The following is a 72,089-nucleotide window of genomic DNA, read 5'->3' as shown; positions in this document are numbered from 1 at the left end:
AGCAGTAAGCTCATCACTTCAAGGCTCAAATAAGACAGAATGGATTACAGGGCAAAGACAGCCCCTTTCACTTTCACAGCGTTCAGGAGCTTCAGCTTGCACTCCGCATTTTTTATTTTAACGTACAAATAGCAACGATGTGACTTAGAGGTCATAATCAGACTCTAATCACAATATTGAACACAATATATGGTTTTCTTCTTGTATGGCTAGCAATCATCGTGCCGAAATACATGCACACATCCAACCTACAGCAAATTCGACCGCGCTATCTAATCAAGTGAAATGGTAAAATCAAGAGCTCTGCATACCAAGCATATATACATGATTTTATATTTTCTCTGCCTTAAAACATGTCCTTAGCTTGTATGCAAGCTAGTGCTTACACCCTCACAGACAAGCTATCATCAAGAGAGCAGCCAGTATGTTAGTGAACACTGACAGGTTTTCAGAATCAGTGCCTACGAGGCAGAGCACATAAAGATACCGCCTTCTGAAGGTGCCACAAAAATAACAAATAAAAATTCAAAAGCTATACACAACTGAACAGTAAAAGACAGTTCAGCTCAATAAGGCCTCCTTAAAACAGCACGGGTCTCTGAAGATAAATAACATCGAAGTACATTCTTCTTGAGGACCTGTAAACATTTGAGAGCTATTTACATCTTAAAATTAAAAGCAAAAGAAGGCAATGAAACAGAAGGCAGACAGCCAATCTGGCATTAAACTCCTATTTTAAAAAACAACAACAACAAAAAAAACCACATAACTATTTGGATTTTCAGCTACAACATATTCAAAGTTCAAAAAGTTCCAAAAATCAACCTAACACATCATTTTTCTTCAGGCAACTTAAGCACAAAAGCAACTTGACATTCCTTTGTACTTAATGATTTAGCAATATTAAACCCACCAGAGTATCGTTAGCAAACATTTTGCTGACAGGAAGCACCTCAGGTCAAACTGAGTCATTTGGGATCCGTCCCTTCGTCGTATTTGCTTTCTGGCCAAGCCAGTAGATCCTTGCAGATCTACTTGCTCACTCACAAAGTGCTTTAACTCACCTCAGACAAACTCTACATGAATTCAGAAACTGCTCAATTCAAGGGTTCTCTTTTCTAGAACATGCCATTAACTATACAGGAAATGTTTTAACTTTTTTTTTTTTTTAATGTTTATTTTTCTAAGACAGCTGGGAGATACAAAATGTACATTCATGTATTCCCAAAGTTTACGAGTTTGTGAGTCAAGAACCTTGATTCAATTTCACCTTCGAATTGATGCTGGCTTTTTTTTGTTTTTTTTTTTTTTTAAAGTTTCTTATTCCAATATTTTGGTGTTGTTAATGACCAAGTAATATGCCAAAGTACAAATTTAATATAGCCCTTCTTACATATGATAAAGACTGTGGAACTGACAAGGTGTATACCATATAATTAGCAAGCTGTACCTTCATGTACCTGTTGCCTGAACAATAAACTAAAAATCTGAGGTATCTCTTCACATATCAGGAATCCTTTCACCAGTGCAAGTCAGGCCCCAACTTGCATACTCACGAATATTATGTAAATGAATTTACAGATAAAAAGGAAAAATACCTATTCTGATGCAAATCACACTCAGCACATAAGCAGTGGGAGTGACTGAAGCCGAAATGCCTCTTCTGTTTTTTCACAGCACAAAAAAAAAAAAAAAAAAATTTAGGAAAAAGCTGTTTGGGTGTCCTTGCTGATGCTGACATGGAACCATGAGAAATTTAAAATTAAAAACTCAACCCAAACAAACAATTTAGTATTTGCTTTAGTTCCTGCTTGTTTAATATCAGTATGACACTGAGCAGCTGCCCTCACGATGATCACTGAGGTTTGGTGCATATCACCTGCTGTAAGGATAAGACAATAACAGCTCCTGCGGTCGTCTTCATTACCACTTTGAAGAGGACAGTGCTCCAGTGATGCCAGCTCAGGATAGGAACAGTTCCCTTCCCTATCCCCCCTCAAAATCTGCAGTGAAGGGAATGAAGTTAAAATGGGAGGGCAGTCCTGCTGCCACAGTGCTCCCAGAGCAATTCTCTACTGGTGGGCACTGTGTAGAGCTCCTTAAGTATTGAATCAGCTACTGGAACCTCAATTATAAGCTAAAGATGCTGCTTGTTCCTCTGCCCTTCCTTCTTAGTCTTTACAGAAGTTCAGCTGAAGCAAAACAATCTGAATCCAAATTAGATAGAAGAAAAATGCAGGCCCCAAAAAGGCATCTTTCATAAATACGTTTCAACTAATAAAAGAAAATTTTAGCAAATAATTCAGTAAATATTACTGAATACACAATTATTTTTTTTAAAGTGGCAACTCGGTATAAGAAATCACTAGTGGCGGGGAAGCAGCTCAGTATTTCTCTGCTGATGAGAGCTGTGCCAAAGCACAGATGGTGTTATAAATTTTCCAGATATAGAGCATAGGTTATTTTTACCATTTTGCACCTGCATATTCCCCTCCTAAAAATCCTGCAGAAGAGCACCAAAACACAGCTCGCTCATCATGCAAAAGCACCACTCCTAGTATTACTCTCCCTCTCCATCCACTCTCCCCACTGTATTTGCAAATAGAGAGAAATTAATTGAGCTATGAAAAAATCAAGCACACAACATTTACTAGCTGAACCACAAAAGCAAATTATCTTTTCTTCCTGGCTCAAGGTCTCAAGCTAAGGGCACGGGAAGCCAGCAGACACACCATTGCCCTTGCCTGGCAGACAGCTCAGGATGGGCTAGGCGGGACAGCAGCCTGGTTAAGTGTCAGCAGCAAAAATCCAGAGGAAACTTCTAGGAAGCTGAGACCTGGAAACTTCTAGAGCATCTCTGGATACGTTGACATCACTCAATGCGACGCCATGCAATGGTAACACCAGTTAGAGTTGAAAGAACAAATCCAGGTGCAGGAGGCAGTTTACCCAGAGAGGTGCTCTGCTACAAATAACACACTGCTCTTCGCAGGACTTGTGCCATCCTAACCAGCGTCACAAGTCGTTGCTGTGAAACCTACCCGGGCACATTCACTGACTACACCCAGCCTGAAGCAGCGAGGAGAAAAACAGCTACAAAGATTGAGCTCTCCCATACACCATGACCACTTGCAGTGGTCGGGCCGAGCTGAAAGGCTCTGTTTTCCTCACTCTCCTTTCCCTGCACGTTGATTCCTCCGAGATATTGACTGGTCTCAGGTGATGGAATTTATGATAGTAGGTGCTTGATTTCATCTCTAATTCCTTGTGTACACATAAACTTGCTCTAACTAATTTAAGTAAGCATATAACAGCACAAAATCCTGTGAGGACATCTTCAATTTTAGTCTAATTGAATGGATTATTACATTTTAAGCTAACAATGTTCCTAGCTGATTTACACTAACCTGAAATAAACTTAGTTTATGCTGAAATAAGAGTGGCCTGCGCAGTCTATTGGACTAGTTTAATGAAACTGATTTTGAATTACACTTTAATTTAAAGAGGTACAGCAATGCATATAAACAAGCCCTAAGTGATGCTTTGAATACAAAGAGAAAATGAATGAATATGAAAAGCTCTGTAGCTTTCCTAGATAACATTAGAACATAGATAATATTAACATTTACATTAATATTTACTGAAGTAGTTACTAAATAATTATTTACTACATCTAGACAACATTAACATTTATATTGCTAGATTGTACATCTCAGCTTCTCAAAGACCAGCTCTGAAGAGCTCAACATCAAATCTGGCCCAATAGTCAAGAAGAATAAATGCAGCATAACAAACAAAGTAATTAATCTTAATTTCTATGTGGATTGTCTTTAAATTATGAAAATTCAAAGACTCAGTATTTCTCCAAAACTCCATAAAAAAGGGGAAGGGCACATCCATGAGACTACACATATTTGTTCCACTGTGATATGGAGGAAGTTGTCAAATTCATCACTGTGAGCTTGATCCTAATGCTCAAGCAGTTTAATCCGAGATGCCATCAATTTTGTACTGAAATGCAATCAAAGAATAAAAGCATGACAAAGTCGTGCGTTTACTCTGTAGTTAAAGTTATGAAACTCTGTCTTCTATTATTTGTTTGTTCTTTGGACCCAAAAAAAAAGTGCCAAACTGTAAAAGTAGGGTTGATAGTTACACATATAAAGAAAACTAAACATTAACTACTTTGGCTCAGTTTATTTAACTTATGCTGTGTTTCAAACAAGAGAAGTTGGTTATTAGCCATTTCTAGAATTTTTATGTCCCCCAAGATATAGTTTATTATGCTGAAACATAGTGCAAATAAAATATAATAAGGAGAAAATGATGGTATAAACCATTGTGTTGTACTGGGGAGAAGTAAGACTAGCCTTATCTTTCTTCCCCAATGCATGCTCCATTTTCTTCTTAGAATGGGTTCATATATAATTTTAAGAGTTTAGAAATAAAGCTTTCCATTTTACTATCTGTTTAATGCCACCTGCTCAGTATTTCATGGTAGGCATTGTGACAGTCTAATACTGCAAGACAAGATACTACTTCTACCTTCCCAGTTTAGCCAAGGGTGGTGGTCATGGACCTTATGGTTCTCCTCAAACTTTGAGAGCTCTTTCTTTCTTTATACACTTCGACTTTAAATGAATATAACTTTTTAAACAACAATCACAAAAACCCCTTACTCCTCCTTTCCATAGATACATAGCAAATGCTCATTCTTGTTCTCTTGTCTCCTCCCTGTTTGGGCAAAAGTATGCAGATACAGAGTATGACATTTTCATCTTTTACAGCTATGGGCAGGTCCTTTAAGACTATGAGCAATAACTAATTAAAACAGATGAAGACTTACCCCTAGATACAGTCCATGCCTCTTAAGAAAAAAAAAAAAGAATCATAATTTTACTATATTCATGACTCCTGGGAGAATTGAACTGCATTAAATGATAATTTTATTAAGCTGGTCAATTAATATATGTTAGATACGAGTCTCAGAGAAGAACAAATATCACAGCAAACTACAGTCATCCTGTTTCTTTACTGAAGTCTCCCACTGCTCCACTGCACTAATCCAGGTTTATGGCTGCTTTGCATCACTGGAGCAGCACAAAGTAGCCAGAGCATACCAATGAATATGGCCTAAAACATTTAGCAGAATGTTCTTGGGGTTTCTTAACCTGCTTTGGTGCCTGCAGAAGCGACTGTGAAACTCTGCGGTGTACTCACCGAACAAACAACAATTTGGATTAAAACTAGGTAGCACAGCAGGCAGAGCTTATTAACCTAAATTCTTCAGCAGTAGCAACCCAGGTATTATCACAGACAATTTTGTTGATTTTTATCAGATTTTTTTTCTAATTCTCTAGTTCTGGCTTGGCACATGATTACAAATGATCATTGCTGGCTTCTAGCATCGTAGGACAGACACACTGAAATCCAGACCAGCTGTATTCCACTTAATGTCCAACATCTTATACCTCAGATACCAAAATTAAATAGAATCATTTGTTCTCCAAAGCAAGGATGGCCTTCAAGCAATAAAAACCAACTGGTTCTTTCCCAATACTGTTCTCCCTTAGCACCCATGTATAGGTCCATCTACATGTTCAGAAGGCAAACACCTAAGCACCTAGTTCCCACACAAACTCTGTCGCAGTTCAGAGAGAAATGAAACTCTGATTCTCTTGGAGAAGTCCCTGGAGGGAGTTGAAAGGCCAAGTTCAAAGAACATTTAACACACAGGTGTGTGTTATGCCCACAGTCACACCCACACTTAACTCACACGAACAGCACTGAATCCCACACAGCATAAAGCAAAAAGAGCCACTTACCTTTAAAAGAAAATGTGAAAAACAGAACTCCAAAGGGCTCTGAGCGTCCCTTTCAGATGTCGACTTTTAAATCACTGCTTCGTCTACGCTGGGCCCTTAGAAGGTCTGACCTGCAAAACCCATAACAACTTGGAAACGTAGTTAGCAAGGTAAATCACTTTTGGAAAAGAAAAACATATTTTTACCCCACTCAAAACTTTTTATGCAATATAAAAGGACTGTTATTATACATATGTAGTCCAAGACTCTCTTTGATGAAGGAAAGAGGCACAAGACCTGCAGACAGGCTTCCAAAGAGCTTCTCACAAACCATAATTGAAGTAAAAAGTAGGAGACCTCTGTGTGTGGCCAATAAGGCAGCCACATTAACAAAGACACTCGTTAATGAAGGCAGGCCCTCAAGGCTGTCTGGGGAGCCTTTCCAGCCCTTACAAAAATCTGCGGCAGGAACCAGCAGCCAGTACCCTTGGGAGATGAGAGAAAGAGCACAGTGGTCCAAGGTTAGTCACAGGGCAGAGGAAAGGGAGTTCCCAGGCAGAGGACAAAAACTGTGTTAACCTCCTGTCTCAGCTTTACATTCTTTCACCAGCTGTCTCTCTAATGAGATAAAAGCATAGAATTTCACCCCGAAAATGCTGCCTGACAACAGAGCAGTGGATAGAAGCCTACCTTTGTGTTTGCAAACTGGGCACAGTTCCACATTTACTATCTTCACATTTAAACCATTATTTGTATTTGCTAAATTGTTGAGGCCAATAAAGTTCAGTCTGAGACTATTTGTTTTCACTGTTCAGCTTCAGCTATTTATATCTGGTGGCTGCCCATTTGTTATTTCTGCCATTGCTGAGATGACAAACATTTTGAGGAGGAAAATAATTAGGGCAGAAGGTAAATCATCTTCCTAGCATGTTCTCTGAGTAGAACTTAAAGCCTACTCCTGTTGAAAAGCTGACATACCCTGCAGTTTAATTTTGAAACAGATCCAGCAAGGTAAAACAGTGTCAGAAGTTCAAGGGCTTGAGCTGTAGCCAAGAAAAAGGAAAGTTAGCCAAGGTGCTACACGAGTACATACACAGCCTTTGAATAAAAGCAGTATCCCTCCTCTCATCTGAGAGGAGGTGAGGAGAAGTAGGCAAAAAATCTCACTACCTATGTGACTTAGTCTAGGCAGAACAGAGCTTAAAACACTGTGTGAAAGAAGTAATGTGTTTTTGTCTTCCTGAAGAGATATGATTTGAGACATTTGCATATTTTACATACATGCAACGCTATCCAAAGCTCAAGACATCAAAAACACAAAAAAAAACAGAGCAGAAGCTAAAATAGTCAAGCGGTAAAACCAGCAACAGCTTACAGAAATTGTTTACACTGGAGAATCAATGTAGGACCCCTAGGGAGGTCTGGGATATCTAGTTCTGAGACTTCCCAAAACTCCAGTGCCTGTCAAGATGTATCTATACGCAGTTCTCAACAGGATGATTTATGCCACTTTTATCAGAATATCATCAGGAATTGCAAAAGCTGAGTCAGTTTGCAGCTGCAGACAGTGAGATTAACCTCTCTTGTTGCTACTGCTAGCAACAGAAGAGGAAGGAAAGCCACGTAAAGCTGGACAGGACAAGTTTTGTTCTAGAGCTGTAAGGCCACATGCTCAATAAAGTAATGAGAAAGTTGCAAGTGGTATCATTTTGGAGCCAAAGCATGGTTTTAAGCCACAGACTGCAGCAGTATGAGACCACTCTACCAAATCACCCAAGTACATGGCCTCAGGAGATCCTTAGATGGACATGAATTACCACAACCAGTGCCTCTCTAAATTGGCTTCATTGCCTTCTTTGACAAACTGTTCCACTTCCGTCCATGGAACACAAAACCTCCAAAACGTTCAGTTCTGCACTATTTGCAACCCGGGATTTCTTTTGTGCCCTCCAGCAGTGAAATAGCAAACAACACTACCATCTTTCTTGAAAGAAATGAATGTTGTCCAAAGTCTCAATTTTCCTGACCAGGCGACTCCTATTTCCATGTTGTTCAAGAAAAGTTTTGCAGCATCACGGAGCCCTGCTGAAGCCAGTCAGGTTCTGAAGTAAGAACTCTGAATTTGAGAATTTACCTTGAACAGTGCTTTCTCTTGAACCTCTATCTCCTCAATAGCAATGACAGGTATTTCCTTTGATAGAAAAAAAAATAAAATGAGACCTGAAAAAAAAAAATCTAGCTGACTATTCTTATACAAAGTACCTATGAAAGTTTTAAAGAGCAGCACAGAAGACTTAAAACGTCTAGTTCAAAAATGTGTAAACGCATATAAAAACATCACACACTGATCAACCTGATGTCTAGGGCATTTCATTTATCACAGCGAGCTTGGAGTCAGCCTTAAAAATATTCTACAATTACGTATTTTGGAAATAAATTCCTCACACAACTACAAGAGATTATGGTGCGTGGCACATTTAAAAATATAGCGCACTGTCTTCATTAAAATAAAAAAACTCAGATGTTTGATTAGATGTAAGGCATTATCCAAAGGACTTTCAACCAGGAAAAGATGATGAGCATCATTGTTAAAGATAAAAATAGACTGCGTTAATGGATAAAGCAATAGAGTACCTTGGGGTTTTTTGTTGTTTCTTTGTTTTTAGCTTATTTGGAATAGCTGTGGAGTTGGATTTAGGTTTCAATTAATTATCATCTGCTCATAAAGAAGCTAAAGAAATCTTTGATCTTAAAAGAGTCTTTCTATTGCAAGTTAAAGACATGCATGATAAGAAAACAAAGTACATGAAATCATGTTGTATCTTGTTAGTAACGCATGAAAGGTGTGAAATCAACAAGCCATGGTTTCATTGTTTGCCACAGGACAGAGCCAAGACTAGACAGCTGGTTTGCCTAAGCATGCAGCTAAAATGAATCACAGTCACAACATTCCCTGGAGACCGCCACAGTCCAGTTTCTGGATAACAGTTTTAATCTCTTCATCTCATGCAAGGCTGAGCTGATTGCCAGTCTCAAGGCTGGAATTTAGGGCCCTGGTAATGCATTATGCATTGTTACACATTAAACTTCTGTTGCTGGTTGGTTGTTTTTTTTTGTTGGCAGCACCATCTCAACAGAAAGTGCTAACGCAGATTCCTTTATCTTTGAAAATAATAGGATCAAGCTGGCCGTGCACAGCTACAAGAGTTCCAGGTTAATTGTGTATGAGCTGCTCCACTCTTAAACAGGATTTTCCTATAATCTAAATCAACATAGTTGCAATTGTTCTTTTAATTGTCGATATTCATCAGCTTTCTGGGCAAAAATTCAGAAGGCAAAAACCTGTCTCCATTTTAGATCATCATCTCTTCCTTGTATATATTTTCCTCTAAACTAGTAGAACAAATGACTGTGTTGGGTTAAGAGATGAGCTCTCCAAGCAGTTATATTTTAATGAAAAACAAAGCCACAAAGCTAGAGGAATGTTATGTCAAAGGAGTATATTTAGTTAAGGCAATCACGTATAAACCATTTTATGTTTTCAAGTATTTTCTTTTGCTAAGAGACACTGTGTAAAGGAAACAGCTTCAGCTCTAGGACTGGCTGTTATATTTCTGGTCTGAGATTTCCTAGGCACAAATACACGCAGAAGAGAGCACAGCTGCTCTGTACCATGCAGTAAATCCAGCACTTCAGAGATGCACTGGATTTGCAGTATATGCACAAATTAACTGTAAGTCTTATGCTTTCTTGAACAGCCAGAACTGCTGTGGCTCTGAGAGACAGTCTGCATAAGCAGACACAGCCAGGGCTTCTAGACCTGAAGAGGTCACTTACAGCTACTGCAGAGCAGAATTAAGGGATCAGGTTGCTCTATGTCCAACACCCAGACAAACACCGAGTATCCTCAGAGTATCCATCTGAACAACAAGAATGATTCCTCAGGGCTTTTTTGAATAACATGCAGAAGAAAATAAAATAAATAATCATTCTAAGTGTAGAGCAAAACCAGGAACAGCAGTTACGCTAACAATCCAGTTCAAGTGATGGATAGAAGCCGAATGCAAACTTAAGCTACAATGGTGAGGATGCATCAAATAAGAGCTCTAAGATTTATTTTCAAAACAGGAAGGGTCGTCTTCTTTGGTTTATTTCCTCCCTGCATTTACTAGGATGGCAACAGAGACAGGAAAAGTTACCCACACTATTTTTAAAATTAGAAACAACAGTCAAAAAAGCCAAAAGGATTAATAGTTTGGCACTACTGCAGGATGAGAGGCCTAATTAATCTGTTTCATCACAGCATTTTCTATTCCAGGTGGAAAAAAAATGTGCTAAGAGGAAGTTAAAATTGCTGGGTCACATCATCAAAAATGCATTCATAGAACTATTTCAAGAATTTAAAAAAAAATAATTCTAGCATCTCACCCATCAGAAACCTGTACAATGCAAGATTAAACGCTGCTTTTAGGTGCCTTAATTGTGCTCCTTCAAGGTCTTCAGGCCTCAGTCCTTTGTAGAATGCATTTCTTTGCTTTCTTTGCTTGCAAAACCTAAGAGAGTACATCTAATGATGTGGTTATTACTGTTCCTTGCTACAATGCTCTTTGTTCTTTTCCTAGAACTTTTCATAATCTGTACACGGTAACTTCTCTACAGACTATCCAGGAGTTCACCCAGCTAACACTAGATGGTGGTGTGATGCACTGCATTTTCTGATTGCAGACCAAATCATTTTTTTCAGGAAAGGAAAGTCATAATGAATTTCCATTCCAATGGACTGCTGTTCAAATAGCTAAGATGGCTTCTTTCAGAAAAAAAAAAAAAAAAAAAAAACACTGAAATAATTCTGCATTCACTGATTTCTTTAAATGATAATTTGATTATTTTCACTCTATCCAAAATTGCAGATGGTAGCTTTAGGTAATTGACTTAGAATTGCAAGATGGGAAATTAAACACACTTTCTCTTACATCTCCCCATCCTTTAAAAGTTTTCCATACGAAAAGAATCATCACCACTGACATTTTCCAAAATTTGAAGAAAAAATAAAAAAGTATGGTTAAAAAAGTTTTATTTCAAGTTTTTATTTTTATGATGAAGATCTGAAAATTATTCAGAAAAAGAAACACCTTCTGTAAACAAAAAATGCCTCATGAAAATCCCCAATTTTTGTAAATTTAGATAGAAATCTGTGGAGACGGGCTTTAAGTTCCAAGACTTTCAGTACTCTGAATCCTGGGGCCTTCTGAGACAAGAACCATCTATGCAGCGCTACCACATCTCCCCACCATTTCTTCCAGCTGGATGGCAACACAGCTCTTGGATACACCTGCAGAAACTGCTGCCATCAGAACTGCACTCCAGGGCAGAACCAAGAGTGCAAAGGCACAAGGCATCACTGCAACGAAAGGCCAACCTCTTGGCCTTGAAAAACTGCTGTAGAGAACAACCATCCCAATACTCCCTCCTTCTCTTAGGTCTTCGTACCACCTGCAGAAAGATCTCCTAAAAAAGGAGCAGCATATAGCAAACCTATGTTTCCTCCCCTACTCTTCCCAGATCATATATTCAAACCTGTTTGAAGTAGAAGAAAAAAAACCTGTCATTACTTAATGGTCAGTCACCTGTCTGTCACTGAAAACTTAAATCACTCTTTAAAAACATTTAGTTACCCATAGCGATCTGTTCACAGAAATTTAAATATCACTGTAAATACTACTGCAGTAAAAACTTAGTCGGGACTATCTTACTAACATTTTTCTCTTTCTAAAAACTTAAAGAGGGGGAAAAGCTTCATTTTATTAGTTTTTTAAAAGTTCATTTGCATGTGTTCTACTTTCTTCTTGAACAAGAAAAATCCTAAGTTTCTATGACTGTCAGGCCATTCTAATGAGATGAAGAAAGTGTTTTCTTATAAATTATTCATCTCTTTCCTCTCCTATTTGTTAGTTTCTTCTCTTCTTGCTATATTATATTAATATTCTATATCCTCTATAACAAAATCCTTACTTCAAAATTACCACATTTGACTTTTCCAACATAAAAGTATAATAAATTAAGTGCTGTACTGAATCCTACCTGCAATTTCAATGCATTGTATACAATTCCATCCTTTTTCACCTGTCCTCCTTTTTAATTTCTTTCTTTTCATCTGGTGGGAGGATAGAGTAAAAAGAACGAGGGAAGGAGGAATCTGAGATTGACGAAGCAGCCCTGGGAGCATGAAGGTTCAAGAAACACCTACTAGCTTTAACTTGTCTGCCAGTATCACGTGCTTCAAGTGAAATATCTAATACTGTCAAAAAACAAAGGATCTGGCTAGTATAGGAAGAAAAATCACTGAACCTATCTAATGATCCGTTTATATCCTGAAGCATGAGAACTAATGGTCTTGTAATTTTATCCCAGCTACTGAAACAGCAGACTCTATTCTCATATTCATGATAAATGAATTTACCCCATCAGTGATTTAGAGTCTTATTGGGACAAACAGAGATGAAGTAGTCTTAGCCAACAATAAATTACTCCATCACTTTTGGCCAAGTAGAACAGACTCTCAAAAACATATTTCCTTCATATACTGGGTTTTTATAAAGACCATCCCAGATAGTGAAGCTTTAACACAAAATAAGCCACTTAACAATTTTGGTGAATATTAATGCTACTTATTAGTCCTTCAGAAACATTTACATCTATCAAATATATATGTAGTAAAGGTTATACTTTACAGCAAAGCAATCACACAACTCCCAGAAGAAGATGCTGAGCTGAATTACTCAGAAACTTATCTCGGTTCCTTGAAATTATCAGAAGGTGCCTAAAGCTAATAATTATTACTTAGACTTCAACATTGTCTCTCCCACTATGAAGATTATTGTGTCCTGTTGTTTTTGTGGATTTATACTTATTTATATTCCAGGGCTTGTCACTTAACAGAAACAACCCCAGCATGAAGGAACAATGAGTAGAGGCTACGCACCAAGAAGGGTCTTAGAATTTCACTAGTAAACTACATAGCAACTAAGATCCACAAATGCCAAACAGTCAGATACGAAAAAAAAAACAAAACAAAACAAAACACAAAAACAAAACCAGAGAATAAATCTTGGACAGGTTCCTGAAGTGAAGAAAAGAGATCATCGATAGAAGTGTCAAATCTGGTAAATCAATTTATCATGATAGTGCTTGAGGCTCAAGCATGGGGCACGAGAAGGAAACAAGCAGCTGAAGCTCCAGAACATACACAGTATACATTAGTCACATCTGGGGCAACGGAGTGATAAAACTTGTATAAAGAGTTAAAAAAGACAAACGAAAAACCCCCCAGAACACAACAACAGCAAACTGCACTAAAAAGTTCATATTTATCACAGTATTACTACCTGGAGCAGCTTGAAGCAGTTAAAATGCACGTCATGCTCTCAGCTTACCACACAGGAACACGCAAAACTGCAGAAAAGTTGCCCATAGTTTTACGAGTCTGCCTTTATCAGGGTATCTGTGCATCTTAGCCAAATGGTTACAGAAGCATTATTCAAATTCCCATTCCATTTTATTCAATAGCAGTAGATCATTAAAGCCACAGAAAAGCTGGGAGACAGCCCTCTTAGAGCAGAGACTTCTGTTCCTAAGAGTGACTATGTCACATCATCTTCTGAAAACATTCCATTTCAAACTAATGTAGACTCCATGCCAAGGCATTTAGAAGACTCTCTCCTATGCAAATAAAAGCTCTGCTTTTACGCCTAAACTGAGCTAGTAAATCTATTTCTATTAAACAGATTAAATTTCTTTTTCCCCCCCTCTCCATTCACTGAATGCTTTTTTTTTTCCTTCCCAGAAGTGGACTAAGATCCTTCCTTTGATTTTGCACAGTATATACAGTCCCTGGTTCTTAACATGTAATTTCCCAGTTTGCTAATAAGTGCCCAAATACCTACTTGAGATGATCTCCTACAGTCAGACAATCAGAGCTGTTCTAGTTTCTTCTGAGCTTCACATAGTTTCTCTATTTAATTAACTTCGAGTGCTGTACTCTCCAAGGAAGCAGAGGGAGAGTTTATTAGGAGGCGTGGTATAAATTACATCGTAATTTGAACAGAATGGAAATCCAAGACAGTTTGTGTGCAAGAAATCTTTCTTCACCGTACCTACTGCTTGAGAGGCCAAAGGCCAGAACTGGGTTTCCAGCTCTTATTTAAGACCACCTGGCACTGTGATACCTCGGCATCTGTACCAATTTGCTTTGTTAGCATACACACAGAGGCAAGCTCCCAAAGGCTTTATACGGATTTTTAGAGCTTGAATCAAAACTACCATCCAAAACCAAACACATTCTTACTCGTTGCCTAGGTGAGAAACTCACAAAATATCCCCTTTGGCCTGAAAGCTTTCAAAGTTGCATCTGAAGGAACCAACCCTTAGGAGTCAGATACATAAATCCCAAGTCTCTAATTAAACAGAGGGCCTCTTAGCACCCTTGAGCCCCCAATCGGTTCAGCATGTTCCAAGCACAGCTAACAGACAAGTGCAACTGTACTGGCTTTAAATGATTGCCAGAGCATCACTTCAACATTACTAGAAAATAGTTTAACAATTAGAACAGCCCTCCAGGGATGTGAAAAACAGGTCAATACAATCTTCTTCCAGAGAGGATTCAAGACTACATTGTTCACTGCTGATGATGACACCCAATTGAGCATCCTGTAGAGCAGGTTATGTAGAAGAATGAAGAGGAAGGCAAATCCTTCTGCAAAATCATGCCAAATTAACTTGCCATAAGGAAAGTGCATAAATCCACGATGATGCTGCAAGCCCTGTGAACACGACACCCTGCCAGAAGGCGAACAGTGACCCTGGGTCTGCTCTCATTACTGTTTTATACAATTTATGCTGCACAAGCGCTGGGTTAAGGAACAAAAACACCTCACACACAGAATTCTTTTTGAAAGCTAAAACTAAAACTACAGCTTCCAACACTCTCTCCACAGCTGTGCCTTTACCACCGACTACTAACAATTCATTCCTTTGGAGATGTGAATTTATAGACTGAAGTATGTATGAATACCGGCTGTAAGAGGCACGTTCAAGGCACCTCCTTCAACCAGACTTTAAAATAGTAAACCCTGTTCAACACTTCGTTAAGAAATTACGTAAGCTCATACTCTCAGCAGACAGAGCAAGTAACACACACAGAGGGGAGCCAAGCAAAGTTTACATCTTGAATACCTATTGAACGCAACACTGTCATATCTATATACACTAATAATTTACTCCTATCTCAGTAATCAGTTAAGTAGACATACAGAAAGTTTTGCCACATAAAATGGCTACATTTGGTGTAAGTGGAAAATCTTAATTAATTCTATCAGCTTCAATTTTATTAACAAGATTCATTTTAACAGTCAGTATTAACACAATGACAAAATGTAAATGACTTGAGAAGCCTTTCTTAATTACCACATAATTATCAAGTGGGGGGAAAAAAAAATCTCTTGCATCAGTTTCATTATTAGAAAGGATAAGTAAATAAATCTATAAAATAATTTATTCTCTTAGTTGCTGGGAAACCTCATTGTTGATATGACAACCATGGCACAGTAAACCAGATTATAGCTTGCTTCTGATCTGTGTGTATTCCACATTTTCATCACAGGAAGTGTTTTCTATCTGCTATACTATAGTGACACCTACAGAAAAAAATACCTAAAATGGAGCATCTGGGAAGGAATTGGATTAGAAATAGTTTTTAAGTGCTGCGTAACCAAACTTGCGTATGTATGCAGTACGCATTGTTCAAAATCCAACACGGAAGCTTCTGAATACCATAAGCCAATCTCTCAGGAATCAATTTCTAAATGTTTTCATGGTAGTCATGTCAGAAAATCATGCTAATAGCAAGTTTCCAAGCAAAGTTGGTTATTATAATTGCTGAATATATTTTGCTAATGCTTCTTCAGAGGCAGTAATTTTTACAGTTTTCAAAGGATCAGCACTATTTTCCCTGCAGTGCTGCTGAATTTACAAAAAGGAGCATCTTCAGAATCTCCTATTGATTTTGTATTGTTGCACTGATACTGTACAGTATGTTTTCGCTTGAAAATGTACTCAAGGCTTTGCTTCTGTTTTTGCAGAAGGAAGAAACATTCCTTCTTTCTAGGCCTCCTTTCCTTTAATAGTTCAAAATGAAATGCTCTAGGAAGTTGTGCCACATCTTTTGAGGTTGATGTCTTCAAATTAGAAGCCATTTTCAGTACTTCATTTAATATCACATTCTTGAGCACGCAAACTCTAACACTTTCAAGACTATTTTCATTTCACTTTTCAACAAAACTCTGGCAGTACAACCTTCTCTTCCTTCTGTTCTCTTCCTAGTGGGCCTTAACACCTTTAGGTACTACAGTTAATGAAGAGTTAAACAGCAGCATGACATCAAAGGCTTCCATGAAGAGGCCTCTTTCTTCAAAGGATCTGATAAAAAAAATCTTGAATCAATTTTTAAAAGCCTTCATTATCTTTCCCAATATAAAATTACAATTAGTATATTTTAAAATTAGTATCTTTTTCATGGAGAGGAAATTCAGTACTGAGGGTAGTACTAAACTTTCTGTGATAAAAATGCAATACCCACAAAATTCCTACTTTTTAAGAACTGCAACACACACTTCCTTAAGTGGGTGAGATTATAAGAGATACAATGTGTTAAACAATACCATTTTGGCATATCCATCAGACGAACAGATTCTACTACGTAGAAATAAAAAGATGTTAGTGATACCCAACCTCAGCACGGTGGAAATTTTGCCTGAGCTCAGAGATTCTCATGACAAGGCGTTACAGTGAATGACCACATTCTGGATGTAGGACAGATCAAGGAAGCTACTGTTTCATTGATTTTTCCAGCATCCTAAGTTAACAGAGGTATGCTAGGCGTAAGAAGGATACCTTGCTTTTTAGTCTCTGACAATTCCGCAACCAGAGGGGAAAGACTGCCTAAGGTTTCTTCTCCCACATGTTCAACATCTGGTTATCATCAGAAGCAAAGACCTAAATACCTGAACTTGGACCTAAATAGAACACAACAAACAGTTCTTGCAGTTGCCTTTATTCACTTCTATTCATTTAGCCTATTGCTTTTGGATATTTTTTTTTTTCAGTTTTCTCAATTAACTTGACCTCGAGTCGTGCCTGTCCTAGACATATGTGTTTGCTAAATTGTACAGGTGACTTTTATTTGCATAGAGCAGTCACTCTCATTAATCTGAGCAGATCATAAGACCTCTAAGCAGTGCTTCGTACCAGTCTGAGGACTGGGATTGCTCCAGGCTGGCAGCAGAAGCCCTCTGAAGAGTTCCCTGTGAGTCTCTGAAGAAATACAGTCACAAAAAAGTTACGGTACAAAAAACGCTGTTTTAGTACTCCTTGCACTTAAATATTTATTCAAACCCACAGATGATAATCGAATCTAAATCTTTCTAAATCGAATGATAAATGAAAAGAAACAATAAGGAAGAAATGAAATGGCTACCCCATAAGAGATAAGGATTACTTCCTCTCTCATTCCCTACCCAAACTAAAAGTAAAAGGAGAAGCAGGAATACACAAGCAAGATGCACAGACGTTTTTGACAGAGACACCACCACTGAAGGACAGGCAAGAATTTTTGGCTGTGTACAGCAAGAGTTAAAACCAACTCCATTATCTCCTTCCTTAGGAAGCTCCTCACATTCCACCTATGTTAAATTGCTCTCTGACTTAAGTAATCATCTCTTTCAAGCCCTTAAGCAATAATAACTGACTGGAGCTAGTGCAAGTGAAAGCCAAACAACATCAGCATCAGTAGAGGTAGCACAGCAAAAACAGAGGTATTTCTGATATCAGCAAGTGTATAAAACATTGGCAGTTTAGAAAGGAAGGAGTCCTTTTACATAGTACAGACACGTTGCAGCTAAAATATTTAAAAAAAAAAAAAGTGAGCGTTGCCCTTGGCATCCCAAAGTTGATTGTACGATGTAATTCATTTTAACACTTCTCTCAGACATGGAAAGCAAAAATAAAATAAATAAATATGAAGGCCAGGCAAACTTGTGCTTTTGTGCAATCCAAATCCACAGTTTACCCAAAGTGATAGCTCTCATCTAGGCCACAGCTCCCATTATCTCTTGCTTTTCTTATGGCAGCAAAAGCAGCTTTTAGAGTTGGTGACGTGACACGGCAGGCATTTGCCCTACCACAAGGAATGAAACAGCTCCTCTTTCTCCAGCTATCTGCTGGTACTGCCCAGTGTTTCCCCCATATCTGAAGGCCCTATGTCATCTATCTGGCCACACGTCTTCTTTGCAGCCATATCACAACATTCATGAAGAACTGCTGTAGTTAATGGAGTCGAGTGTCTGAGGGAAAACTTGCACAAAGGTCTGCGTGTGGATGCGTTCGAGATTTTAAAGGACTGATGGCACTAGGTGTCCATCACGCATCAGACAGTATTGTCTCTGTCAGCGAATTTTTCATTTACTTCAGTATCTGAAGAGCTGTTACTGATTTTGGATCAAATCGCAGGGCTGTCTTGAGGCCCCTACTTTGTGGTTCAGCTCTCATAAAAGTATTGCTGCTTCCATTATCTTTTCTGACTGCTTTAATTTTGTTCCATGCATCTCATGCTGGTGAAGAGTCAGCTATTAGGTTTTCTCCTCTCCTAATCCTTCTCTGTAGCCAGGAGGAAGAGACGTGCAGTATTTTAAAGCAGTATCCTGCAGCAATGATGAAATAAAAGGAGGAAAGTCTGCTCCCAGATGTCTCACCTCACTCTTCTGTAGCACCTTTTGAATTGATCACATCTGGGGCTGTTTACAGCAATTTAGCATGTTATGCAACAGGAAATGAGAACTTACACAGCATCATTCTCAGGACTCCATCTTTGCTGTAAAATAAGTTTTACACTTTTTTTTATTTGCTTCCTCTCGGTCTTCATTTTGTAGGTTTTGGACTGTAGATGCCTGGAGACAGTGGATTCACACTTCTGGCAACCCAAAATATTACCACCTCTGGACATGAGCATCATTTCATCTTCCCTCAAAGCAAATAATCTTGCTGGATTTGTTTGGTAACTGGTCTTTCGAGCACTTTCTGGCTGCAGTGAATTTTTGTGTCAGAGCAGCATTTCAGCCAGTCCCTATTGGTTTTATCATTCAAGATAGGAATGGGCTTATTTAATTCATCTCACGTTCCTTCACTTCATTTTCTTTTTGCAAATCAGAGTCTCAAGTCCGGTCTTGATGTTCAAAATTCACTATAAAAATATGCAGCACTGATATAAAGAAAATGCACATACACATCCTCCCTCTATATTTAACTGAGCGCTCCTGAAGAGTAATTTCATTCCAGGAAAGTCCAAGTGTGGCTTTTAACCTCTGCTTTACATACTACCTGTGTGCGTATATATATATATATATATATATATATATATATATGACACCAACCACATCACAGACAGAACATCAGTGCATGGGATATGAGTATAGAATTTACATTTCTGCTATAATACCACCATCAAAGTTTAATTTTATCAACAGTTCTGTTTGCTCACACACCTCACTATCTTTTCAGCTATCACACCTGAATACGTGGATTGAGACGCTCTCAAGAAGTGTTAGACCAAGACAACTACTCTGAGCATTTCAAACACTTCTGAAAAATTTCATTCTAAATGCCCTCTGAAATCCATTTCCATTATACATGAAAGCAGGTACACAGTCACACAGTGAAAAGAGAATTTGTGACGTGTGATCATGTTAGAACATATTGCACAGAATTTAATATTATATATGGGATATAAATCTTCTCAGCTTTCAGAAGGCAGTATCACACACACCATACGCCTCAACAGACCGAACTAGAAGCCTTAAAAGTCATCTACAGATAGATGTGTTTGGTCCTGAAAGAAATTTGAAAATGTACACACAAATGAAGAATATTTTGGCCACCAGTGTAACAGGTAAGTTCAGAAGAGTTCTGAGTCCAATGAGGACTTGATAAAGCAAACTATTCAAATGAATAATAAGCCATCCTACCAAGAGAGGAAGGACAAATGTCTGTAGTACCTCAGATAACCTCCCTCTATCCACTGCCATTACAGTTAGCCAAGCACTGAGCAATCTAAAGTAGCTGCATAGTTTGAATCTGATGAAAAAGCAAGACAGCGCAGTGCATCACAGGCATACTGATGGCATTATTACTCCAGGGACCTGGATAGTCAGTGAACAAAATAAAAAGAATGTAAATATTTGAGCTTAAGAACAGGGGACCTGTACCACATTACAGGACAGAAATCCCTCCCCTCGCTACCCCTCCTCACAAAAAAAAAAAAAAAATGGAACCAGTAAAAACATTTTGTCTAAATGACTAAATCAAGAAAAGAATATTAATACCCTTATCAAAATCTAAGGACTGCTTCATTTTAGTGTCTAGAAGACTAGTCAGCCAGTTAGGTTACTTCACTTTTCATTTTGCATGCAATGGGACGTAACTTAACCTTCACAGGAGATGATGGTATCAAACACCACAGCAGAAAAGGCAATTTTCCTTCCGAAACAGAGTGCAGTAGTCGTTCTACAAGTCTACTGAAACCCCTACCAAAAAAAAAAAAAAAAAATCAAGATTCAGTGACTCCAAATGTCTGAATTAAGCACCCAGCTGTTGTGGCAGGCCCAAGATCCTGAGCCAGTCCAAGGGAATCATCCTTCACAGACAAATGAGTGCTCTCAAGATTAAAAAAATAATTGTTTGCAGGTGGCCAGCAGTAAACTGGATCTAAATCAGATTAAAGAATTGTCAAATGCAAGATTGACTGCTCTCTATTCAACAGGAGAAGAAGGTTCTCCGTTTTTATGTTTGCTTAGGAAATTACAGAAATCACATCCCTGAAAAATATACAAAATCTTCATTATTTATTGAAAAGCCTCAGATTTGCAACATAATACAGTCCTCAAAAAGCAATGTAAGCTAAACCACTCCTTTAGCTTGGACACAGAGTGCTTCCAGTTACTGAACTACTGGTAAAAGAAATTATTTATCCTTGCATAAAGTTGAACACTGGATAGTAAGAAAATTACTTAGCTTCCACTTAGTGACTTACAAAGTTCTTTGTCACATGCTACAGAAGATCATTCTTTTGTAGCTAATTTTCTTAATTTTAGATAAATTTGAGCTTTAATGCCTGTTTTAAAATCCCATTGTTTAAAGCATCTTACTTGAATGTTATATGCAAGCATCAAGTTTCATTGGAGGAATAAGAAATTAAGAAATTATACAGCTAATTCCCCTCAAAATTTAACAACTTCTGTTGATGAGAGCTTCATTCTTTCTCAAACTGTGTCATTATATATTCTTACCACTTACTTGATGCATTGCAGTATAATTTTCCAAAAGCACCTTTGATCAAAAGCACCCAAACGTTTTCTTCTAGCTCTGCCAAATGCCAGATTTTGCATCTATGCAACAAATAAGGAATTTTATTAGCATTACACAGTCAGTCTTTATGGAATTTCAAAAGCCATTTGCTTCAACACGTGGATGGCTGCATTAAACCTCTTCTAAACCATTTAATTACACTACTAAACAATGTATCTAACATACCTTTTATACCAAACAGTTGAATTCATAAAAAGCTGAATTAGTCATATGCTGTTATGAGGACTAAGGGGAATCTCATGAAGGAGTATTATCTTTGATCAGTTTAGCAAAGTAACGTCTTTTGGGTTTTAATTGCTGCCTCTCATTAGATACAGTGAATTGAAAGAAAAGCACTAATGGAAAGAGAAGATCCATTTAAACTAAAAAGGCTATTTAAAAATAAATATATTTCTGATGGCCAAATAAATTAATAAATAAAATAAAAGTTAGTCTGGAAGTGAGACGAAAGTTCTGGAATCACCTCCTAAACATGGTATCAACAGCAACAACCAACCAATCACCTCGAAAAAAAAAAAAAAATTACGTGCTGCCTGCAGCATAAGGATTAGATTTGCTGATACAGGACTGCTTCTTCTAGAGCCTCTAAGGGAGAAATTTCTTCCTAGAGTAGGCAGGGAATTTGAATCCTCCTTCAAACATTACGTCAGCAGTGCCACTGTATACTGAACAATGAAGCATAACTAGCATCTACATAAAGAATTACATATGTGGCAGCTTGATTGCCATTCAGCTAACATTTTCAAGGAACTATAGACAATGATTATTTCCCAACTAGCAAGTTTAAAACCCATCCCTGACTTTGACTAAGGTTCCTCCCCACCCACAGACAGTAATTCATTTATCAATATTCAATTTCTTCTGTCATCCAATCATTTCTGTAAGCTTCCACAGTCAGTTTTAATTAGAATTTTCGGAGTCATTTTGTATCAACAGCAAATCGTCACATGTTTACCTCCTTTTCCAGACCATGTTTGTTACATAGTTCAGGCCTTTTAATTGTCTCCACATGAAAACATACAATCCTGTCCTTCAGTTCCTCTTTTCTTTAAAAAAAATAAGTTACAAATGCATAACAGGCCTGCTTTTCAATTTAATGCTTGTCCAATTTCTTAAAAGCTTTTTATAATTTTTAAAGGCTTCTTGGAAACATCTACACACAATATGTAAATTACATCACCCACATCAACATACTCGTTAACTTCTCCTAGGAACTACCATCTTTTGAGTACTGTTTATCTCCATAAAAGTTACAGTGATAACTCTCCAACATATGTTTATCCATTCCTCTCTCTACCTTACTTTTTTCTTATGCTGTACTAAGCCGTCAGACTTCTTTGTCTTTGAATTCAGCTACACACAGAAACACTAAAAAAGCGGGTGTAATAGTTACTCCCTGCTATTCCTTCTGCACTGAGGCAGATTTAAGTGGTATACCACAGCAGCAGTCTGGTAATTCCACATTTTAATTCCCTTAGAAGTATCGGGTGAAGACCATCTGGTCTTTGTGAAGTGTTATTGCTCAATTTATTGATCTGTCTCAAAACCAAAGATTGCTAAAGAGAATAAAGCTGTGTTACAAAGGTCAATTCAGTCCAACAAACCCTACAGAAAACTCACATTTTGCAATATCATTTATCTAGAAAAACTCAACTACAGATGTGGTGCCTGTTTTTCTACAAGACATAGCTTGTTTGCCATCTTTCTGGGTGGGTTAAGTGAGGCAGGGATCATAAGGGAATCTGACCGAAGTCATAATAGTAAAACAGCAGCTTTATTTATTCCGCAATTTTTATTTATATTCCACAATCTTGCTACAAATCATTTGCCTTTATTAGACCATTTACACTGGTTTTATACAGACACACTCTGAAAACATTAACATAAGGTTCAACATCTATAAACACGTTGCTGCTCTTGCAATGTGTAATCTTTCCATTTTAAATCTAGCTCCTCTATGACAAAATAGGAAATAATTCCTTAGTTTCATAGTCATATATACACACTGTACACATCCATACAAATAAACCTACTCTGTCTTTCTCTCTACCACTCCTTTCACTACTCCCCTCATCTTCTAAAAAAAATAACCTGGAACCCAAGCTGATTTTAAGAGGGCTTTGTCTAATGCAAAATAAGTAAAACATTCTCCTTTGATGGAAATGCACATATCTTCTGAAGTTAGAATTAGTATGGAAGAATCATGTTGTGTGCATCTTGTGGGAGCTTTTAGTTCTTGACTGTCATACACACAAAAGAATAGTTATCGATTATTTTAGTTTCCTGACCCGAGATCTATAGAAAGTGTTTAGAAGGTACTAGCAACATCCCTGCTGAGGGCTGCCTACCAAAGTGGAACACTGATGAACAAAACAAAGGCTGGAGCCAGAGAGCCTGCTGAGGAACAGAGGTCAAGGCACTGCCTAGCAGCAGGGAATCCAGAGAAAAATTAGGAGAATCTTCCCTTGACTGCAGCAAGGGGTGGGTGGAGGGGGTCGCTGAGGCGGGGAAGAGGACTGGATACGTCAGCCCTGGAGACCAGAAATTTCTGTAGCAAGTGCCCGAAACAGAAAACTTACCATTAAAGACCAAATGTGCTGTGCAGTCAGCCACGTCTTCTTCTTGCCCCCTCTTCTCTCCCCTCCATTTGTTCGTTACCAGCTACAATGGGAAGGAAAAAGATTAAGGACAAGAAGCAAAGTTTGAGAAACAAGCAGTAGATGCCTTCTGTATTAGGAGATAAAGGAAATGGAGAAGGAATTGGGAATGTTTACACAAAAACGGTGTATTTGCTTTACCTTGCAATATATTGCATCTCAATTAGCATTACTGGAATGAAAGGGGGAAGGGCAGGACGGTGGGAGAACTCAAAAACAAAGCACAGAACAATGTGGGAGGAAACTGGGCTAGATCTGTAAGCGTTCAACACCCACGACACTTCGCATAGAAGATTCTAGAAACAGGCGGTTCATTCAGAAACCTAGATGAAAGTTTGGCTATTTACTGCCAAAGAGGATTACTGAAAAATCCATTTCTAATAAAAAATTACTTTCACTAAACAAAACAAACAAAAACAATGTAGTGGTTTAGGCAGATCCGGCAACTAAACTCCACACGACCGCTCTCTCACTCCTGCTCCAGTGAAACGGAGAGGAGAAATGTAATAAAAGGGCTGAGGGTCGAGACAAGAACAGAGGGAGCACCCACCGACCATGGCCCCAGGCAGAACAGACTGGGCTTTCTTAAAGCAAAACTATTAACAGCTGCTTAAAAAGGACAAAGGGAAACAAAACCGGTCACTTGAGAGAATAAAAAGAAAACAAGGCCAGATCTTAAAAACACCTCCCCACCCCCCTTTCCTTTTGTTCCCGGCTCTGCCTTCGGCCCAGCGGCGCAGGGGGCAGGGAATGGGGGAGTGCAGGTCAGTTCATCCATGTTGCTCCTGCTGCTCCCTTCTCAAAGGAGGAGGAGCCCTTACACCATTTTCCCTTGCTCCAGTGGATCCCCTACTCACAAGGAAAGAAATCCACAAACTTCTCCAGCGTGAGTCCTACCCGCAGGAGGACTCATCGGATCGCTCCAGTGCGGGCTTTACCACAGCCTCGGATTCTCAGGGAGCTGTGGCCACTCGCTTCGGCGTGGGTCGTCCCACGGACTCTGGATGCCTCACGACCTGGTCGTACATCCCAAGCTCCATTATTAACAGTTACTCGTCGTGCATCCCCTGCTCCGCGACCTCTCTCAGGCTCCGGCATCTCTTCCCCGACGTGGCTTCTCCACGGGCCGCGAGTGGGTCTGTGCCCCGCCGAGCCCATCCCTGGCTGCAGCGGGGGCCGCTGCCATCTCGCCACCGGCTGCAGGGGAAACTCAGCTCCGGCACCTTGTCCCGTTCCGTCTTCACTGACCCGGTGTCGGTGTGGCCGTTTCTCCCAGATCTCAGTCTTTTCTGGGTGAACTCGGCCCAGCGGGCACCCCGGGAGCGGGGCGCTCCCCGAGCTCCCCCAGCGGCTCCGCCGCCGCCATCTTGAGCACGTGGCGCCCGCGGAGCGGCAGCAGCGCCCTCCTCCCCTCTCCTCGCTCCCGGGCAAAGCACCTTTTCCGGTTCTTTGTCCCGGCGGGAACAGGGCAATTCGCAGAGGCGCCGACTGGCTCAACCCCGGGGGGGATGGGGGTCTGATCTGGCGGCCAGCTCCTGCCACCAGAACCTCCTCCCCCCCCCCCCCCCCCCCCCCCCATCAAACCATCACAAACAGCTACAACATTCCTCAGTGGTCTTTTATATAACATGCACCTAAGAATGGAACAGCTGCCACGTTTGGCTGACAATTTGGTTGACATTTTGACACATCATTCAAATTCAGAACATTTTTCTCCACTCTGAAGCAAACAGATTTTGCTTTAAATAGCCCATTTCATGCAGTGATACTTGCAGACACAAATCCTTGTCATTCATGAAAAAAAAAAATGTTTAACTGATTTGTAAATTATGAGTGACTTTTAAAAGCACAGAGAGATTTTGACATTATGAGACAACAGACTTTGAATAAAAATAAAAAAGAATCAAATATAGAATAGTTATCACCAAAAGAAGGAGATCTTATGCTCCCTTTTTTTTAATTAAGGAGAAATAGCGATAGCACATATCAGGGTATTTAGCACTTTTCAGCATGCTTTTCTTCAAGGACCTGTTGAATTCCTGGACACCGTCACGGACACGTAGCACTGTCTGAGTGAAGCGGGCACCAACCACGCAACTCGTGCTCTGCAACATGAGCCACGATCCTGCAGCAAGCTTCAAACACGAAAGCGCTGTCGGCAGAGGATTTACTCGTGCAATTTAGCCCCACTGTACAGCAAACAAATGCTGCCAGTAACACGCATATTCATAGAACCATAGAATCACAGAACGGTTTGGGTTGGAAGGGACCTCAAAGATCATCCAGTTCCAACCCCCCTGCCATGGGCAGGGACACCTTCCACTACACCAGGTTGCCCAAAGCCCCATCCAACCTGGCCTCGAACACTTCCAGGGATGGGGCATCCACAGCTTCTCTGGGCAACCTGTTCCAGTGCCTCATCACCCTCAGAGTGAAAACTTTATCCCATCTAAATCTGCCCTCTTTCAGTTTAAATCCATTGCCCCTTGTCCTATCACTACATGCCTTTGTAAAAAGTCCCTGCTCTGTTATGCTACTTTCAGAAAAATTTCTAAAAGTGTTCCATTTCATTCACTTGATTTCTTCAGATTTTGTCTATATTTATATTTAGCTTCTCATTTTAACTCAAATCCTGCTGTCCAATAATGTGAAAATCTGACTGTGCTTTTGAAAGTCACTCAAAATTGACAAATCAAACATTTTCACATGAAACAAAGCTCTGCCTTGCCTCACAAGGTTTAGCTTCCTTCCTTTTCCTATTTGCATTCACACAGAAACATTTTAAGAGGTTACAAAACATTTTTAAAAGACATTGTTAACTTAAGGCCTGTTAACCTTTGTGGAAATTGAGATACCTTGAGGTCATGAAACCAGCACGGGCAACAATGGTGGTAATAGAACTGGGGGCTCCCAGGAGAAGAGCAACCAATCTGCTTGTCTCTCCTGGCTTTTCAAAGATCATTAAGACATATCTTTTGGAGAAAGAATGCAAAGGAGTTGCCATAAGGGCTTCAGAGGTTTTTCCAGCGGAGCTCTTCCCTTCCCAGTAGATTTTCCCTGGACAGGACACCTGGCCCTAGGCATCTGCCTTCACTAGATGAACTGTTACTAAACATTGCTGCGCTTACTTGGTTGTTCTCTGGCTTTCCAGAATGCACGGCAGAAAGCAGTAACAGAGTCTTAACACCAAGCAGGAAAAATACTGCGTTATCCTGACAGTGATTTTCCTATGCATTGGCAGGCTACTTGACACCGTTAATATCCTGGAGTGGCCCATGATTTTGCTATGTGTTTTAAATTGATTAGCTTCCTGGGCTGCTTTGGCTTCTGAGATGAGTTTTATTTTGACAACATGCTGAGAGTACAGCTGTCTGGGCAAGTTACCTGCAACTAATAAAACCCTGCAGTTATTTCTTTTTCTGATATTTGACAAAATGAAAGAGAGCTTCTGTGGGGGAGTAAGCATTCTATTCCCTTTAAAAAATTGTCAGAAAAGAAACCTTATGATTCCTCAGCTGCCTTGTTAAATGTAGATGCCATACAAATCAGGAATGATAAACACCCTGCAGACAGATCAAAGTCCTGTAAGCGAAAAACAAACCTCACTGTTGTGAAATAGTTTATGTAGTGTGATTTTCTAAGCATGCATGATATTCCCTACATGCTGTGCCATAAACCATGGTCCTAGCACTGCTACACAGTTCTCTTTTCTGCAGCTTTACCTTGTAGGAACAATGTAAATACAAGAGACATTAATGTAGAAGTTGAACATCCCAACTTTTAAAGTTTCAGTATAAAATGCTGCAGGGCAGTGGAAGGAAAATGGTTTACTTTGAGATTATTGGTATATTCAAGCGTTATACCCATAAGTTATATAAGCAAACTCATAAACATTCCTGGAATTACATTGCCAAATATATTCAGGTAGAAAAATTAACATGCAAAATATTCTCTAGAAAGCTATTTTGACTTTCAGAACAGAGTCATCTCATGCAGCATAAGAAATGTTACTTGGTGATGCCTATCTAAGATAGTTAAGCAAGTTTTAATTTGTACTGCAGAATGGAATTGCATAAGACTATAAAACACTGTCTTTTGAAGTGTTGTAAGTTATCAACGTCTGTTAAATTATGAAAAGATACTTCATGTTCCCAGTGTAATATAGAAAAAATAAAGGGTAGTCATGACATTTCTGTATTGGTTTTTGATGAAGTGAACAGCATTTTAAGCTGTAAACTCCTCAGAACAGTAATCTTATTGTTTTAAGTGGTTTGTAAAACACCAGGACGATTTCCAGTACCCTTTAAAAACAAGTTATAGTTAATTTCAAAAATTCTCTGTGAAAAATAGGTTCTTGCCAACAAGGTCTAAAAAGTTCCTAGTAAAATTAAAGCTGACTCGGCAACAATAGTATTCATAACTATCCATGTTATTTACCATTATTGCTAGTTACTCTGTCTTCACTTTGGCCTGGCTAATCATGTCATAGTTGAACCAATTCTTAAACTTTCAGTCTACCTAAGAATTTCATGATCTAACCAGTTCTTAAACAGAGCAGAAAACGCCTGCTGTTTCTTCAATATCTGTTAAAAACATAAACAAGCAAAAATATTCCACACAAAGCAGGTTACTGTCTCTAGCCTTACTGCATTTCCTACAAACTGAGCAAATTCTAATCTATTTAATTGAGCAATGTCTTTCTGCATTGGCTATGAAGATTTCCAGCTTGAAAACTTAAAAATCTAATTAGCTTGCTTAATGTCTTTGAAATTGAAGTTTAGTGCTGTACCCCATCAAAATGGAGATGGTTTCTTTTTTTCCCCCCCATTCCCATCTCAAACCCATACAAGGCATGAAATTTCAAAGCATTCAACAACAAGTAGTTAGAAAAGGGAAACAGAGCCACATGAAAACCCTTTAGAATTGCTCATGTCCAGTTCTAATTTTCCCACTTTTGGCTACATCAGAAGAAGGAAAGACTAACTTATAACCAAGCTCTTTTGATATACTCCCGCTTCCCACATGGGAAACATTAGTCTGCCTATAACCAAGCTGAAGATTATATTTCCTTCCACATTAATCTTGCAAGTACTGCAAATAAACATCAGAAATTTAGACAGCAGAATATAAGAACTTTTTGACTGTCACTCTTAGCACCTACTGTGACAACACCTCCCAGTCAATTTTGCGTGACTGGGGAATTATTTTAGAAATCACATCATAGCTTTAAATAAAAAAAGATGGACAGAGGTTGTAAAAATTGGGTAATCTAAAAAAGCTTTAATGGCTAGCTTACAGCAGAAGTCAAGTCTGTCACCAGATTGCACTGGGCACAGAATACACTCTCTGTACTAGACATTTTTTGGAAAATTATTTCCTTAGCTCTGTCTTTCTCAAGCAGTTTATTAGTCTGAACTATCTCTCTCCTACACTTGATAAAGTTCATAGCAGTTAAAGGACTTTGGAAATTATTTCCAAGAGCTCTTCTCTTAACAAACAGTACATAGGGGTACTGTTCTTAACACCCCAAGCCCCTCTTTCCAAGCAATCACGTACGTTAGGTTGACTGACTGGGGTCAAAGCAGAGGAAGTCCAGTATGAAGTAGCTAGTGCAGGCAGTGGAGTCCATTACAGTGATGGAGAAAGATACTGCATTATGTAGTACGTTTTATAAAATGGATTCCCAAGTCATTTAAACAGTGAACGCAAAAAAGTGACTAAGAACATTATGTGCTTTTTCACTGGCAAGACTCCCACAGACTTTATTAAGAACAGATAGGCTGTCCCTGGATGTTCTTCAGATTTCATCATTCAAAATTAAGCCATTTGCATAATCTGTGCTGAAAGGGAGGCCAGGATATTCTCTTCTTTTTACCAATGGAATGAAAAAGTAATCAGTCCTTAAGTTTGTTCCTGTTTTGACCTTCTCCAACGAAATACACAACAAAACCAACTTGTCATCTTTTAAATGACATCTCAAAGTCACCTTTAAAAATGCAAAAAATTAGAAGGTAAGAAAAAATTGTGAGGTGGGCCCGAGAGGAAAGGTTGTATCTATAACTGTAGATCTTACTATTCTAAAAATTGTTGTCATAATTCTGTTTCCTCACTCCATTTTGGCTGGCTTCTGACTTTTCTGAAGCATAAACCATCTCACCTACAAAGAACGTTGCATAAGAGAATAAGGCTTTAACCTTCAGAGCATGTTTAGTACTGTTCTCACAGATATACTAACAATCGGGAGGAAAAAAAAGAAAAGAAAAACCGTGTAAGAACAGCTTAGCTGAGAGAGGAATAATCTTTGAAAGCTTAATGATTGGAATTAAAGAGGATAGATGATATGGTACCTCTTTGCCTGAAAAGTTTCTGGGATTTTTTTTTTAAAATCTCTTTGTTCTTTCAGTTATGTCGCTGGCATTCTAATTGTGCTGATAAAAGCTATTTTTACAGCACTTTGACAGCTAAATGCAAATAATGCAAAGAACAGGACCTGTGCTTTAAGAAACACATGATGGCTCTAACTGATAATTTAATAGCAATTCTAATGTAATATAGTAAATAGGAAAATGAAATATAGTAGTGGAGAAAGTATATAGGTATCTGGCAAGCTATAGTAGCCAGACAGAAACAATGCAATGGAGCATTACTTTTTCCGGACTACATATTCATAGTACGTTCAAAAAAGCATTCACATTTTTCAAACAGAGCCACATTCAATTAAATTTTCTTCAGGTTTCCCTGTAGAAATTACTGTGCTGCAGAAACAGCATTGGTAGAAATAACTTGTCTGCAAAACAACATGGGCCACTATATTTATAAAAAGATTAGAAACAATCACAGATGAGCTCTCTGAGCCCAAACAGCGAACCTGTGCCATCTCCAGGTCACAGTGACACAGGCAGATACAGGTTCAGGGACTATTTCCTTCCAGGCCCTTGGTCCTGGCCTCCTTCACAATGGAAGGAGTCTCTCATGCTTCCAAGACATCCGCTCAGACAAGTTTCCTTATGATTTCACCTTGCAGTGGGAAGTGTGAGCACAGAGCTACAGGGAGCACAGGTGCCAAGTAAGGAAATATAATTTCTGCAGAGAAATCCATCCGTACACAGAACAAAGAGGTTTAGACTCGAAGAACCATTTAAGGACTATAACTACCTCACCCTCAACAGATACTTGAGACCGATTTTGTTCAACTCCTTTAGCAAAGGTTGTCCTACACCTTCCCCAGCTTCTATTTCTCATTCACATTGATTTCCAAACTAGACAGGCACCCTCCTGGAAAATAGAGTCACTCTTAGTTGTCTATTCAGTTGAGAAACCGAAGCTGTCCCAGCAAAACAACTGGAGAAATGCTCTACTTTCTTCCTTCTCCCCTCAATTGTTTTCTAGGAAGAGTATCTGTGCAAAGTGGAAAACTACACTGGCATGTATTCCATGGTTCAGCAGAGGAATATAGATAGTTTTTCATTCCTCTGTCTCAATCACTTCTTTATCACATCAAGTTCCTCCTACAGAATAGATTGCCCATTTTACAGCCATTTATGATTACAAACAGAACCTTAAGCAGATCTGAGCGTAATTCCCAATTCACAAGGATGACCTCTACATCTTTATGCAACCTCTTATTTAAAAGTTCCTGCATCCACTGCCATTGGTTTACAGTGCAGAAAAACTTACTACAGCAGAAAACCATGGAAGGTCTCTCCCAAGGGAGAAAGGAGTTCCTTTAAGCCAGAAAATTTCAACCGTGTGCAGACAAATCTATAGTAAGTGTAACGTATGGAAGACTCAAACCAGACAAAGGAAAATAAAAGAAACTTACAGAGTTTTACGATTCCTTCTTCCAAAATAATTTTAAAAAAGTTAGACATACCATAACTGAAACACTGTTCAAAAAAAGAAGTTATTATTCTTCAATATATTACTACTAGATGATTTCTGTTGTATTAGGTTGAGAGAAAGGTTTTTTGCACACACTGGGGCAAATCCTGAAGTACTACTTGGTGTGGATTGTCATGAAGGATTTGCTGAGCGTTTGGGTTGGGGTTTTTTCATAGTTTTTATTTAAATCAGTATACAGAACCTAATTCTAACTTACCTAGGTATCACAGTTGCCAGCCTGCAAACTTTGCCTTCCTTATTAGCTGCTACTTGGAACTGAAATGGCCCATTGATACACAGTCCAAAACCTGACCTCCGCTTCTCAAAAAGCCTGTGCAAGTGCCATTTTTGACTGAAGTAAAACAAAACCACTGGAAAAGATATTCTGCTGAACATTTGTTTCTTAACATTTCTGTTCTAATTCCTTTGGAAATCAGTATTTGAAATCCCTCTGTTTTACTGAAATCAAAGAGAGCTTTTTTTTTTTAGGATCTTTACATCCCTCAGTGTACAGAAAATTAGTTTTGTATTTTTGAGGCTTCCATTTCTTGTGCTTGTTAACTGATCTGTAATATTAATATAAAGCAGATTATCATATTTCCCTCCCTTACAAAAAGCGTAAGCACATTCAACAACCTAATTAATCCTAATTAAATAGAAAGTCATGGAACACTTCTCCCGACCAAAATAGTTTAGAAATGCCCTTGTGTTGACGGCTTGCAATTTGCAGAATTCATTTTTCAAATGAAAGACAGATGTACTTTTCCCTGATCTAAAGGGTCTGGATAAATGAAAACTAATTGGTTTTAAGTGTTTCTGATAATTGAATGAAATGCACGTAGGCCATACTATGATGGAGGAAAGAACAACCCTTAATTTTTATAAATGAGATGCAGCAAATGACAGCATCTTAAAGTCTATTAAAGGTCAGAATCAAACAGTAAAACTGAGCTCTGCTCTGTTACAGGAAGAGTCTTAGAGTACATACCAGAGACCTTCACAGTACCAGCACAAGTAGAGTCATGAACAGTGTTTTCAATGCAGTTCATTCATTGCTAGAACTGGCTGAAATGAAACATGAACACGAAAATCTCAATTCTCACTTTCCAATCCTAACACATTCTCGTGTGTACAGCCAACTACATTAGCAGAAGCAAATAGCACTTCACGTGGTTTCTGTAACTTGACTACTTGGATGACTGCCCCTCCTATATAAAAAAAAATAAATAAAATTAGACATTATTAGGCAGCCAGCCAAATGGCAGCCAATTAAAATATTTCAGGGACTCCCAGGTAAGTGCTTTAGAAATAAGCGTTAAGTTTAAGCTGTTAAGTTTGTCTATTTTGAGAGCAAGGCACATTCATTTTATACTGTAAATTTGCTCATTAATGGTCACGGAAACATGGCTGTTTCATGTTAAGCAATTACATATACATACACATCAGAAATTAGCACAGCACCCTGGATGGATAGGGCCAGTCTGATGCTACATTACCAGTGATCCTATGGCCTTCCCTGAAACGCACTAAGATACCTAGAAGAAGCCAAGGGGAATAGAAGTCTTGGAATTATAGCACTTGAGAAGAACACAAATTTCACGATTCCTTTATCATTATGCTGGATACTTCTGGCAAGCTGGAAGAATAACATATTTAAATCACGAAAACAGAGAAACTGACTGAAAAATATTAGGCAACATGCTACCAGCTAGATGTACCTGTAAAAGTCATCCACTGGTGCCAGGCAATCTGGTAGGTCCACTGGGAAAGGTAATTTCAAGAGAACAGTTTGAGGCAGGAGTCCTGATGGACTCTTTTCCATTAGTAGCTCCACTTGATGCACCAGAAAGAAATACTGGCTGGTAGGAAAGAATTCCGTAATGAACTGGGGCTAGTGAAGTTCAGAATGCTAATATGTGCGTAGAGTTCTCTGTGAAGCACAAGAGTTCCTTCAAGCATCTAGAAACAGCTGATTGTTACCATATGCTGCTGATCCTGCTTAGATAGCAGCACTCTGCTCTTGGTACAGGTCAGAAAGCTTCACAATGGACAGAATACAGTCCTTAGGTTTTCTTCCTTCCCAAACTATTCCATTATCTGGCACTACGTATGTTTGTAACAAATCTCTAATAAGAAGAATGGTGGAGTCCAATTATTACTGGGTCTTACATTGAGCTGTGCAGAAAAAAATCATGGGGAAAACAAGCTGAGAGTATTGGAATACTAATATTTAAACATCACACACAAAAATCACGTCTCATGTATTTTCTTTAGTTGAAAGGACAGAAGGGAAACGTTTGCTCCCAGGATAACAAAGGAGCCCCCAAAATCTCCCCAGTAATCCAATCCTTGCCAGGTTCACCCATTCTTGTACTGTATAACCACCAAAAATCGTAAGCGCCCCTGCCCACCAAGTAGACCTTTACATCAATGTATGTTATACTGAGAGTTGCTGAAAAGCAGAAAATGGCCACATTCAAACACGTGAAAAAGAGAGATGGACCTGCAGAGTCTGACAAACTACTGGAAAGTAGGTGTGCCCACATGAATCCTAGAATACTTTCATGTATGATTAATCTTATATCCTCTTTCAAAATCCAGATTGATTGCCAAGTTAATTCATAGGATTTCTGTTTCATAAAGTCAGGTTACCAGAAGTTAATGTACACAAAAAGACGTGTAGAATCACCCTAGAAGCTCAAAAAAAAAAAAAAAAAGCAACTAGTCTCTCACTTTTTTCCCCCCTCCTTTTCTCTTTCTCCAACTGGACAGAAAAAAATCCTTTTTCTGTGCCAATCCCTTGACACAGTTCTAGCTCTAGCCATCCCCACAACAGACACAGGAGGAAATAAAATAAAAAATAAATTTAAAAAAACACCCACAAAAACAAACAAACAAAAAACCATAACCATTTGCATCAAGGCAGAAATGCAGAGAAGTACACTAAACCAATCCACAATCATAAGCAGCTGGCTTTCAACACTAGATTTCTTCTATTTGCAACAGAAAAACAAGCAATAAATGTCTCAGAACTGCATCAGTTCAGATGCTCTTTTTGGTCTTCTAGTTAGGATATCAGTTCCACCACTATGTCTTGAAGAGAGAAAAAGAAATTCCATGCGAGACAGACATCAAGTGTGTTAAATCTAGGAATATAATACTGAGATGCATTTAAATCATCCCTGACTAAACAAAGAGATTACTCATACATTGAAGTAAGTTTATTTTGAATCCAAAGTTTGTTAGAGGTATTATCAGAAGCATATTTTTTATTTCAAGAAAAAGAGATGGGAAAACTGTTAAAATCAGATGTTGAAAACAGTGACTTTCTGGTTATCTCCAACAAGCACAAACACAAAGGATTAACCTGACTGTTGAGGGCTCTAGGCACACACCAGAGTAGCACCTGCTTCATCCGTTTTCCAGTTGAAAAAGGCTGAGAACAGCATGGAAGCAGTCAGCCTGTCTGTGCAAGGGAAATGACTGTAATAGGAATATTTGGAAAAGTAACTCAAAAAGAAAGAAAAGGTTACATTCATGAGAGCAAAGCACTGGCCCTAATCTACAAAGCAGAACACCTGCTTTCTGATTTTATACTTAGAATTTCTGGCAAAGAACTACTGTAATAAAACATCAATATATGGTAAACTCCATAAAGAAAACTGAAGTGGAAAATATGCCCTCACCTTAAAGACAAGAAATGAGGCAGGAAATCAAATCAATGGTCTGTTCAGCCCGACGGCTCTAGTTCTTATGAATTAGAGCCACTGAAGAACTTTTTTCCTGTAAAATAAATTGTTGAAAAGATTATTACCTATACGGTGTAATATTAGTGCACAATCAACAGGGGAAACAGACAACAAATCCATACTACCTTAGAGTTCAATGGCATGGGGAGAATACAAACGAGTATGTGTTTAATTGTCAGAACCCAAATACTACATTGGAACGTTTCCAGTGATGTGTTAATGATGGTCACTTGCCACTCCTGAACATAGAATCACAAGGTTTTCAAGATGAGCACTCAGAGACATCTATAAACATTTGAGACTACAAATAAAATTAATTTCTTAAATCTACATTTGCTAATTAATCACATTAGTGATGGAAATCATGACCTATATTAAAAGGTTTTGTAACTTACTGATCACTTGCTGTGGTGGAAAATGACTGAAGCAGACATAATCCTTTCATTAAATTTAAAATGGGTAACAACATGGTCAAAAGGACATACAGTGTTGCTGTCGGAATTTCATCTTCTATAAACTCATTCAAAGCAGTTATGAGAGAACTGTGAAACACAGATGGAAGATGTAAAGCAGGATATCAAGCTTCTATTTCTATATTTTCTGTAAGCCACAATTTCCATTAATTTTAGAGTCTTGTCAGGTGATTTACCCATAAATGGATAACAAAAATTGTCAGACCAAAGCTTTTAATTAATACTACTTTCAAAATTTCCCAATGCAGTGATAGACATCTTTGCAACTGCTGTTTGATAGTTACACCTTTCTTTTATCAAAACTGGGGGAGGGGAAGGTTTTAAGATGCTTTGAAAGGCAGTGGAGGAAACTAATAAAAAAGGAAAAGAAGTGTCCACCACATTCAAACAGAACATGATGAAGGAAAAAAACTTTAAGAAAGGAAGCATGCTGCTGTGTCTCAGAATCCCGAAGATGTTACTAAAAGACACCAGCTGGATCACTTCAAAACTATCACTTCCTGCCACCTCCACAGAAAACTACTCACTACCGAGTACCAATTGAGCATCTCCTCAAAAAGAAAGCAGAAAGCCACTTATAGTACCACGTCAGCATCTAACAGCCGAGTCACCTTTTACTGAAGTTATATTAATTGCATTTAACCTTACATTAACTGGGAAGGGGAGAAGAGGCGGAAGAAGAAATCTTTTTATACCAGAGATGCAGCTAGTTCAAAAGAACAGCTCACACTTTGTCATGATCAGAGAAATTAAAATGGTTTAGTGAAATCAAAACCACCCAAGAACATCTTCTAACTTTATTTCCCCTTCATTCTCTTCATCTGGATTTGGCTGAACATAGATCGCTCCGAACGGGCATACTTGGAACAGTGGAAGTAGTACAGTGCAGAAAGAGAACTGACTGCCCATCAATGCTGAGCAGAGGAAGCCAAGCTTACTACTAGTATATACTACCTGCTGAAGTTAAGGAGTGTAGCAGGAGCAGTAAAATATACTAGGTGAACCAGTTATTTCCTATTCTGCAAGATGAAAGTCTCTTAGTGGTAAAATATAGGATAAGGAGTAAAGTATACTAGACTTATTACACTTTCTACTATGCATCTCACCCTATAAACTTGGCCATATCGAGACCCCTAAATTAGGAACGCTCCATTAATACCCTCTTGCACATTACCTCTCAGCTTGGCAACATAAAACTGCGTTCAAGATATAAAATTCAATCTGCGGGCAAGGAATCTCATCTTGAATAAAAATTAAAGAATAAAAAAGTCCTAAAAAAGAACAGCACAAGACCAGTTTTATTTTGTTCTGTTACTTCTTCATACTAATAAAAAAGCCAAAATCAAGGGATTTTTAAGAATTTTTATTGACAGTTCTACAAAATAATCCTTAATAAATAATATCTTGAGCAGCACCCAAGACGTCTCTTCGTCTGCTTCTTGGTTTTGTATGATACACAAAGATAGAAATTGCATTTTCTTTGCATGTTCACTGTAATGCAAGAACCTGGTGCTTATCCTCCAGAATTTCTTCCTCATCATCCATTTGGCTTTCATCCCAGCCCCTTAAAAGAAACATGCCATAGTTATTTTCAGCAGCTCAAATTCCTCAAGCTACTCTGCTTTAAGCCTTAGTGGCACATGCTCACATGTGTAGAACTAAAAGGCATGGAAATAGTTTTTGCTGTATATCTTGCAAGTATACATACATTACAAGCTGCTATACTCATTTTTCCCCCCTCAGGTTTTGTCACATATGTTTTCACCTCTTAAATAGGAACTAAATAATGTTGTCACTCTCGTGCCTTAAAAGAGAAATCCCACATGCTGGAACAGGTAAGCTAGGAAAGTGGGTCTCATTTATACCATCTGCACTATTTGCAAATATTATTTGGTTTTCTACTGATCTGCAATTTCAGTACTATGAACATTAAAAAAAATAAACACAACAAAAAAAACCCGACCAAGCACAAATCTCTGAATCAGCCATATTCACATAGCATGTAGTTAATGTCACAGCATCTCACTGACCCTTCCTAGTTACGAGATCATAGTAAGAAACCACTAACAGACAGAACTTTGGGGAACTTCCTTCTTTCCAGTCATCTCCTTAGTTTCCAAGGCACCATAACAGATCTATCATAGACTCCAGTGAGTTAAGCTTTATTGGCTCACCTGCTCGAAACTGTTCCTTTTAAAGGCACCTTACGACCAAAGAACTTGGATTTGTAATAGGCGTACTTTGTAAATCTCAGTGCTGTATATTAACAAAAGCTAATGCATTAAAACCCCCATAATCTCAAAATATATAGTTTGGAATCTCAACAACAAATTATATCACTTTATTCTTAATCTGAGCTGCCTGACAGTACTGGCTTAGAACACCAAGATCCAAAACATGTCATGCTGACACTGGTAATCAGCATGCAAAGTACAATCGGAAAGTCAAGATTGTTTTGATTTCAGTTCTGGCAAGGTGTTTGGCATATTCAGCATTTTACAGTATCATAAAAACAAATTCAGCAAGTTTAACTTACCTGAGACTATCAACCCTGCTGTGGTCTTTTAGCTCCAGGTTTTTATGGAAGTCTGTACTCTTTCTACATATCTTTTCTGGGTGTCTGCTGGAGGAGGTTACATCTTCAGAAGTTAAGCTATAATGTTTTTCAGGACCTGAAATATTTTAGGTCATTTCAGGAACAAATATATATAAAAAAAAATGCAGTACCTGCACTATCAATTTTAAAGAATTTCACAGTATCAACAAAAAACTTGCCATTAAAAGTCTCAAAACGACACCAGCTGATGAAGGAAGTCACTATAAGCCCTCAAATAAATTATGATTTTTTATCATATGGTTCCTGTATCATTAGAAGTAATGGAGAGAGTTTGCTTCTAAGGTGCTTATGCCAGTACAATATGAAACCTTATATATAGGGCCCACCAATACCTATGTGACCTCAAAATACAGTAGCAAACATAAGACTGGCAGCTGACTAATGGTACGTATTTAAAGCGGAGTAACAGGATGTGTCCCACATCCACCAACACAAAAAGATGATCCACCAGGGTCATAGTCTATGCTTCTTGTATAGCACACATGCAAGTATGTTACTATTTTCCCAGCTAGCCATAAGTCTCTGCTATCAACTTATATAAGTGAAAAGTATTCCAAGAAAGTGGAACGAAAATGGAAAGAAAGAACGGACAGTTCAACAGTAACTGCCCTCCGAATTCTTCTCTGAGCATATTCAGCATGGATGATCATTCTTCAAGCAAATAATAACAGAAATTCTTTCAAAAATATATGGGTTCTGATGAGTACGTATCAAAAAGGACAGCTGTCCTGAAATGTGGTATCTGGAAGCCTCAGAAGAACTGTGTGAAAAAAACACAGCAAAACCTAAGATAGAAACATTTTAAAAGACAGAAAACTCCAGAATCCAGACTACTTTTGTTTACTGAAGATGCATCATAGCCAGGACGTGCCCATACGAAAGCACCATAGCAGCTCAGAAGGGAGGGACCATGTTACAGCCCAAGACACGCAGTCCATCAAGGCTGCTTACAGAACAAAGTGTCTTAGGCACTTGACCCATCTCCTCATTGAGATGGAACAGAAGCATCCCAATCCTTTTGTTTCCCCTGTATTCAAAGAACAAAACAAGAACGAACTCATTCTGTTCAACCATTACCAACTGACCTTGCCCACCTGCCACCTCCACCACTCTCAAAAAACAAGGAGATGGGTTTAAAAAGGCAGGAGTCAAACTCAAAATGAGAGGTAATACCGTATCTATTGTGCCTTACTAGTGACAGTTCTTGTCAGGATAGATTTATAAAATTTCCTGTCCATCTCTTCCTCTTCTTGCTACTCTTGCATTAAATCACATCTAGCTTCTAACTTCACCTGGGGTGAAGTATCCAAGGAAAAGATATCTATTTAAATGCAGTTAATCATCTGAAACAGTACCTAGTACATCTTGCAGATTTCTGCAACAAAAACGCAAGGAGTAAAAAACTGAAGGAAGTTGGGGGTGGGGGGGGTAAAAAACTTACTTAAGAAAGTTGCATGAAATAGTTTGCTTCTGCTAAATGAAGGGTAAATTAAAGTGTGATCAAACAGAAATAAATCACATTCAACTATGGCAGAGTCTTGCATCGTCAAATGGTTTAGTACATTCTTGCACCAAAACCAGTTAGATCTGAGAAGGCAAATGAAATAGCTACTTCTTGTCGTTGTGTTACCTCCAAGCGTGAGGAGAACAAAGAGCAGTATTTGTCACGTACCTGTATAACTTAGTAATTCTTTTCCCAGAGTCAGTAAGGCTTCTTCATCAGCAATATATTCCCAAAGATGCTCGTCTTGTTTAGTTACACCACGGCACTTGTGTTTTGATATCTCAGTACTAACTCCAAGCACAGACCCAGGTGAACTCTTTGGTCTTGGCTGAGGGCTTGGGGGACAATTTCCAGTCAGTTTACGGTGTAGCGTATTCATTGACCAAGGTCTTCTAGAATCATCTCCTGAAATAACAGAAGGGGTCACAACTTGTAATAATTCAAGATTTAATACATAAAGAGAATTTTATTTCAGCTCACTAATGACATTAATTGTAGTTATAAATTGATCTGAACCAATTATTAATTTTGCTTAAGACTGTGACTTAATAAAAGAGGCTGCAATTATATTGGGAAGTAGCACCTCATACTGCAGAGGTATCTTTCAGCAAAAAAAAAAATATTTTATTTAAATATTATGTACAATGGTACAAATTTTGGAGGAGGGGAGAGACTGAGAATGTGTTTGGAAAACTTAAAACTTTGGTTCCATCTTTATTTAATTTAGGCAACATGAATAAAATATAGACACTTTTGAATATTTTTCTGGGATTCAAAATTGACAGTTTCAATTTCTGCACATAGCATTTTTAAAATTACAATGCCAAACTGGTAGCTTAAGACAAGAGAAATAATGTAAGCTACATTCCTTGAGATGGAGACAGTTGAAATTGAGAAAAGGAACTAAAAAGTGCAGATGCAGTTATGCATTACTTGTTTCTTTGTTTCTTATGGTTCATGTAAGACTTATTTCAGTAGCATAAAGAAATCTTATATTAGATCTAACCCATGTTGCACTAGATGCTGCAAAACACACAGTAACACATAATCTTGTTCTAGACAGTTTATTATCTACATATTCAAGCTAATATGGGAGCAATGGGGTAAAGGCAGGAGTAGAAACTAAGCACAATAAGAATTATTAGTGACAGCTGAAAAGAGATCTTTTTTAACTCAAAAGCCCATTCTTATGAAAACAATGCCATATATATAAAAGCCATTAGATACATCATTATTATTATATACATTAAAATACAAATACACAGAAGAAGATATAAAAATGACCCAAATTCAACAGAATCATCACAGGTAGCACTTCTACTTTTTACATTAAAAAAAAATTAACCTGTTAAAGCAGGGCCTCAAAGCTGTTGCTGTCCTTACCTGGGTACGACTCCCACTGTAGTATCAGAGGAGAAATTCTATTTCGAGTGTCCAAACCACTTGAAGGTCTATTCAACAGACTTTGTAAGACACTTTGAACTACAGAGTTGTCAGCATATTCGCTTAAGCTCCTTTCAGTAACCCACTTTCCATCTCCTGAAATTAAAAAGCATTAGAGAAAATTATTTGCAGATTTTGTGTTAATATGCATTTACTGTTACTATAGTTGATGCATTTAATGTGTGTGATTTTAAAAAGTCATGCAACAAATTTTCCACATATAATGTAAAAAAAAAAAAATCGTATCTAACACACTAACAAGCTTAAATTCAAGCTATACACGTGATGAAATATTCATGTTCACCAATCATTTCACATGTTGTTTCATATACACCATTAAAAGCATTTTTTTTGTGATGTGTATTATGCACTACAGGAACCAAATTCTAAGGGGATATAAAGAAGCACAGCAATCTATGGCACTATATTGATGTAATCTCAGGGTGGTAAGTTTATTTTATCCTTCCACAGCACCAGTTATGTGTGTTGGTACAACTGCTACCCCAAAGTGACTCCTAAAAATAAGCTAGATCCAAGTTACATGAAGAGAAGGATGTCTTAACAGAAACAGTGATAAACATGTACATTGTTTGAGGGTTTTATTCATACACCATTACCTGGAAACGAGCTACCACTATTCCTAGGGCTAGAGTCAGTACACGGAGAATGTGCTTCAAGCATAACTTGTTTAGGGTTTGCACCTACAACAAAGAAACCGTCAAGTCCCCAGTACCGTGTAGAAACAGATTTCTGTCTTCTGGCTATATCCTGTAACTTGAGTAAAACACAAAGATATTAGAAACAGGAAAAGAAACAGGAAAATTTTTAAGTTACCCTTGCAAGTTTGTATTGATAAAATGCTTATTTCATAAAACTTGGAATGGTTCTGATAGCCTGATGAAATAGATACGTGTAAGGATGATGGTTTGGCATGATATATGCTTCACAATCCTATAAACTTCCATTGCTAATGTTGTAAGAGTTTGAGTCTATTCTTCCACTGATTGACCGTGGACATGAAAAGCAGTTTTTATTTGTCTGTTTTCACTTATCTTTGTGTACATCAACTAAAGTAACACTGTTTAAGAATGACTCCAAATCTAACATCCCAACCTCCTCCATGATTTTTTGTTTTCAATTCAGCAAAAGAACATTTGAATAACTCAGGTAAGGTAAGAGTATCTACAATTTTTGGCATTCAGCTGAGAAGTGACCTTGATACTAACATGGGAAGAGCTGCGCTCTCCCCGAGTACACCTTTATTTTTTTTTTGTCTGAGACTAGTCCGTTCTTTCTTTTGCTTTTTTTGAACAAATAGAGAAGAGTGACAATACAATTTGGAAAGTGCAGAGGCCTTCATCCCCTACAGATGAAATATGGTAGCCAGTGACAATCCTCTGTTTAAAACTATGCTCTTGATGGCTTTGGGGTTGGGATGGGTCTGGAGGACAATGGGGAAAAAGCAGTAGAATATTTCACAGTAACCATACAAATACCACTATCTCTCAACTGATTCAGCAACATTGTATGTTGCCTCATGCCAAACTGGGAAAGCAGATTAAGCGACATAATTTATCTATTTAGCCATCAAAGATGAAATATTTTACCACTGAAGACTTTGTAATTACAGGCAAATCCAAACTCTGGCTATTGAAGACACTGTCGAGTTCTCGTGAGTCCTTATTGGTTTTCTGCAGTTGTGTCTCAAGGAGATATTTGTTGCTCATTAGTTCAGCAGGGTTAGAAATCTTCTCAGGTGGTTTACAGGTGCTAAGTGATCTTCTCGCAGTCTTTAGTTGAATATTCTCCTTTTGCACTGCAATTCTTTCAAGACTGCAGATGACCATTTTTTCTACAAGAGTGCACCAAAATAATGAAAATAGGAAAAAAATATTTATGGAAATGAGTATGAATTATAACCTGCAAGTCTACTACATTTTCTTCACGAACTTAGAATATGAGACCTCCATTGAAGTTATCCCTAAGCAATCAAATTACAAATAAGAACAGTTAACTTTCATCAGCTTCCTGCCTGATACTCGGAGACACCAACATACACCAGGACTAGGACTTCCCAGGTAATAGCACTAGTTCCGTGTCTAATGTATATTTTCCTGTACATCATTGTCTATGAAAACATTAGTTCTTGATAATAATCTCAACACATTTCCAACTACTTCTTCATGGTAATTTTTTGACATTTAGAATGCTATAATCTAACCAGTGCCAGCGTACAAACTCCAATAGCAGCAATTTCATAAAATTTCCTTTAAAGTAGTACAAAGGTTTGAAATACGTACGATCAGGCTATGAATGATTCTGCAAGCTATTTCTCTTTGTTTATACAAGACATAGCCATTTTATTTTTTATCCTGTGTCCAAAGAAACACATAAATCACATCTCATTAGTCAGCTCTTGTTTGCTTTTTCACATTTGAAGACTTAAATAAGCAGTTTCTTGAACTAAGCACAAAGGGAATAAGTGCTAGGTCCTGAAGTGCTGGAGCAATTGTTTGGTACTTGCAAGAATAAAAAATTAAGTACCCTGACATTCCAACTTACTTCTTAATATTTAAAAAGTGACAATATATTATACATAGTTTTAGGACACAGAGTAAGATCTTTGGGACCTCTTAAAGTGCCATAAAATAAAGCTGCTGAACGTTCATGGTAATTTCACTGAGATGCAACAGGAATACTTATACACAATTTATAATTATTCATGCAGAACAGGTAGTCACTTCCACAGTTTCCCAACCTATCTATATAAAAGCATTTTTCTACATAAAAAGGACACATGCCATATGTTAAATCTAATACAGTACAGATAAACCAAGAGATGATCGCTTCATCTGCTTTATAATGGCTTTGTTTTCAGTATAAACTCATATTGGGGTAGTCTCTCCCTCAAATATGAGCTCGCAGCTGTGAGAGTACTGTCACAGTGGATACCGATCATTTCCAAACAGCTTGTTCAGTCCATCAAATTGTGGTCAAGGGACCTGCCTAGATCACGGAATGGTACATAATTTAACAATCTTCAATTTTTTTTTTTTCAGACAATCATCATAGTTGACTGCCACATCCTATATAAAAATGAGAAAACTGTATACACTTACGTATATTGTAAAAATAACTTTCAACATTTACCTTGAAAAATTTCTTTAGAAGAAACAGGATTTCTGTGAAGAGGAAAAGGTAAAAAATATTGAGTGTCAGCTGTGGAAGTTAAATGACAAGATGACTTTCTCATTACATCTACAGTTTCTCTTGGCAAAAAGTCTGGTACTGTGTCATTCCGATCTGCAACTGCTGAAGCACTTTGAAACTGAGAAAGGAGGAAAGGCCAGAAGAATACAACATAATAAAAACAGATCACATTTAATCATAAATAAATTTTGAGAGATCAGAAGAATTGCACAAGTATCATTAATTATTAGGACTCTTAGTTTTGCCTGGAACTACAAGATTAGTCAAGTGAAAGTATCTTAAAAGTATACAACACGGACCAACTACAGACTTGTCTGTAAGCTAGTCACTGCTCATACTGAGGTAAGAGCACACAAAAGAAATTCTACCTGTAATTCAGCACATATATAAATGAAGAAACGTATCTTACGTGATTTAACATTGGAGTGATTAAGCAAACAAAATAAATCTCAAAGTGATGTCTCTCCAGTTACAGGCAATCAATACACCTTGGTGGCTTGCTGATAAAAGTCGAAGACACAAACTTACTACTCACCAACTTTGAAGGCATACATGTCATATGCCTGTTAACTGCCAAACTGCCCTTAGAACATCTCATAAATTAATCATCAAATCATTAAGTCATTCAAATGAAGACTTTCAAGCACAAAAATCAGCATTCACAGACAGGATCTTGGAAGAAATGTAACGGAAGGGAAAGCAGTAATTAAGTGTCATGACACAGGCACAGTCTATGTCCTGCACCAAGGATGAGAAGATGTGTATCTCAACCAGCCTCAAAACAATTTACATTCAAGGATTCTCCCCATTCACATGCAGTTTGACTGTCAGCAAATAAAAGCACCCGTTATTTAGGAATGTAACCAAGTCAGAAGATAGGATTATTCCCTTTTCTCTTCCAAGTAATCTCTGCATTTCTGATACCTTCCAAACTGTTGCAGTGGTTCAGCTTTTCCTTGCTTGTTCATTCCCATAGACCCAGCTTCCATCACCAATAAGTGAGATGATTCTTCCAAGTCCTTGCCATAAGACTAATTGAAAAACAAAACCAAATAAATTCATATTCAGCAATAGACTAAAATTTAAAAAAAAAAAAAAACTCAAGTGATTAAAAGCTTGCAGATTCTATTTTTGTATAATTTCTGTATAGTAAGGATCCCTGGACACAACAGGAAAAAAAAATGACAGCGAAACTTTGGAAAGCAAAGTTTTAAACATTTTCATGGAAAAGATAAAAAACGTACCAGTTTTTAATTAGATTAGCTGTTGCTACTTTAAATATTTAACAGATCAACATTTAAACAAATCACTTAGGATCACTGTGAAGATTCACAAAGTCTTTTATTACATACTTACATCATCGAGGAACTCAATTTTCAAAGAGGACTCTGCACTTTCAGAAATAGTGTTGGGTACTTCCTCTCTAAAAACAGACGTCCAATATCTCTTCACCTCTTCAACTATGAAATATAGTTAATTTGACGCATTTCAATTTTTCCTGTTCAAGATTCACTTATACAAATGCCAACTTTATATTTATTATGAAGTACCATAAATTTCTCCTTTCATTACTGTTACTTTCTTTAAGCAGAAACTGCTTAAGTGCATAGCTGTTCAGTGATCATAGAAAAAAAAGCCCAAGAAAAAGTATTTAATAGTTAGATTCAATAAACAGAAATCTATTACACCTGTTAAGTCATCAACATCATCATCTCCTCCTCTTCCTTCTCCAGGCACAGCCTGATGTACACTTAGTGTTTGCACAGACCTTAAATCTTTAACACAACTACCAGAAATCTGATCAACAGGAGTTCTAAAAAAGGAAAAGAAACCAACCTTAAGAAGTCGTCACTTTATATATATATTATCACAGTCTTTAAAAAAAACAAACACACACACCAAACAAAACCCACCAAAACCCCACAATATTCACTGCTGCTGAGAAGTAGCAATTCTTAATTTCATTGATATGACCTCACACCTCTGGGACTAACGAAAGAACTCTGCAATGTTTATAAAAGTATCCTGAAGATCATACTTCCTTTTCTCTATAAAACTCCTGTAGCAAATGCCCCAAAAATCAAGCAGCCAAGCATCAGTACTGGTCTTCAAATACAACAAACTGATAGCAAAGAGAATCCCTGCAAATACTCCCTCTGCAGTAATTCTGAAATATTAATTCATCAAGTATGGTTATAATGGTTATTTTATTAAAATAAAGCACTCTGTATACAGGCACCTTAGCTCTTGATAACATAGCTAATATTTAAAAAGTTTCAATGGAATTTTTGTTAATGCCATTAAGTAGTTCTGACTTCTTCCATCAGTACCAGCAACTTCAACAATACCTTCTGTATTTCTTAAGCAAGAGTTTCTCCATGTAGCTCAGGCCATCCTTCTTGAATTCAATTTGGACAGGATGCTTCATAAGAGTAAGACTGGTCTGTACCTCACAAATTCCCACAGATTCTATTAAAATTATTTAAAAATAAATGTATACAGCTATTCAGATTTATAAACTCACTATTTGATGACGTTATTTTTGAATGAATGTCGCATTAGCAGACTATGCCCAGCCAAGTCTTTGCATAATTTCAAAATGTAATTGGCCAGCAGTATTATATTTACACAACACAGTCAGCATTATTTCATTAATCTATTACAGCTTCTCACATAAAGGAAGATTACCACAATGAGGAGCGTGGAGGTGGGGGGTAATACATGACTCCACAGATAAAAATCCCACCATTTCACAGGAAAAAAGGAAAAAAAAAAAAAAAACAAAACACAAAAAGAATTCGGTACAATATTTTTTGTACAAAGACACACAAAGAAGGAACACAATCCATGGACTAGAGGAAAGAGACTAGTTTGCACAAATCCTATCAAACAAGAGTATTTTTTCGTATTTTTCCATGCATACTTCAACTGATTGCATCTTTTCACCGGAACAAAGAAATATTAAGAGCCTGTGGAAGGCAAGCAGAAAGCATACTTTGATACAAGATATGAAATCCTGAGCCATGCACATTCGTTGTCTCAGCTAAAAGCTGTGACTTTATGCCTTGGCATTACTATTCATATTAAAGTCTCATGTGAGAAACAATGCCATGGAAAAATACAGGGACGCAAGCTAAATGATCTGGTCAAGATTGTAGCTCGTTACAAGAACTGGGTGTGAAACACTAATCTGCAGGTTATTAAAAAAAACTTCAGAGATTATTGTTAATTTATAAAGAAACACAGAGAGAAAACTTGAGACATTTACTATTCTAACAGAACATCTACCTCCACTAATCAAAAATCTGCTGACTCACCAAAATTACTCCTAATGTTTTTAAAATGCAGTTAAAACAGAAGAATTCATACCTGACAGGAATTCACTGGCACACAGTTCTTCTCTGTGATCACAATTACCTTTTCTCCATTGAATCAAAGCTTCCTGAAAAGACTTTGCAGATTCCTCCTCATTAAATATACCATTTAGTAATAATCTTTTGTTCTGATTTTCAAAGTCTGTACAGGTTGATTCTGAGGATAGCTCCTAAATCAGTCCCACAACATAATTAATACAGCACTTCTGATGATAATCCTCTCCCCAGTTATGTACAATAGCAACAACATTTTTAATATCAGCTGTGGAAATGCAGCATTTTGTTTTCTGGGCTTAATCTAGCTACCTTGTTAATCGAGATCACTCAATTTTTATGTGGTCTTGCTCACAAATAAATTGCAATGTTCTCTGAAGAGCAAAGTAAGAAAAACCAAAGATTTTGTATAAGCACACAAAAACAACCCAAACACAGCCCACATCCTATGCATAGCACAGATATTATCTCAACAGACACAAACGGGTCAATGGGCTGTGCATGTCTGGTAGCCTGATCCCTCACTTGGCACACTACCAAAAAAACTAAGGCCACTCTACCTAAGATGTCCTAAACAATAAAAAGAATTTTTTTCTTTTTCTCCAAACTGTACACTACCTCAGCACTGCCTTCTGACTCTAGCAGAGATGAAAACTTGTCTGATGGGACCTGATGCTTGCTGTTTACTTTCTTCCGCTCATGATCAATTTTTGATTCATTCAGATTTACTTCCTTGATGAAGTGATCAACGACTTCCAATTTTCCAACATGTGTATCAGCTTCTGTCTGCCAATGAAATATTATGAAACCATTAATTTATTACAAATATACTCAAACATTCCACTAAACATCATATTAAAAGCAGGTAGATGACCATACATTGAAGAGTGATAGTGACATAAGCACAAAATAATTTCAATAATCAATAATGTGCAAATGTGTAAGCAAAAATTCAACGATCTGAATATTCTGTTAGGTACTACAAAGGACAGACTAAGTGAGGCGTTTTATGCAGCACATATCATTTAAACAAATTTATGAGCTATGTAGTTTATTAAGGAAGTTCTGCTTACTGAAGCTTTTCGGTAGACAGAAGCACATCTGTAGAGGAAAAAGTCCCTTAAATGAACAAACTGGAATACCAGTTCATACATAAAAAATAGCCCAGGGAAGTCCAAACCGTAAAGAACTAGGTGAGCTTGACTGAAAACAGCTCCAGAAAGGGAACTGACAGTTTAACTGACACTGAGACTTTACTGATTTGCAACCTTCATTAGAACAAAGAAAACCACTGCAGGTTTTGATTACCAACTCTTGAATGATTATCAAGCAAAACCAAAAAATGTTTTGCTTCCCTATGCCGCCTTCTTACACAGAGAAATACAAGAAAGACAGACCCTTTGTCTACAAAATCCTCAAGTAAGGCACACATTCGTCCCATAAAGGCACAGGAGCAGAAGCATGGAGACTAACCGCTTCAAACAGCAGTTACTTTTTTCCTTTTGCAGTCTTCCTCTGATTCCTATACCACAATGCAGGATGAAGACGACTCAAGTTTACTGTATGAACATGATGGCTTTGTCTTTTTCCGCAAACCTAATAGTCCATAATCATCCATAATTGATAGCCATTCTTCCCCCCCCAACATCATCCCCCACAAGAGGGGAATTTCTCTCTGCAATAGCCCTTCTCCTTGGCTCATTATGTTTCCTATGGCACATGCATTCAAAAGTACATACCTAAAGATTGTGTTGATTTCTTTTTCACCACACAAAGAAAATAATCTTAACACTACAGCAGAACTAAGTAGAAGTCACATTCCTTTGAAAAAAGTAATTTTATTGATGCAGCTTCCTCCATCTGCTCTCTTTGAGCCAGCAGAATTGCATTACGTATGTTCTTCTTGGTACTCTGGCACACAGTATCTAATACCAGATCAATATATGAAAGGATCACCCTGCTGTGTTATTTGTATAAACAACAGGAACATCTTCACTGAGATTTTGCTCAATTGCTTCAAAATACTTCAGCAAAAATCGCAAAACTGATTTAGAGAACACTTGCAAAGTTTCCTCGTTCTGGCGTCATGTCAAACTCCCCAGCAGCTGAACTCAGATGCTGCTTTTCTCCTACTTTGACACCTAACGAACACAGGGATCTCTCTGCACCCTTTCCTAACAAACATGGGGATCTCTCTGCACCCCTTCCTTAACTCCCTTTATTAACAGAGGCGGTTTCTAACTAGTTTCAGAGTAGGATTGGAGAGAACAGAGCAGACAACAAGTAAAAGGGGTGGGGGGGGAAGAACCAAGACAACTGAAGTGGCATTCTCCTGATGCAGATCAGGAGTGATCACAGCACTCGGTGATTCTCAGTTTAAATCCTTGTATTCTTCCACTGAACCACTCTACGGTCTTTAATCCCCACAAATAAACCTCCAACATTTCAATCCAGTTTGTTTACCACCAAAAATGAGACAAGTGGCTGAACCTTTAAAAAAAAAAGAGAGAGAGAATGCATTACAACTGTCAAGATTTATCATCACTGTAATCTTTCTATGCTACCATCCAGTTCAAGATTTCAAAGATCTGCTACAGTTTATTTAAAAAAAAATCCTAACCAGTCTGCATTTAGATGCGTACAGTGAAATATTTTTATATCAATGCAAAACAGCTCATGGAAAAACTTTTATATCCACTGTCTAACTCAGGATAGCACATCATCTCAAAAAGATGATTTGTTGCTGGATTTTTGTTACTCCCAGGATGATGCACCCTTCTGTAACTGCCCGAGTTGTCATTTGAAGTTTTTCCATCAAATGATGTAAACTTTCTACTAACATTCTGTAAGAAAGGATCATTTTGACAAGAATGTATTTATCAGATCAATAACTGACAATTCATTGCATGACTAAAAGGATGGTACTTCGGGGAAGAAAGAATAAGATGATCATACAAATTTTAGCAGAATAACAGAAGGACATATCCAGTGACATCGACGCCTTCATGAAAACCTCATATGGTAGAGCTGAAACAGTTAAATCGATTTACACTCAGTCAGGACCCTATAAGACACTCAACAATAAAGTAATTTTGATTCTTTGAAATATGAATCCAAACATTTTTTCATAAAGAGTTCCTGACATGGCTTCTCTTTCATTAAGTCCAGCTATAAAAGTCATCATTAACATAGGAATGAAAGAAAATGGAAACAAGCATAATGATATGTATTTGGAAAAGTATTGAAAAAAGCAAATAATTGCATTTATCAAAATAAAATTTGGAATAATCTTAGGAGAACTAAAATAGTGGTTTTGTCCAACTGATAAAATCTAAAATGCATGTATGATTTCATTCAAAAAAAGAGTTACTACAACCCGTTTATGAAATGCAATCAAATATTATGCATGAAAAACTTAAGTTTGTCACAATTAAGTGTTATACAATAATTCCAGGAGGAATCTTTACTACCCTAATTATAAAATTATAAAATTTTTACTGTTTCATAACAGATATGCAACATAAAGTTGGATGTTAGAAACGGAGTATTACTGAGCCGAATAATAAAATTACACACATCTCCAGTTTCCGCTGTACTGTGTAACATTTTACTTTCACCACAGCTTATTCCTTCATGAGCAGAATCCAAGTATGACAGAACCAGGAATGCTAAAAGTGGCATCTGACAGAACAGACGTAATTATAAGCAGGAATTCAGAGTTTCAAGCTTCCTTGTAACTATAAATTTCAAGTAACATAGACTGTTAAAGATACTCACAAGGGTATAGAATTGTCCTTGACGAATAAACACACACCTTTGGCCACTTTTAGTACTTACAAATATTTTCTTCCGAAACACTTGACATCTAACAATTTGCAAAACTCTCAGACATACCAACAGCAATATTTCAAAGAGTCTGTGCAAAAATCTCCTGACCCAACAACTTGTTACACATTTCCAACCCCGTAACACTACCACTCGTTCGATTTAGCTCAGTTTTCGAGGAGGCGTGTGTAACTACAAAATCCATCAAGGCACAAGAAGAGGCAGCACAGGTTTGTTTTTTCCAGTGAGTATTGCAATATTTAGAATCACAGAATGGTTTGGGTTGGAAGGGACCTCAAAGATCATCTAGTTCCAACCCCCCTGCCATGGGCAGGGACATCTTCCACTGCACCAGGTTGCTCAAAGCCTCATCCAACCTGGCCTGGAACACTTCCAGGGATGGGGCATCTACAATTTCTCTGGGCAACCTGTGCCAGTGCCTCACCACCCTCTGAGTGAAAAATTTCTTCCTTATATCTAATCTAAATCTCCCCTCTTTCAGTTTAAAGCCATTGCCCCGTGTCCTGTCACTACATGCCCTTGCAAAACATCCCTCCCCAGCTTTCCTGTAGGCCCCCTTTAGGTACTGGAAGGCTGCAATAAAATCACCCCGGAGCTTTCTCTTCTCCAGGCTGAACAGCCCCAACTCTCTCAGCCCACTTGCCTCTAGAAAACTCTTTTTCTTAACTGGAAAACTTTCTACTGAGTAAGAAAGTCACGCGTGACAGTGTGAAAGCAATGCCTTTGTGACCCAAGCACCGTTAAAACAATGCTTTGTTACCCACCAGCCTCCTCCTAACCTCACAGGTGCCACTCACAGCAGATCCCAGGGACTTTCCGGGATCAAGAATTAAGGATTCAGGAGCGCGGGGGCGCAGCGCCGCCTGGCGGCCAGTCCCGGCCGCGCCGCGGGGCTGCCGGTGCGGGCGCTGGCGGAGCGGTTCGCTGTCCCGCACCGAGCTCTGGGCGTGCGGCACAACGAGGAGCGGGATGATCGGGAAACAGGGATTTGCAGCGCGCGTTGAAAGCTCCCACGGAGGAAAAGCACGCGCTTCGCGCTGCCGGGGGTGTTCGGCTCGACCACACAGACAGGGTGGGAATTCTTAGGTGGGCACTAAGGAAACTGAGAGAGGGGGCAGGAAAAAAACAAAACAAAAAAACCCCAAACACACCAACCCCCCCCCCCCCCCCCCCCCCAAAAAAACACCCCCCCAAATAAACCACTCCCCCAAAAAAGAAAAAAAAAAAACACCAAAAAACCCACCCCCCAAAAAAAAACACCCCCCCAAATAAACCACTCCCCCAAAAAAACAAAAAAAAAAACCACACCAAAAAAGCACCAAAAAACACACAAAAAAACACAAAAAAACCACCCCAAAATAAAACACACAAAAAACCTCACAAAACAAACAAAAGCAAACAAACAAAAACCGGGGAAAAAAAACACCAAAAAAACCCACAAACAAACAAAAAACACAAAAAAAGCCACAAACAAACAAAAAATCAAAAGAAGCACAATCTTGCCAGGTAATCTTGACAGAAATGTAAAAGCTACAAGTAGTTTTTCCTAAGGAAAACCACTGAAAAGACACACAAATAAAACTCGTGTGTTCCTTTTGGTTTGGGTGTTAGCAGCTCCAACTGCTTTAGTTTGCCGTAAAAACAATACAAAAATGTCATGGCATACGTTAGGGGTGGGGGGATGACCTTCCTAGGAGAAATGCTACTTTTTTTAGAATAAAAATGTTATTTCCTTATCACAGAACAATGGAACTACCTCTTTGCACAAGTTACTTCAAAAATCAAATATTTTTGGGCTACATGTTATTTTGGAGGCTAGGTTTCCTATTTACACTTGCTAAAAGGCAAAATTTCCCTATTAATCACCTCATACTTGATAATACTACTTTCCACTCTTAACATAGCCAGCAAGTGCCAGCTGAGAAAGCAGTCAGAATTAAAAATGTTCCCTAGTGCTTATCAAAGTATTTAAAATTACAAAATATTCGTGGTCCATTCAATTTTGCCCTACTTGCCTGAAACCATACCTCTTCTTCTAATCGCATGGTAATGTGCTTTAATTGAGTAAGAGATCAGTCTTTGTCAGTCACATCCACACGCTGGGCAAATTAGTAAAAATACACCTTGAAGAAACTCCCTGTGTAAGAACTGATAACAGTTCTGATAACAGAATCATTTAATCTGTTCCCTGGCTATTCAGGGAGATCAGTGTATCAAATCTCCCTTAACCTCACGCATACCAAATAGTTATCGCAGCCAGAAATCCCAGAATCCAAGTGGATCACCAACACATTTCGGGACACAGGTGAAAAAAAAACCTATGACTTTAATTCCAGTTGCAGCAAGATAAGATATTTAAATAAAGCAGGATCAAATTAATCTCGAATATGTAAGTAAGTAATTTTTTCCTCTTTTTAAGTTGCTGCACATCTAACAGATGGTATGGCACCTCAAGCTGACCATCCTAGTGAAGTCTTAATTTTCCCAGCAGAATAAACCGCAAAATAAGGTCTTAAAAAAAAAAATCTTAAATTCACCAGAAAAACTAAGGCTAAAAGTTCAGATGAGCTCCTTGATTTTATCATTTCAAAGAAGCAATACTGCCATCAGAGTGATTCCTTTTTACACTGATATCCTATATAGACTACCAGAACACATCTGTACTGTACAGAAAAGCTGAAGTACAGACAGCTAACGTAATATTTAGGCATGCACACATGTGTTTCCATATAGAGGTCGCTTCATGAAGGAGCCTGGAAGTGAATTCCAGGTCAGACGGCTTATCTGCAAGACCACACACAGCTTACAGCCTGGACAAACCCAAGGTAATTCATTTTACAACATATTATATGATACAATACGTGTATGTGTAGGTGCTGCCACAAAGCGACGTTATACATACATTATATTCTGTTGCTGTGGAGTAATTTTTAAACCATTTACTCACCAGCAGCGCACTCCTCATTTCATATAGTCCACGTGCTGCCTCCTTCCCTTCAGATTTTTCATGAGCTACAGCATTTTCCATTTCACCCTTAAATGGTTCTTTCACTGGGTCTGAAAAAAAACAAAACAAAACAAACCAGCAAACCCAGTACTCCAGCCTCCGATTTCTTTATTGCTCAATTGTAGCAACCTCCAAGAACCAGACACTCTACCAGAAGTTTGTGAGGTTTTCTTTAGTTAACAAAGACGTCTTTACCTTGAATCTGTTCTTTCAGTATTTGCAACTTCACTTTTCCTGAAGAAACCTATATGGAAGAATGTTTGATATAGTTATTAATATATATGTATGTGTGCTATATATATATGTGGTGCTAATGAAAATGAATAAAAGCATAACTTTTATAGAATTTAAATGTTACTGTTTCTAGGAAAACAGCTAAGCAGGTATTTAAAGAGAAAACTCCATGTATTGCTCATGACAGCCATGAAGCCTGTGCCCAGTCTCCCTCCCCATTCATAAATGACTTAGTCCTTGTTTACCCAGCCCAAGACGCAGCAAGTGCCTTCCACCAGCAGAGACCTGCAGAACTTTCACAACCACAGTGACTTCAGCTCAAATATCAACCAGTGAAGTCTACCTCACATATAATCTGCACATTTATCTACCCATAGTTTGGGGGGGGGGGGCGAGGTGTTAGTTTGTTTTCCTTCTGCCTCTCCTCATTACCCTTCCAGGTGTAGCACCCCAGTAACTGACTACTTTCAACATTTTTGCTCCTCAGTTTTTCCCTGCAAACAGAGTCATAGAATCACAGAATGGTTTGGGTTGGAAGGGACCTCAAAGATCATCTAGTTCCAACCTCCCTGCCATGGGCAGGGACACCCTCCACTACACCAGGTTGCCCAAAGCTTCATCCAACCCGGCCTTGAACACTTCCAGGGATGGGGCATCTACGACTTCTCTGGGGAACCTGTTCCAGTGCCTCACCACCCTCAGAGGGAAGAATTTCTTCCTTATATCTAATCGAAATCTTCCCTCTTTCAGTTTAAAGCCATTGCCCCTTGTCCTATCAGTACACACCCTTGTAAAAAGTCCCTCTCCAAGTGAGGCCACCCTCACTTCCCCCCCTCCCTCTTATGCATCTGCAGGCATTTTAATTTTGCCCTTTGGAAAATTCTTCCCCATGCATTTATTTTCTCCTTAGCCAGCACTGCTGAAATCTCAAGTCTTTGAAGTAGTAACAGCTCTGAGTTACTTGTCTCAGAAAAAGGGAAAGAGAAAAACGTGGGTTAAAGAAAACCTTTTCATTCAGATCCTCTCTTCTACTCACAGGCAAGCAGGCAATTTTACTGAAGTTGAGCGTGTTGGCTGAGGAGACCTTCACACCAAACCGCTGCTGCTTCAAAAGACTTCAAATAGCAACTGCAACGGCTTAGTCTGAAGTTGTCATTGTCTGGTTTTCTCTTCAGACTTACACAAGCTTTATTTCAGCCAGTTTCAAATGTTCCCTCTTAATTAACAGCTCCCATTCCAACACAGCACACATAGCACAGCTTCCAGGAAAAAACAAAACAAAACAAAACACAACTTTTTATGTTCCACTCCGTCCAATTTGCATGCCTCTCCAGACACATCAGTGTCTGCTAAAGGAAAAAGAAAGTATCTCTGAGTTGAATTAGTTTGAATTTGAGGATCCCCCTATAGATTTTTCATGCTAATACATGGAAGAAGTAAAGAACATAAGCTCTGTTACTGCAGTTGGTATTTTAACAGCACTTGTGAACATTATTTGGTGATGGATACACCCAAAGCTTGCTTCCATGATGTATACAGCCTCAAGGACAAGAACCTAAGCTACTAAAATGATGAATTTATTTCACCAGAGAACGAAGTATTAAGACTAGGTTATTACAGGTGGAAGTGATAATACTCCCTACAAGACCCAGTCTTCAGCTACTTAAAAATTTGACCGACTTCTATCATTCCCATACATCTGCCTTATCCGAAGTATTTCTTGAGAGTTTGAGCAAAACTGCCCTAGTCATTTCCAAAAGGAAATAAGTGAAAATACCCTATCGTGTATATATTAAAAAGAAAACAAATTTTTCAATGATTTAGCAGAAATGTTCTACTTCTACAGTTCTACGTCTTTCCTTTTAGGACATCATAGAACAAGAGTCAATTGATAAACCTAATGCACATTTTAAAATACTCAGAAGCATTCAGTGTCAGTCCAAGAGAACAGACTGAGTCCAGTCCTTGTCCAAGAGAATGCTTCAAAGATGTTTAATGCACACTTGACCAACTAGCATTAGTCCACAGGGGATTAATGTAGGACTTTTCCAGCTTTTATCTACGAAGACAGAGAACTTGTACTCAAAACTTCACGGGAAGCCTTGTATTTCAGTTTCATAATGGATGTTAGACAAGGCCTAATTAATTTGAAATACAGGCTCCCAATGACTTCCATCACCACCAAATTAGACTCTTACAATATTAAATCTGTAGAAGCAGTGACAATTTGCTATCTCTTGCAATTAAAAAAACAACAGATCACCAAACAGCACCTTGATGTTCCTCCAGCTCAAAAGGAAATGTCAGCTTAGCATGGGAAAATAAACAGTCAGAAATTTTACTCAGAGGTGCTTAACCTTTTATTTATATAGTATTTAAAATTCCTGTGTTCTGAAGCATAAACATTCTACAATTTGTTTTGTTTTAAATAGCTTTATCTGCAAATATACTGACAGTTTACTACCTTGTTATTGTTTCCTTTGCTTTGTGACAAAACTCGGGCTTGAGTGATCATTGGTCTTGCCTGTCCAGATTTCCAATGATAAGCACTTGATTTCCTATGAACCAAGAGCAAATGAGAACTTACAAATTATGTCTTCTGTAAGCAAGAGCAGCATAAAGGTTTTTCTTCAGGCTTTTAAGTAAGAACAGAGCATCACAAAACCAAAATATTTGTCTATAGGATCATCAATTCCCCAACACACAAACACCTCCCTTCCATTCTTGCTTCACATCTACTTTAATAGTAGTAAAAGCATCAAATGCATAAGAAAGTACTTATTTTTAGACCATCAGATTGATCTAAGTCTTTGAAGTAAAGAAAATCTCATCAATTCTCTAAGGTTGGTTTTGGAAGAATAAAATTGCAACAGAAGTACACTTTAGATAAACCTTCGTCATCCCAATTTACTCTGGGGCATTCATCCAGCACAGCTGGAATGTAGTGGCTTTTAATAAGCCAGGAACACATACATACAGGCAAGATTTCAGCGAATATCAGTTTAGATACTGACTACTATGATAAACACTGCAGATAGCAGGGAAGAATCTAAGACTAAGGGAGATTAAACAGTGATTTTCAGCTTTACAACACTGCATAATACACTATTTCATAATATTTATCAAGCATTCAAATGACTGATCTACTTTGTTTTACAGAAAACCAAATATAGAGCAAAACAAACTAGGGCATACAAGACAAGGGGTAAGGAAAACAGGTAGGGGGGAAGAGGGATGATTTTCCTCCCAGTGGTGCAAATGCCAATGATTGCTGTCATTTGAGCTCACCATAACAACGCTATCAGGGTTTGCAGGTATAAGGCCATGAGAACAACACAAGAAAAACTGCACGAGAACAATATGGGGGAAAAAAAGTGCCACGCACTACCTGGAAAACATCGCCTCAACGGCTCAAGCAAAAGCTGACAGAGCTGCAAACAGCAGGCCCATAGCATTACCAAGGCTAAGGCACTAAGGTATCCAAGGAACTTGTGTCTCCAGTGACAAAACATGTCAGGCAGAAGTAAAAAGAAATGGAAGCAGATGTTGCAGAGATGTGCTAACATTCCGAGTGAGCGAGAAACAGAGCTGAGATTGAAACTGCCACCCTAGCACTTGTTTCCTTACATTATGCTCACTTTCCACGCCATGTTTTCCATCATACAGAAAATGTCTTCCTGAGAAGCTACGCAGCTGCATGCAAAACAGGATCAAAGCAGTATTAAGAACAGCATCCTCTTTAGAGATGTCAGAATTGAGATTGAAATAGGGCAAAAGAAACTACTTGGTCTCCTGCTTTAAAACTAAGGCACAAATCCAATCAGACAGAGGGAAAAGGGAGAAAAGGGAATAAATGAAGAAAAGGGATCTCTGCTGCTGAAGGAATATCCCTGCCAGGAGAAGTTTGTTAGTTTACTTCTTAAAAAAAAAAAAAAAATATATATATATCTCTCAAAATTTCACATGGGAGTTTAAAACAGGGAAGTCATAGGGTAGCAAGTTTATCACTGGGAAGAAAGATCGGAGAGAAGAGCCTGAACACTACTGTGAATTCCAAACTTTGCAAGAGATCCCATCTGGGGCAGGGGCAGGTTTGGAAAAAGCATCTCATTGGATTCCTTTTTTTGAAAGCGAAATTTAACCTACTTTCTCTCTTCTTTTTCTCTGCTCATGTTTGACTGTAGTTGCCGCAACTTCTTCTCCATCTCTTTGTTTTCTGTTTCTAACTGCACTTTCTCCGACTGCAGTTGTCTGACAGTTCTGGAAAAGTTAAAGTAGTAAAATATTCATTCGACACTACATAAAAGACAGTAAGGTACCTGAAGAAGTTTAAAGCAGCAAGAAAAAAAAGTTGAAAAATTTGTCATTAAAGGCATGCCATGCTCTTCTATCTCCCAGCAAGACTGAAAATAGTTCTGAAAAATTTAGGGTAGGGCAGGTGTAAACTCCTCGGACTCGAGAATTTCTCATTACAGAGGGGTAGGCTAACAGTGATGTGGCTACTTCAATATAAGCTTGAGTGGCCAACATAAAACTGACACAGTTGTGTCTGTGTTCAGAAGGTCTGTTGCTTAAAATAAACTATCCCAGTGAATCCTCCAGCATTGTTTGTTTTCAAAGCATGTATGTTAGATACACAGCATTATAAAACCTGTAACTTGCTCAGAAAATAGATTAAAGCCTGAGAAAAGAAAGGCTTCAGAATAAAAGCATAGGGAATATACTAGAAAAGAAACACATCATGATTCTTCTTGCTTTTACACAAATAAGCTCTTCTACTTAATGTTGCATTAAAATTTATTAAAAATGATGAAAAAACATCTATATTGCAATCAGATAAAATGTACTTACTTTGCTTTTAATCTCACCGAGGTTCCAGTTTTTGAGCCTGGGAGCAGTACAAAATCATTCATGTTCATGATTCCCAGTATAATCTCTTCTAAAAGAAGAATTTCAATGATCTACAGTTAGCAACTGGTTGAAACAGGAATTCTATTGAAACTAAACCAGTAAAAACTTGTTACAAATCCAAAAATATTAGTGTATAGAAGGAAAGAAACGGAGCACAGAACTTGTTAATATGAAGTGTCAATAAAATCCTAGAGCAATTCTAAATTTCATTTAACTGAAAGAAAAACTTTTTACTACATTTATGACATTGGCAAAAAGATTGACTTGTCTGTTTCATTTGGGCAATTCCCTACAGTTCAATGAAAGTAGTTTAATATTCAATAAAAAATAGCTTTCTTGAACTAGATAGCACAGAGAAGGAGAAAATTGTATCAATGGCTGTGAAGTCAAACCGTCTCAAGTGATTTGGAGAGATAAATGTCGCCTGTCATACATAAACTGATACAAAAGAGTGTGACACCTCGCAGAGTCATTCCCCACTCTCAAAACTTCAAGACAGAGGCATTGTAAAGACAATTTTTTTCCCCAAGTTGTAGAACACCCTTCCAACAAGCAAGTTCATACAGCACAGAGTCCAACCTGAAGCTTGACATCCACACCCTCCCTGCACTAGAACATTTGCAGTGTAACTAGCGTCGACTAAGCAGGCTGCTGGAAGAAACATTCCAACACTCCATTTCAAGCACAGTGCCAAAGCTGAACATCTACTTATGCCGCTGGGATGCATATGGAAAAGGGAAAAAAAACCAAGTCATAGTCCAGAGATTTACAGCTAACAGGATATTTGGAAACTGTTCAGCTGTTGGCTACCAGATTCCAGCTCAAAGCAGGATCTAACTGAAATGATGCGGAGAAGCTTAGTATTTGAAATACATCAAATGTCTAACAGCTCAAGAGCAAAAGCTCAGCTGCCTGTTGGCACATAAAGCTCAAAACGACCATTAATGCAGTTGAAACATGTCCAAGTAATCCCTCCATCCATGAGGCAAAACGCATGGCAGTGGCACATCACGCACAGCTGGAACACCTGGTGCCACCGAGCCTAAAAGCAACGACATCTCAGTGCCCACAGAAACGTCAGATGTGCACACAAAACATGCTGCTTACTGTGACGGAAAAACCAAGCCCTCATTCCCAAACCATTATTCTTTTATGGCATTCTAAGATAAAACAAGATTCTACTAACTTAGAATAGAAGAAGGTTCTTCTGTTGGCAAACGTGTGCTCGCAGGACCAGAGCACCCAGTCAGGCAGCAGTAACACACTGCTGCTGATGTAGCCCAAAGACTATTTAATGGCAAAAACAGAGATAAATGACTCTTTTTTGAGTCATTTATCTTTTGAGCTCAATGACTCTTTTTGAGCCAGTTTATCAAGCTCAGAGAGGGAAAGCAGCTAACTCATATAAATAATATATTTTTTTTAATAAACTTTTAACATATTCCACTGTAAGCAAACATTTAAAGAGGTAACTTAAAAGCTGGGATAGTATCAGAGATAAAAATCATCTACAAAGTTTTGGGAATACAGTAATATCGGGTGGGAAAAAAAAGCATCAAGTTATAGATAACGGGATATAGATAGAAGGTGATCAAAAACCTAAATTGTTCTGGGAAAATACATTAATTAATTTAATAGCTATTAGAGCATAATCCTAGTTTTTGTAAGAACAGCTATTAAACACTGAGACTGTAACATTCAAAGTTAAATACACCCCATTTGGGTAAATAAACCTACTTAGCTTGTAAGACGTCCTAAAGTACCCATGAGATGTCAGGAGTGCCAGGAAAGTCCACCAAAGGCAAGGACTAACACGGCAAACCCAAACTCCTACGAAACAACTCTGCACTTGGAAACAGACTTGTACTTTAAATACAGACACGAGTTTCCTTTTCTTGCGTGCTTTTGTTCACCTGTGAGTCCTTCTCTCTTTCAAAAATGTAAGACAACTACAAGGCAAAGAGTAAAGTAACTCATCAACATAAATCAATCAAGCAAGCATTAATTATCTATATCCTTTCTGCCTGCTCTTCTAATACTCAAATTTCATCATTCTAGCGGATTCCTCTGTGCTAATGGAATACAGCACAACTGAATAAAACAAAAAAATAGTGTTTCTGCTAAATGAAATTTAAGTCAATTTAATTTTAAAGTCTGCGTGGCTAAACGAACACAAATCCCATATACCCTATATCTCAGCTTAGCTCAAATGTCTTCCTAATCAATTTAAAGATAGCTTTACAACTTAAAAGACAGCTGAAGATGGGTGCGGTTTATTTCAATCTACAAGAGTTTAACTAGAGCAGACTAAATTCCAACAGCTTTCTCACATCAATAAACCCATAAAATCCAAAGGGATACTACCGTATTTGTAATAGCTTGCATCCAATTATCATAACCATGAGCACGGATTTCATGCTAGACTGAGCCCTATCCACTTACCAATAATTCAAACCAAACTATTTCCTTTGAAGAATAATTCTTGGTGTAACGAAGAATTTGCCTAGCGTTGCTCTCCACCTATTTGCTGTTAATTACATCAACTCAGACTTCTGGTCCTTCCAAACAACGCCCTTAACGTTTCACTAATTAGTTAAAAAAAAAAAAAAAGTGAGGATTACAAAAAAAAAAACCACCAAACAGAAGACAAAACCAAAACACACGACCTTTTATTGTCTTGTAAATCTCCTAACAGCTAGTCTAAACCCAGCAGTCAGGTATGCTAATGTAATCTCAGTCTCTTGGGATAAATTTATATTCTCCATGCCCCAAAATCTGTGACATCACCCCTCTGAGACTTCACATTCTATTTTTAAAAAAAGTATCCATTTCTATGGTTAACGCTGTACAACACGCATAAAGTAAGATGATGAAAACCCGATTAAAACAGCTAAATGACACTTTCCCCAAGTTATTTTCCCATACTTAGCAATTCTGTCACCCATTGGAAAGATGCATTGCCTCAGCGGCTCTGCAAAGTCAACATCTCTTTCTCCCACTTCTGCATCCTCTCTGTTTAACCAAGCGCTACGATTCCAGCTTCAACTCCAAACACAAAAGACTCCAGCAGAACAGGCTCGGTCTCTCTGTGGAATCTGCTAAAAAAAAAATTAAATAAATCATGACGTTACTAAGTACGTTTCATGAGATAAACGCCTTCTAGCCCACGTTACACGGCCACCTCCTGCAGCAGCATCGCCCGAAAGTGCGCAGAGCGCAGCAGGGGGGGCAGGAGCAGGGAACAAACGGAGCGAAGGGGCAGGAGCAGGGAACAAACGGAGCGAAGGGGCAGGAGCAGGGAACAAACGGAGCAAAGTCAGGACTTGCCTCTGCTACTCGTTCCAAACTCCAGGCTCTGCCAGCAAGCCCGCAGCTCTGGAAAACACGGAACGATGCAGCAGGGCAGACAGAAACGGGCACCAGCAACCCCTGCTGCCTCTTTTGTTGTTTCGCTACCAAGAGCTCCGTTTTCCAAGAAGACTGGTGAAAGGCAGGACGGACGGGGAAGCAGGAAACTGCCTACGACTGTAACCGAAACCCAGGGCGCCGCAGGGGGAGGGAATGGAGGGAAAAGAACCGGCACAAACTCGGACCGCGCCGGTGCGCGGCGGGGGCGCTCGCACCTGCCCCCACACGCTCTCGGCGCTCCGGCTGAGGCGGGCGGCAGCTCCCGGGGAGGGACGCGCCTGCTCGGGCGGGAGCCTGCGCCCCCGAGGGGAACCCGCCGCCGGGAACCGGCGGGACTCGCCGCGCCGCGGCCCCGCCGCCTCCGCCCCCAGCTCCGGCGGGACCCAGCGCCCCCGCGGCCGCCGCCAAGGGCTCGCTCTCCGGCTCACCCCCGCGGGGCTGCGCTCCCGCTTCCCCTCAGCGCGGCCGCCGCTGCCCGCCCCGCCCCGCGCGCACCGCCGCGCGCCGTCTCCATGGCAGCGGCGGCGCGCGGCGTCCCGGGGAGGCGGCCCCGCCGGCCGCGCGGGGAGAAGGGAGAGTCCATTTGGCGCCGGGGGGGGGGGGTGGGGGGGGGGGGGGGTGGGATGAAGGGAGAGACCACTCCGTGCGGCGGGGGGGCTTTTCCAGGGGTACCCCACGAGCTTCCACGCTCCAGCCGCCGCTGGAGAGGAGCAAAGCCAGGGCCTCGTCCCGCCCCGTGCCCTCTGGCTGGCTGGGGCTCCCAAATCCTCCCTCGCTGCCCCTAAAGCGGACCCCCAAACTGGGTGTGAGCTGGCTTGGATCCGCCTTTCAGTGGATAAACCCACCTGGTACATGGCTGTGCTGCAAATGGGAGCCGTGTCCTCTCCCAGCACCCGTCCTGCTCTGCTGCAAGTCTTCCCATCTTATTCCAACCTTTATTCCCAAAGCCACTGCAAAACACGCCTCTGTTTATCGATGTATCTGGGCTCTTCCATGTTTTCATTCTGACTTATTATTTATTTAGAACTCCGTCTCGGGAGGAACCAATAAACTCTTCCTGCGGAGCAACCTGATCTAGTTGGAGATATCCCTGTTCCTTGCAGGGGGGTTGGACTAGATGGCCTTTGAAGGTCCCTTCCAGCCCTAACCATTCTATGATTCTATGATTTAGTGCCGTGCTTTCACCAGCTAAATCGAAATCATCCTAGCTGAGGGCAAGGAGGCTTCGGATAGCTTTTCATACAAGTTATCCCGTTATCCACTGCTAACACTAACCTTTAGTTGGTGCTCAGGACTCGGAGAGCCATAGGGCTTCCTTGGGACATTTGATTTTTCTATGCCCACCCTGTAGAGATGTGCAACTGTAGATCTGTGCATCACTTCTTGGCTATTCCAGACGAGGTGTTTATGTATCTGCCAATAGACAATAACTCCCATGCCATTCCCTCAAAGGATACCTAGAGTGCAAGATAATTTTTTAATCAATCATAGTTTTTCAGTTTATTTGCTTCGAATCTAGCTCTTCTGATTTTGGTGGCTAGACCGTTATTTATAATTGATGCTCCTGTAGGCGAAAAAACCAGTCTTTGCAGAAAAGCTAGCATTTCAGGAAAAAGCACTCTGTTTATGATCCAAGCCAAGCTTTAATAAGTGCAAACTATTATTTATTTGAAATTTATGCACTCTAAGCTGTATTTGATTTTGAAAATTTGCATTTGTCCCATATATATTCAAGCTAGGAGGCACAAAATAACTTTCACAGTTTTTCTTGACTATATATTCGGCAGTAATTTTCCTGCATCATCCTGGTTACAGTACAGTTTTCAAGATTTTACCCTGACAGGCAATTTGTGCTGAGAGCCTGTGGAAACACATATGAATTTTATGATCTTGAGAAGGAACCATAATTTGCATAAGGTATATCAATCAAAAAATATGTCTTAATGCTCTCTTCTTGGAAATAGATTTGGAGTAATTTTCTGTTTGACCAAAAACATTTTGGTGAAAAAGTAGTAATAAATTATTATTTGTTTTAACAAAATAATTCCAAAGACCATGCAAACTGCAGCCAGCTTAGGGTCTCTTACCTGGCAAGAAATTAGTACTTCAGAATAAAAAGTGACATCAGCAAAACATGTTATTTTTAGAAGATGTTTACACAAACCTCACCTTTGAAAACAACCAGTAGCTGAATACAGAGGAGGCTCTATCATCCTAAACACCGGTGTCTGCATCCTTCTGTCCTGTCTTTGTTGTGATGGAGCAGAGCAGTGTCCACCGTGTAAATGTGCCATTAGCAACAGCCAATGTGTATTCTGGAACTTATATGGAGCTTTGTTTTGTAGCATTTAAACATGTTCTTTCCTGTAGGAAAACCATGTTGTTAGTAGCCATGTAAATACAATTCTTTATATCACATATTCTAGAACACATTACTGAAAGGCACTGTACTTACCTGTTACTGTTAAAGAGTGTGAAAGTAATATATTATTCTAGATAAATTATGTCCCAATCATTGTTACAATACTCAAGACTACTTTTGATTATAAAGTTTCCACTAAGAAAAATGCAACACTTTCCTTTTAGTTTATATGTAAGGTAATTTTCTGCAGAAAAATTGGCATTGAACTTCCAAAACTTAAATGATTCATACTGACTTTGTGAGCTTTGGATCAAGTGCTTTAGCTGGAAGACTATCAAGAGCCTGTTTTGTATGAGGTTTGGATCGTTAGATTTGCATAGATGGGAGATGAAGTAATGCTGAATTTTTTTGCTGGCATTCTATACGTCACCATATTTATAATTAGATTATTTAAGTTTCAGCCATTCCATATGTCTACTCTAGTGTTCAGTTCTATTTTTTGTTTAATTTACTTAGATCCGATTTTCATAATCAAGCATAATTTTGTGGTTTTGCAATCAACTTTCACAAACAAAAAATAAAACAAAATACCACACAAGATAAAGGAGTGCATGCCTAATTTCCCCCAGAGTCAATTTCTTGAAAGTAAATGTAAAGTTTATAAGGAAAACAACAACTGAAATTCAACTAAAATCCATCTGGTGGAGTTGTGCTATAACTTATAAACCTTCTGTGTTTTTTAAGGCTATTTCTGTTGCCATTATCCACTTTTGTTCTCATACTGCTCTTGGCAACAAGGGAAACCAGATTTGTTAACTTTGTGGGTTTTGTCTATTCAGTCCATATTGAAATATTTTTAAAACTGTTTTTGAAACTCTGTATTTAAAGCTACAGCTAGAAAGAACACCTGAGCAGAGAGGCGAGAACCTTACCAAGACTGACTTTTGTGTTTTGTACCAACCCACGTTTCTACTTTGATTCACAATCCCTTAAATTTGTTTCAAGCTTCAATTTCAAACAAAATAAAAGGCAGATTATATCTGTCGTGGAATAACTGGAAGCAGCTTTTGCTGCATCATGACTGAGGAGCTCTGAAACTCTTAAGATATTTTTAAACTGATTTGCTCTTTAACTTTAGGTCAGGTGCATAGGACTTAGCCCGCTCATTGCAGAGAGGAAAGATGGAGAGCTGAGAGGTGCCTGGGAAAGTAAGACGGTCTACTGAGGTCAGTACTGGGCCATTTACAGACAGATGAAGACCAGGCATTTGGGCGTTCCTAGTCAACTCCCTGCATCGTGTTCCCTGACCATATTTGCATCCCGTAAGGCTCAGCCCTTGAGACAGATGAATGTTACACTCTTTGTGGCCCTCAGGCTTGATCTGGCCAATTTTACTTCCATCCAACCTCCTGCCTTTCACAGAGGAGACGAGTCGCTGAGTGCAGCTGCATGTCAGTACGGGGACGTTGGCTGTAGGGGAAAGCTGCCAAAGGAGGAGAGAAGGCTCCTCTTCAGAAAAGTCACTCTCCTCGTCCTTCCTGCGTCTGTGATGGGCTGTAGCACCAGTGTCCCTACAGCAGAGACTGATGCACTGATAGGGAGACACTACCTCCTGTGAAGGTGAGGCCCCAAACCCCAAATTTCAAGCTGTCTGAGGCTGGAGAGCTATGAATTAGGTTAATACTGAAAACAAAGAAGGAACAGAAAATATGATTTAGTTTTTTCTTAAACTCCCTTTGTTCACTTTACACAAACATTCATGTAGTTCAAATTCCGTTTTCATGAACATTTACTAAAAGCCAGTTTTAAAATGTCATAAACCAGTATTTGCAGAAAATGAACTTCAAATTTGCTCTGGAACGGCTTGTTCTTACAACCAGGCAAGTGGAAAAAACATCATTTTACTTACCTGACCATGCACGACTAATACACTTTCAATAAAGCAGAATATTTTCTGTCTTCAAGAGGAAACTGCATTAGTTATTAGTTGTGAATTATTTGCTCTGTTTTGTCATACAGCAAGAACCTTGTTTTCCCTCTTCCTCCACCATACTTGGCTGCAGATATATATATGGAATGAAAGCTACCAATCAATCAGCGGTGAAGCTTGTTACACTTTTTTTAGTCACACCAGATCCCATTTGAGATGGTCTGGAGTATTAAAGCTATTTAAATGCAGGCCAACCCCTGAACAGCATAATCCCCTTTGCTTGATAGGAGAGGGCTGGTTAAGTCTGTTGGGAAGACAAACCCAAGTAGGTTGCACATTCAAAAGGAAGAGGGTGGTGGAAACACGCCAGTGATCCAAGGAGCTTACATGACCCTTGTGGTCACTGAGCTGAAGCTCATGCTCAATGTCATAAAATACCCCAGCTTTTCAGCCTGTCATTCAGTAAAAACCCTGAGATCAAAGTCTCTATTACATGTTTGGTTTATTGTCAAAACTGTCCTTCACACTTCCCAGAACTCCAGGGCTACATGGTCATGTTCAATAATTTTTTAGTGTTCTTCACAAATAGGGATTTTCTTGCTCAGCCAGAGCTCCTTGTCTGATTAAAAACCTTGGGCTCAACCTTGGGCTCTCCTGAGCACATGCAGAAATGATCTCAAACCTGCACAGAGGAACGCACATCAAAGCATCAGAGTGTACCTGACAAAAAGAGATATTGTTCACCTTGAGGTGTGGTGCAGCAACTAAGTAATTAATTTGTGCTTATGAATGCCTTGGAGAAAACACTAGTGCCTTTATTGGCCTTGCTTCACCCAAAATTCAATCAGAAGTATCAAAAAGTGAAGCCAAGTTTCAGGTTTGTTGTGAGACCAGGTGAGTTTCAGGTTTCATTACTGAGTTTTGAGCTGCTCTATAATCTGCAGGCTACACATCCAAAGGTAAAGCAGGCTGATACCTACAAAGAAAAGCACTTTGTAGTAATAAATGGAAGGGATTATCCTCAGTGCTTCCAGTGAATATAGCTGCTGGATAGTGTTTTATTTGTTCACTTTATAAGGATAAAAAAAAAAATGAACTTGTCTTAAGCCATTCAGGTTTAAGACAGGCTTTATCTCCCTGGTTGGAGGAAAAGATTAGCACTTATTAGAGCCTAATCTTAATCATATCCATTTATAAATAGGGCTTCAAATTGTCTAAAATATTTAAACATGATGAAGTGGAAAGACTTAAGGCAGCTGAAGTCTTTAGAGAAAAAATAACACAACAAAAACCTGCAGATTTATCTACGAAGATTAAAGTAGCTTTCCTGGCAAAGCCCCCAGAGGAAAAAAATAAAAAGAAAAGAAAAGACCAGGAAAAGAAAAACAGCAACCTTTGCTAGTGTCTGTACAAGGCAAATTAAGTTATAGATGTATTAAAATGGCTTAAGAAATTATAAAAACTTAACCTTTTAGTTGCTGTTTCATAGCCAAAGACAACACAACCGTTCTCCTTTGTATAATCATTTGTTTGTCTGGGTGGTTAGACAGTCTTTGCTTTTCTTATAAAAGAGTTTTAAGGCACTCAGGAGTTTCCAAGTATTAAAATAGAAATGGCACTTTTCCCCGAACTGTAAGAAAGAGAAAACATAACTTCTTGTTTGTATGTAGAAATTATAGTGGAAGAAGCAAGAGAGTTGTTCACTGATCACAGGGTAAGACCGTGAAGGCATTCCACTTTTTAGCCCTCTGAAATTTCCACCTCTGCCCATGTTCATCCTTCTCTTTTGCTCAAAAGCTTCACCATCGTAAGTGAAAATGGTCTCTTACGCCCAGACCTCTGAGGAGTTTGGATATGAAAGGCCTCGGCAGTAGAGAATGGGTGTGAAGGGCAGGATGGCAAGATAAGTGCAGTGATACCCATGGCCAGGAGGTGTAGTACCAACAATGTTTATTCCAGGTGTGTGCATCATGAGATGTAGCCACCAGGCCTGAAAATTATCATGTTAGTAATGTATTCAAACAGATGGACAGCCAATTTTTTCTGGGTAGACAGGGAATTGGCAGTTGGGTTTTTACAGAAGGACAGGCTGAATTTAGTTTGCGCCTTCTCCTCCCCAGTTACTGATCTATGACAACATATTTTTAAATGCTCAGAGTTATACAGATGGCAGCTGAACTCACCTTGCATCCATTCCTCTCTTCCTCACTCACAGCACCACTTTTCCTAGCTGGTATCCCAAGTCTCTCAATGCTGCTTTTCATATAGCCATTGGTAAGGCTGCTGCTGTCTTTCCATGAGTTGTCATTACTATAGGTCTCATATAGGTCTTAGCTGGTTTAAGGCAGCATTTACCTAAAGTGAACTGAGCAATTCTGATGTTTGAAGTGGTCAGTAACCTTTTCCTTCAAATTTCACAACTGCAGTGTCTCAGTTTCTCTCCGTTCTGGAGTGAGAAAGAACAGGAATCAGGAGATAGTATGTCTAAGATTATTTTTGTTTACTATTGTAAACAAATGCATAAGCTTCCTAGAAAGTCTGAAACTAAGAAATCCTCAACTGAACTTCATATATTGACATTCATGTGACATAGTGAGTTTTGCAATTTCTTTCTGTAATAGCTTTGTAGAGCTTCTTCAGAGCCTTGCCAAGGTATTTCTATGTCATCATCAATATTTTCTTCAAAAATTGGATATGAGAAACAGTAAATGGGCAGTTTATATGTGAATAATGATTAGCTTTAACAGCAATACCAAATTATTTCCCATAGCCCTGGTAGCAATAGTTCAACTGCTTCACATATAGAAGAACAGTGAAAGAATAAGACAGAAAAAGGAAAGCAGATCACAGTCAAATTTTACAGCCAGAATGCCAACGTATCTTTTAAAGAACTTTCCCTGGAATTGCTTACAAATATGAGGAAATCTTGCTTATTTAGCAAGTCTGTAGGAGAGAGTGAGAGTTGCTTCTCTGGAGAAGAAGGTTTTTAATATAGTCATTAAAATAATTCCGTCTAGCAAAAGTTTGCAGTTTTGCTTTTGCTAGGCTTTGCAAGACTGCAGTCTTGCCAACTTTTGCTAGACTTTTACTGTTCATTTGTTCCAGCTCCTATATATTTAGTAGACTATGTGCAAAATGTGATAAGGATGGTTTGGTTGGCTTGTATTGAAATCCTTTCGTTGCTAAACCACTGCAGTGGCATATCGAAATAAGAAAAATCCAAAGCTCAGATCCTGTTTTTCTGGGCTTGTAGGGATATCAGCTCTTAGAAGCACATGTCATATTGCTGTCATTTCTAACCTGCTGAATAACTTTTAACAAGCTGTGCAGAAAGCACTGATCAACAGACAAGCGTTACTGAAGACAGTGACATTGAAATCGGTGCGAGGTCGGTTAGAAAAGGTGATGGAGCAAAACTGATTTGTGCATCGTCAAAGCCTTTGTTATGGTAGAAAAAAAAAAAAAGAACTCACCAGACTCCTGTCTTAAGTTTTGCTTTTAAGTTTTGCTGGGAAACTTTCTATTATAAAAGATCTTTGCACCTTTTCCAGTTCTGTAATTCTCAAATTGTTTGCAGCAGGCCTTCAGAATTCAGAAAGTCTACAGAAATTACTTTTATTAGTTCTGTACAAGTTTGCAAGATGTAAAGTCTTTGAAAAGATTTCTCTCTTCCAATTTAATGACAGATATGCTTAGCTCCCTTTAAGCACATAGCTCCTAGAGCCGTATCTGTACCTCTGGAGAAGCTATCTAAATGCAGTGCTCCATGCATGGGAGAGGAAAGCATCTCAGGAAGCTGATCTAAAGCAATAATTGTCCAAATTCTTTCATTCTATGCGAGAATTTCTTTCTTGTTCTCATTTTAAGAACTACAAGTGTAAATATATTCAGCACCAAAATACTCTCCTCCATATCCCTCCACAGAGGTGGAAAACTTTGTCCCTTGAGCATCTCAACCAAAGAGGTCTCAAATGAACATTTTGACCTCACATTAGCAATTTAGATAGAAACATCCTTATCTCTCCTATTAGCCAGGGTTTTCCCCTGTCTCCTTCAGGCTCTGTTTTTGTGCTTTGTTCTGGACTGTCATTGTTGGCCTCTTTTGAAGTGACCACCTTTATTTTTTTTCCTGATTGTGCCTCCTTTGATAATGAATAAGAGATTAAGCCTCTGAACTTCAGAAAGAGATGGGTTTTGGATCTCAGTTATGTTAG

The 72,089-nt window shown here is 38.7% G+C and overlaps 1 protein-coding gene across 2 annotated transcripts; it reads right to left on the bottom strand.

The window, feature by feature from the left end:
• Positions 1-37,523: 37,523 nt before the first annotated feature.
• ZBBX (zinc finger B-box domain containing) lies at positions 37,524-60,183 on the bottom strand. Of its 2 annotated transcripts, XM_086618699.1 has the most exons (19): positions 60,116-60,183; positions 59,411-59,524; positions 57,729-57,822; positions 55,226-55,274; positions 54,971-55,080; positions 52,788-52,794; positions 48,796-48,959; positions 48,179-48,353; positions 47,158-47,278; positions 46,498-46,622; positions 46,166-46,269; positions 45,734-45,840; positions 44,750-44,781; positions 43,207-43,451; positions 42,211-42,373; positions 41,540-41,695; positions 40,325-40,561; positions 38,572-38,707; positions 37,524-37,599 (listed from the first exon to the last, which is right to left on the bottom strand). In XM_086618699.1, the coding sequence occupies exons 1-19, from the start codon at positions 60,181-60,183 to the stop codon at positions 37,524-37,526; spliced, it is 2,283 nt and encodes a 760-aa protein (XP_086474825.1). The 2 variants fall into 2 exon arrangements, with proteins under 2 accessions (XP_086474825.1, XP_086474826.1); XM_086618700.1 differs by lacking the exon at positions 52,788-52,794 and having other exon boundaries at positions 42,217-42,373; positions 48,796-48,963.
• Between the last annotated feature and the right edge of the window lie 11,906 nt (positions 60,184-72,089).

Source organism: Tauraco erythrolophus, chromosome 11 (genome assembly GCF_009769465.1).
Source record: "Tauraco erythrolophus isolate bTauEry1 chromosome 11, bTauEry1.pri, whole genome shotgun sequence".
Lineage (NCBI taxonomy): Eukaryota > Metazoa > Chordata > Aves > Musophagiformes > Musophagidae > Tauraco > Tauraco erythrolophus.
This window is presented reverse-complemented; position numbering and strand designations above follow the sequence as displayed.

Excerpts from the sequence above, each read along its gene's own strand:
- ZBBX (XM_086618699.1), bottom strand. The coding sequence starts at position 60,183 with ATGAACATGAATGATTTTGTACTGCTCCCAGGCTCAAAAACTGGAACC. Across the intron at positions 44,782-45,733 it reads CCACTGCAACAGTTTGGAAG|AAATCCTGTTTCTTCTAAAG; the intron begins GTATCAGAAATG and ends TCCTCTTCACAG. Across the intron at positions 41,696-42,210 it reads TAGCTCGTTTCCAGGTAATG|GAGATGGAAAGTGGGTTACT; the intron begins GTGTATGAATAA and ends TTTTAATTTCAG.